Genomic DNA, 60,952 nt, shown 5'->3' with positions numbered 1-60,952 from the left:
GTGACTTATAGTAGCTCTGTTGTTCTGTGTTTGTGTATTGTTTGGAGTTAAATATTCGGAAGATTCAGTTTAGAACCAAATTCCAAAGCCAGATCCTGGATTAAAAAGGTTGGGTCGTTGCCCGGTGCGAGCGGGATCCGTCCCGGATCGGGTCGGGTCGTGACATTAATTATGCGCATTGAGTAGAGGGGTTATTATAAGGGATTTTAGGCAATTTTCCACCTAAAAGTATTAAAATAATATGATCTTTAGGCAATTGCCCCAAACATAATTAAACACATTGTGTAGAGGTGTTATTGTTAGGGAACAATGAAACAAATACAAAGAGAAATAGTAAAGATAATTCAAAAATATCCTTACAACCAAAATTTGCTCTGGGCTCTCTGCCCCGGAAACCCCCACAGCGGCACTGCCCCTTGACCCCCACGACACATGAGCAATCATTTAGGTGTCTTATTAGCAAAAGTCTCTGATTAGGTGGGCGGTCGATCCTAAGATAAAATCATCGACTTTGGTTAGCCGTTGACGAGTTATTATCAATCTTGAGCAAATGATTATTGAGATGATGTGGGTTGGTCTTGCGATTGGATGAGTAGACCCCTTGGCAAATAGGCCTCATGGTTGGTGAAATTTTGGGCACATGGACATTTTGGGTGGGCCTCGCAGGTGGGCAACTTGTATGCACCCTTGATTATGTTGAGGATCTAGAGCGTTGCCTCCCCTTTTCTGCCAACTTGTCTCAAATCGACTCGATGATAATGGAACTAGGTCGTTGAGATACATGGATGTACAACGATAGAGTGAGAGTTGGGTTTATGTTTATCATCTTAATGTTATTCAAAGAGTACACAATAAAAAAAAAACTTGTTAAGAGATATCATAATTTTTTATAGGAATCTTGAAATGGAAAAAAAAAAAACTAAGGGCTATTTAGAAATACATTGCAATTTTGTTGCCAATATAAATACATTTTATTGCAAAAAAGTATGGCATTTTAAATATAGAGTAACATAAATGCATTGCATTTTATTTTGTTAGTGTCATTTATAAAATAAAATATACAAGTCTTTTTTTTGTTAAAAAATAATAAACAATAAAAACTTGGTTAGAAAATATTAGAAATGATATTTTTTTTATTAGATTTGAATGAGAATTTAACTCTTAATATAACACAATGAAGAAAAATGATTCAGGTTGCTGATTCCATATAGTGGGATAAATGTTTGATGTCATTGTTGTTGTTGATAAATAAAATACAGTCTATCACTCTATCATTCATGGTCAAAATTAGAGACAACGAGGTTGGCTGATCATTAAAAGTTAAGGGCCACAGATTCCCTATATTTGAAAGTTACATAATTACTGGTGAATTTGAATTTTATAAAAAAATGAATATTTTAGATATTAGAATCCTCTAAGCAAATTCGTTTAACTTCAAAAAAATAAAAGAAAAATTAAAATAATTTATTTTATTTATTCTACACCTCTAATATTATCAATATAAATTATGAAATTATGGCCTACTTTTATTTATAGCAATAAAAATTAAACTAGTATTAATTGTGTAGTGTACATATGACCATTGTCATGTAAAACTGATTTTTTTTTTTTTTCAGTTCCGTGGGTATGGGCTGCAAATAATAATTTCTTCTACAGAATTTCATAAAAGAGGCGCTTTCTCGCCTCGTTATAAGATCTCTCAAAACCCTAGCTGTTCTTCAGAAAGGCGCCGCTTCGTTTGGGCAACCCCGTTAGCCTGCAGCAGAGGTTCCTCCGACCATGGGTAAGCTGAAATTCATAGCTTTTTTTCCGGATCAAAGCTTCGAGATTGTGAATCCCCAGATCTACTTTCATTGCAGTTTCTGTTTTGCGTAAATTTATATTTCGAGTTTTGGTTTACTTATGGTCGTTAAGGTTTTGTAACTTTTGCGATATTGTAAGACGGTTTTCTCGTGTTTGCCGAATTGAAATCTATTAGGTGCGTACAAGTACGTTTCCGAGCTATGGAGAAAGAAGCAGAGTGATGTGATGCGATTTCTGCAAAGAATTCGCTGCTGGGAGTACCGTCAGCTTCCCGCCATCGTTCGTCTCACCAGGCCCACCCGCCCCGATAAGGCCCGCCGCCTCGGCTACAAGGCCAAGCAGGTGTTTATTCTTATTAACTTTTGCATTTTTTGTTCGACTCATTAGTTTTTTTTGCACTGTTGAAATTCGTTGGAAGTTTATTGCTCTTATGCGTGTGAAAATGGTCAATGTTTCATTATATGTCGTGAAATGTAATGTAAAGGAGTCGTTTTGGTTTAGGCGGACTATTTTTTTGCCCCTTTTAAGATGAATTTAACCTGTCTGGTATCTATTTTTATTGTGCCATTGAGGAGAGCGAAGTGATTTGATTGTGGCAATAACATTCCTATCCGATTAATTATCATTTTGAAGAGTTATTGTTGAAGAAATCTATAAGATTGGAATTTATAGCTTTATTCTATCATTATATTTGCCTAACTGCTATATTTTAGTAGAATGTTAGTAGTTGATTTTATTTTAACGTGTTATTCCCATTTTGATCATGAGACTTGCGTTCCTTTTCTCTCATTTCAGTGTTTTATTTGCATTATGGTCAAGATTTCCTTTAGCCACATTATTTGATTAGCTAGTTGTAAAATGAAACTCCCATTATGCTGTGTTTTGGAGTTGACTCTTAATAAATGTGGAGTTGACCCTTAATCAAATATGTGCTTTATATGACAATTCTGATCCCAGTCCTTGCATCTGGCCCATAAATACCTATTGTTATTGTTCTTAGTGGCTAGCTATGAGTGGGTTCATTCTTTTGCCATATTTGATTATCCTGACTCAAATGGCTCATTTGAACTATTAATCTTGTTTTCTTCTCTAGTTGCTAAGTAGTTATTGTTTTCATTGTAGGTATATGCTTATAATATTCCACATTCAATTCAATATAAAATGAACTCGTATGATATTTAGTATACTATGTGAATTATCACCCATTTGTTTCTGAAAGTTTCTGAATGAGCTCTCATGAAGTTAGATTTGAGTGAACTCATATGTGATTTTTTAGAGAAATAAATGATAATATGAATGGTTTATATTCTTCATTTTGATTTGAACTTGTTTTGCTTGCTTTGGCATGTGTTGTTTAGTTATCTGAAAATTAGTTGTTTATCTGATTGCTGCATTTCCTTAATTGATTAGAGGTTTATTCATTTATTGTTTTGTGTTTTTTTAGGCCATTACAATGAAGTTCTGGTCACACTTTACTGCTGCCTTCATTCATTTGATAATTGAATTTAACTTGTCAGTTTCAATCTCTCCATTGAATTGTCTGTTATCATTTCTTTGCATCTACTGATTTTGCTATTAGAAATTTGCTTGATATTGATGGGATCTTGATTTTATGTATCGGGCATTTATTTTTGCTTAGCTCTATAAATAATCTTTTATTCTTAGTAGTCTCACCACATCTATTTTGGTTTAGCTTCATGAATATACCTACACCATTGACTGTTCTTCCTTAAGCTCTGCATTAAAGGGGTTCATGTTCTGCGTTTGTTGTATATGCTCAAATTATCTGGTTTAAATCCTGCTACCTTGTTTTTATTAGATGTTATTCTCACTCCCTTTAGAATAATCACATTTCTCTTTTGTTAGGTTTATTATGAATATTTTGACATTTTTTGCTTGTTTATTGCCTCCTTGTTGTGCTTAACTCGGAACCATATTACTTTACTGTTCTGGTTATAGTTTTATAAAAAGACAATCAATTGATTTACTGTGACTGATTTTCTTTATGATCTAATCATTGAATGTAAATTATTGAAATTATGAAGCAAATCAAGCTTTGTATTGACTTTCAAATTTAGAAGTATTAAATGCGCTCTTAAATTTCTTTGCTCTTATATTTTCTTAAATTTTATTTAGCTCAAATGTTATGAGTTTCAGAAAGATTAATAGTATACCATTTAAACATTGTATATGAAATTTAAATGAACTGATAGTTAACTTTTTAGAATTATTATTGTGTGTGCGTATATTAAGTTGCTTCTAAAGTTTAATTCATCATATTTTATTCCATTTAAGTTCTTACTATTTTTTTAAATATTCTTGGTGGTTCCAAGAATAGTTAGAGAGTATTAGAAATTATTAAAAATGATATTTTTTTTATTAGATTTAAATAGAGTTTGACTCTTAATAGGACATGTAGTGGGATAAAAGCTTGATGTTATTGTTATTATATTCTTGGTGGTTCCAAAAACATGAGAGATGTAATTCAAATGAATAATTAGACTAAGGGGTTGTTTGGTATCGGATTTACCGCGGGATTTAAGTCGGGTTTATGCTAAATCCAACCAAACAGTTTTTGTGCGCGCGTTAAATCCCGGGATTCGGTAAATCCCGGATTTACGGATTTACAGCTTAAATCCAGGATTTAGTAAATCCGAGGGGTAGCCGGATTTTGTAAATCCCATGGGATTTATCGGAAGAAGCACGCCAAAGGGAGGAAGTTGCCTTCACAGCCAGCGAGCTCCCGTTCTTGCTTCCGATCTAAATGTCGTAACTTGCGATCCAGGTGATGAGAAAGTCGTCGCAGGAGCGAAGTAGAACAGCCACGAAGGAGCCGCAGAAGCGAAGCGTGCAATTTATACACCTGCAAAGCAACGAAACTGAACAGCGGCGACGAAAAGAGAAGATGAAAGACAAACCATAGACGCCTCTAAAAAGTTATTATTGATTAACTTAATTAATATAATTTAAATTATTGATAATTAAGTAAATTAATTAAATATTTAATTGTATAATTAGTGCATAAATTAATTATCTAATTTATCTTAATTGTATAATTAGTAATTAAATATTAATATACTTAGATTAATTAATATAATTTAATATATCTATTATTAAATATATAATTAATTGTGTAAATAATAATTAATGAGTAATTTATACTTAACATATTATTAAATTTATAACACATTATATTTTTTATTTTTAAATCCCTAACTACTATAAATCCTGAAATATGTTACCAAACAATTTCTCAGGATTTAATATTTGGCATACCAAACAATTTTCAGGATTTAACACATTTTGGATTTACTAAATCCGGATTAAATCCCTCTAAAGTTAAATCCCACTTGTTGCCAAACAGCCCCTAAAGCTTTCTTGCACTAAAAAGTTGTTTTAAGAAGCAACAGAAAGTCGTCCCAAATGAAGCCCAAGTCATCAAGTTGGGTAAGAATTACCATATGCGATATGATAAAAAGGTAAATGTGTTGCAAGGTAAATGAAGGCAATTGATGTTGGACAGATGCGGTACTTTGCGCAAGTAGCTGTGGCAAAGAAATGTATTTAAAATTTCATATTGTATATTCATACACATTGAATCCTCAAGCATTTGTGCAAAATTTATAGAAGTCTGTCTTTAGATTTACTGGATTAGTTTTATGGCAAACTTAATAGTTCTAGGATAATCTAGATGCTTTTAAGCCCTGTTAATTTTATGATCATGTAATTATCTATAGAATTTGTTGTGTAATTGTTGAGAAAGATAGAGTTTTTGAATGATTTTGTGAGTTTTATAACATTTTTGTTGCAGGGCTTTGTGATCTACCGTGTTCGTGTGAGGCGCGGAGGCCGCAAGAGGCCAGTTCCAAAGGGTATAGTCTATGGAAAGCCCAAGAACCAAGGTATTACCCAACTGAAGTTCCAGCGCAATAAGCGTTCAGTAGCTGAAGAGAGAGCTGGCAGAAAGCTCGGTGGCCTGAGGGTTCTCAACTCCTACTGGATCAATGAGGTAAGAAACCAAAAATTCTCCAACGTCACTCATAATTTCCTTAATAATTTTGAACTGAACTGTGCAGGATTCCACATACAAATACTTTGAAATAATCCTTGTTGATCCTGCACACAATGCCATTCGGAATGACCCTAGGGTGAACTGGATCTGCAATGGAGTTCACAAGCACAGAGAGCTTCGGGGACTGACCTCTGCCGGGAAAAAGTACAGGGGTCTTCGCGGCAAGGGCCATCTTCATCACAAGGCCAGGCCTTCTCGCCGAGCAACCTGGAAGAGGAACCAGACCTTGTCCCTCCGCCGATATCGCTAAGCCTTTTCGATATTCTAGATCTTCAAATCAGTTTGTTATGTTCCTTTTTCTTGAACTATTGAACTTTTTTGTTATATCTGTCTTGTCAGTATTTCATATTTTGCTTGTATGAATGGTTGAATGGTGAAACAGAAGCAATCTTGCAGACTGGTTGAGTTTAATTCTATTCGCATTTCTCTTACTTAATATGGCATTATAATTTCTGGATGATTCAAGTTCTGAACTTTTATTTATTTATTTTTGGGAATGGGGATTCCATCCGCTGCCACCTTCAAAAGTGCGCTTGGCGGCACGGCTGATTGCACCCCATCCCAAAAACATCATAGCTTGCACTTGATTGGGCTTTTCACTTAAGAGGGGCAAATTATTGTGTCCGGATTCGTCCGGACACCAATCCGGTGTCATCATGTCACCAAAATGCACCGGGACCCAGTGTATTTGGGTGATGTGGCATTACCGGATTGGATGTCCGGACATCCGGTGACCGGACGCAATAATTCGCCCTCAAGTGGCGCTGCCATTTGAGGGGAATCAAGTATGATTTGGGGGGTTTCACTAATCAAGCTAAGTAATGATAGGTGTTGTGAACTTTTATTAGCTAATTTTTTATTTAAATTTAATAATTGTATATTCAAAATGAAAATAAAGAGAATTTAAGATTAATTCTCTCAAATGCTAATAAATGTGTTTAATATTAAATTAAGTGTTGTAGAGATGAGGAGGCTTAGGTGGATGAGTGGATTTACTCTTAGTAGCGAGATACAAAATGAACATATAAGTGAAAATGTTGGTGTAGCTTTAGTGGCAGATAAGATTACTAAATTGTCTTAGATGGTTTGGTCCCATAAAATAGTGGCGAGAGTAGATTTGACTTATGTGAAGAAAGTGAATTTGTCATTTGACCTAATGAAATAAATTAATTTTTTAAAGAATTTATTCCATTTTAATTTAATTTTTTAAACATTATATAAATATTTTGAATTTTAAATTATAATATTAGAATATCATGTTGATTAGAGCCATTGGGCATTTCCTAATAATAGTGAAAAATAAGTAAATTGTTGAACAGAAATAACCCCAAATCCAAAGCCATCCTCTCATTCTCCCCATAAACAGATCATCACCAAAACATATAAACAAAACCAATCTATATCCCTTCCAAAACCCTTAAATTCCCCAAATCCTTCTTCAATTCCCCGCCGATCTCTCTCTTCCTCAAACCATGGGGTGCGGTGGTTCCAAGGACGAGGTCGCCGTCGGCAACACAGTCGCCGCAAAATCCCTTCAATTAAACAATCCTTTACCGTCGAATACCTCGTTGCCGCCGGTTGATTCTGCTGCTTCTGAGACGAAAGAGGTGGTGGCGGCTCCTCTCATCTCCAAAGACTCGCCGGACCGCTATTTCTCGTCGAGGAAGGACGAGGAAGCTATTGCTGCTGGAAATGTTCTGAACAAGGATGATGATCACTCGCTGGCTGATTCTATCTCGGAAGTTGAAGATTCTTCGGTGGTAAAGAAGGTGGTTGTGATTGTAAGTGATGGAGAGGCGAAAAAGCTCGTTGCTGAAGGATCCGGATCTCAAGATGGTTAGTCAGTTTCCCCTTTCTTTTCACAATTATAAATTTAAGACATTATATGAATTTCACAGTTATTTGATTGATCTAATGATTCGCCTTTCTTAAAGATAATTCGATCGAATGTTAAACGATATCATTACCGTTGTTATGATCTCGATATTGCAGAAAAAACGAGCGCAGGTGGAGAGGATGTCAAAGCGGAGGTGGTGGTAGCCCCATTTGAAGAGAAGGCTTCTGAAGATACTGTTGCTGAGAAGAAGAATTAGAAGTAAAGTAATTAATTCATTTCAAGGCAATAATGAATGAATTTGTTTGATTGTTCCTTTAATGTGCATATTTGATGACAGAGATTATCTATTTTCCATATGTTGTTGGATTGTATATTCATTATTGACTCTCTCCCAATTTGAATTTCATTGGAAGGAAGATTGAGTTAATTTTTTTCTCTATTAGATTTAAACGAGAATTTGACTTTTAATAGGATATAATGGAGAAAAAAAATTCATATATATAGCCGACTTCACGTAGTGGGATAAAGATTTGATGTTGTTGTTATTGTTGAAGATTGAGTTAGTTTTTTTTTTTCAAATTGTTGTGTTGTTTGTTAAAAATGGGTGCAAGCAACAAGGGCAAGCACTTTTAACTATTCAATTTGGTTTGGGTGAGTTCGAAATACATTTCGAATACTTCATTATTTAGTAAATTGTTCATCTGAAAATGCCCCTCAATGAGGAGAATTTATTGTCTGTGGAGACCGGGAGACCGGACGGTGAGAACCGTCCGGATTTAATGCGTTTTTATAAATACTCAGCAAAATGACAGTAAATATGCAATTATGAATGCACTTTTATTGAGTATTTGCTGTGTTTTTACGTAAGGGCAGTAAAAGCGTAATAAATATCCTACTAATTGAAGATTTGCTATCTTTTTGCTGCCCTTTTGTAATTAGACCTTAAATTAGTTAAAATTTTGAATTTAACCTAAAGCTCTAAATTTAGAAATCAAATTTTAATAAATTTCTTTATTTTAGCATTTCAAATTTTCCCAATCATTTAATTAATAAGTATGACTTTTTTATTTTTTGATTTAAATTTAATTAGAAATTAGGAAAAATAATATTCTATGAAAAATTTTAATTCCTACTCTTAATAACTTCCCTAAGATCATTAGAAATAATAATCATTAAGAAATTTTCATATAAATTAAAAATTGGAAAAACCTTGCCTTTCGTCCTCTTGCACTCTAATAAGTATCAAATGATCTTTAAATAAGATGAACACTTCTTTTCCAATAAATTATCCTTGAAATTCTAAAATTTCTCTCTCACTTTTTTTACGAAAATTATAAGTAGAATTATCATCATTATAAAAGTTGAGATGTGGAGCTATTATACAATAGATCACATAATTATAATTTGCCCATAGAAGTTTAACATGATGGCTAAAAATGTCACAAAGCAAATTCCTAATGGCAAGAAGCAATTAGGTATTATGTGTTGAAAATAAGGCTTCATTTCAAATAGCTTTCTTGTTTGTTGTTGTTGATTGAGCCCTGTTAAAAATTAAATTCTCATTTAAATTTAATAAAGAATGGTCTTTTCTAATATTTTCTAACCAAGTCTTTTTAGGTCTACCTCTACCTTTCTAAACACAAGTCAAATCTAATATATCTACTTTTCTAATCGGGTCATCGGAAGGCCAACGTTTTAAGTGACCAAACCATCTAAGTCGACTCTCTCTAATCTTATCTTCAATTGGAACTACTCCAACAATTTCGCGTATATGCTCATTTCGTATCCTATTTCTGAGAGTAAAGCAACTCATCCGCATGAGCATCCACATCTCTGCAACAATTAACTTAATATTATGCTTCTCTTTTAATGGCCAACATTCTGCACCATAAAGCATTAAAGGTCTAATCACCATCTTATAGAATTTTTTCTTAAGTTTCAGGGGAGCTTTTCTGTTACACAACAAGTCTGATGCATTCCTCAACTTCAACCATCTAACTTGAATTATACTAATAATATCCACATCTATTTCACAATCACTCTGGATAACTGTCTTAGTACTTCGTAAAATTGATATAGAGAAAATAACTTGTTAAAGTTATTATGAAAAGCATCTTCGTAGCACAAAGAAATTTTAAAAGCGACAAAAAGTAGTGACTAGACAGAAATTGTAGTATTGTTATAAAAAACAAGGCAGTAAGAAAGCTGCCCAAATGAAATCTATGTTAATATTAACTCAATAACAATTTATAGCAAGCCATAAAATTATTTAATACAACCCATTAAGATTTCTTGTGATTTCTCCGCAAATTTAATGTGATGTGAATTTAATTTATATGTTAAATGCAAGTTACTAATTAATTTCTATCTTAATTACCCTCAATAAGTAATAATTATTATTGCATCATGAAAAATTTGTAGCCGAAGAGAGAGGTATAATTTAGCATCTTAGATTTGTATGAAGATCGAGCACACAAACAAATAAAAGAGTATGATTATAGCGTTTATAAGAGACACCATAATTTTTACGTAAAAACCCCTGAAAAATGAGAAAAATCACGAGGTCTGGCCTAATTTGAATGAATCCACTGGTGTTTTGCAATTGATTACATATGAGGCCATTCCTTAGGAGGAAGGTCTTGGATCGATATAACAAATATACATCATATAGAGTGCATTATATGGTGAGAGTTGGAATAATCAGTGTTGATATATTTGTTTGGCGGCAGAACCATAGTCAGCGAGCGATGTAGATCGAAAGGATCATAGTCGGATAATGGTGGTTAGAAGGATCGGAGTCGGGCAAGGTCGAAAAGATTGTAGTCAAGCGATGGTGGGCGGAAAGATTATATGGTCGGAAGGATTCTAGTCGGTGGGCGACAATGGTTGAAAGGATCGTAATCTGTGAGAGATGGAGGTCAGAAGGATCGTAGTTGGCATTGATCGTTGGATTGACCGTAGTTTTGCGGGCGATAGCAGTTAGGATGATCATAGTTTAGAGACTATGGTTGGAATAACTATAATCGGCGGGCGACAGTGGTTGAAAGGATCGTCGTCAATGGGAGACAGTGGTTAGAAGGACCGACGGGCGAAGGATGTCAAAAGGACCGTAGTTGGCAAGCAATATAAATCGGAAAGACCGTGATCTGCGAGAGATGGAGGTTAGAAGGGCCGTAGTTGACGATGGTCATTGGAAGGACCATAGTTGGCGGATGGCGGAGGCAGTAGGACCGTATTTGAGCGATAATGGTCAGAATGACTGTAGTCAATGGGCGACGGTAATTGGAAGGATCGTAGTCGGCGGGCGAAAGAGGTAAGAAGGACCGTAGTTGGAGAGGGATGTTAGAAGGACTGTAGTTGGAGAGCGATGATGGTCGGAAGGACCGTATGTGATTGACGAGCTGGTGGAAGTACGACGTCGGTCGTGCAAAACTCTGGAGGTGGTCGAAGAATGGGTGAAAGTTTGGTGGTAGTCGACGAACAAGCGGAAGTCTAGCGGCATTCAAGAAGAACTCTAGCGAAGGTCGGTGAATGTGTGGAAGTCCGTTGGTGGTCGACGAACAGGGAAAAGTCCAACGGTGTTCGGTGGTCTGAAAAAACTTCAGCGGTTGTCAACGAACATGTAGAAGTATTACGATGGTCCACAAAGAAGTGGAAGTCCGGTAGTGGTTGGGAAGAACTCTATTGGTGGTCGATGAACATATAAAAGTCCGATAGTGGCTGGGAAGAATTTCGGCGATTGTCGACGAATAGTGTTACAAATCTATTTTTGGATTATGATTTTGATGATAGCAAACAAATCTTGCCTTTTTCTCTATTGACTTTTCAGGACCCAAAGATCAGACGAAAATCAGAATCAGCTCAAGATGGGGTAGATTAGGGTTGAGTCAGTCTGTAATTTTATTTTTTCCCTCTTGAGTCAATTGTAATATTTGGTGTGACTAATGCAAAGTAACCCTACGCACACACACACACTTTAAAGACTTAGAATTTCTATTTTTACTCAAATCGGCCAGGACGATATTTACATCGTCCTGGACGATCTGGCTTAAAAATTATTTACAATGTTAATTATATAATTAATTATTCTATTTCAAATTCTAAAACCTAAGCTAATTATATTCATTTTTAATTACAAATTATACAACAAATTATTTATTTAAGCTTAATTAGATTACTTAATTAGACTACTTACTATACTACTAATTATTTAATTATTTTAATTAATTATTAATATTGTAGAGGCCTTTTATGATTTACTAATTATACTATAATTATTTTAAATTATATTAATTACTTTTTTAGATGGAGGCTCTTTAGGGTTTTCTTTATTAATCTTCTCCTGTTCTCCATTTCTCCTTTGATGTTACTTTTTCTCATTGCCAGTAATTCGTGGCTGCTTCAAGCTCGTGTGATTAGGGGCTGTTTGACAACAAGTGAGATTTAACTTTAGTGGGATTTAATAAATCCTGTAAATTTGAATTTAGTAAATTCGAAATAAGTTAAATCCTAAAAACAATTTGGTATGCCAAAATGCCAAATGTTAAATCCGTTAAAATCTAAGAAACTGTTTGGTAACAGATTTCAAGATTTATGACAGTTAGAGATTTAAATATGAAAAAGATAATTATAAATTAAAAATAAATTTATAATTAAAAATAAAAATTAATATGTTATGAATTTAATAACATGTTAAATACAAATTACTCATTAATTATTATATACATTTTTAATTATATACACTTTTAATTATCATATACATATTAATTAAGCTGATTATATTAATATTTAATTACTAATTATACAATTAAGTTAAATTAATTAATTAATTTATGCACTAATCATACAATTAATTATTTAATTAATTTACATTATATTAATTAAGTTAGTCAATAATAATAACTTAGAGGCGTCTAGGTTAGCCTTTCATCTTCTCTTTTCGTCGTTGCTGTTCGGCTTCGTTGCTTTGCAGGAGGTGTATAGATTGCACGCGTCGCTTCTTCAGCTATTCGACTTCGCTCCTTCGACGACTTTCTCTTCCTGTCGGATCGGAAGTTACGACATTTTGATCGGAAGCAAGAACGGGATTTCGCTGACTGTGAAGGTAAATTTTTCTCTTTCGCGCGCTTCTTTGGCTAAATCCCGTTAAATCCACCGAACAGAGGGATTTAGTAAATCCGGGATTTAAGCTGTAAATCCCTAAATTCGCGACTTATGAAATCCCGAGATTTAACGCGTGCACAAAAACCCGTTTGGCTGGATTTAGCGTCCGACTTAAATCCCACGATAAATCCGATACTAAAGAGCCCCTTAGCGTGAAGTTGTGTTGGAAGAATCGCTAAAGAAGCATTTTTTTCGCCCTAAAGCTCGTTGCGAAGGTAACCATCTTTCTCCACGACAAGGACGCCGTGCGAGTCGTAAATCCCGTAGTCCGTAAATCACTAAATCCCTCAAATCCTCCGAATTATGGGATTAAGGGTGAAAAAATGCTAAATCCGTATTTAGGACGGATGCTGATTGACAGGGGCGATTTTTATTTTTTTGTTTTTTGTTTTTGCGTTTGGCAGGATTTAGCGTAAATCGACTGAAAACCCGCTACCAAACAGCCCATCAGTTTTTCTGCTTCGATCGAACATTTTATTTTCTCCTCTTGGATCGAATTCAACTTCGTACTGCTCTTCGTTTTCATAGTGTTATTATTCGTCGTGGTTTTATAAGGGCTCAGATCAATTGAATTTTGGTTTGGATCTCATGGCGGACGTGAAGATGGAGGAGATGTCCCTCCCTGCGCTCTTCGAGCTGGCTAGGAAAATATATTACGCAGCATCGGATTCCTCAGTGGATCAGGTAAGGATGCATTATTAATTTTATGAAATTTCGTTAGAATCCTCATAACCAGGCTGTGAAGTTGTACTGCCGGTCAAGGAAATGAGTGATTGTTGCTCTTGCCCTAGCATGACCCTGCTCAAAAGAAAGGTTATACGTTCCTCGTATTTTAATTTTTTCGTATTTTTTTGTTATTGGATTTATTTAGGAACAACTGAAAAATGGGATTGATTTGCTGCGTCGTTGTGATGAGATGGTGAGCAAGCTCGGGCTATTCTCGTCTAACGAGACTAAAGATGACGTTAGCACCACGAATCTGAAATACATCTTGGTATGACCTCATTTAATGTAATGTCCTGTGAGATTTTTGTCAAAACGATGATATTCTGCTTGTTTATTGGTGTGTTATATGTGGAAATGTGTTATTTTCCTTTTCTCTCTTTGTAAGATTGTTGTCTTATCCGTCAGTTGTGCTTGATGGGGGAGCAGTTATATTATTGAATATTTTGGTTATGATGATCAATATACAGGACCTGAAGCATGCATCTTATGTGCTGAAAATGGAAGACTTAGCTGCCTATTTATTTAATAAACTATAAAACATAAGTGTAGAAGTTGATGGAAACTGTATAATCTACTGATGTGTTTAGTTTTGGCGTATGAAACCTCCATAGCTATCTTTCATGAATCGGTGGTGATAAAATAGTGCTAATGAGGATTTTTATTTATTTTCTTTTGTAGATATTTTCTTAGATTGAGCTTTAGCATCCTCTGTTGCAATTTCTACCATTCTAGTTTCCCCAAGGAGTCGTCCTCTAGCTATTAAAGAATCTTGACAGATGTACTGTTGTGAGCAATAACAATTAGAATAGACAACGCTTTAAGACGATTGCCACATTTTCACTGTTTTGGGTCTTTCAAGTATATTGTTATTTTTATTCTCCATAGTAGTGAAGTGGTGATATGCTAATTTTTTATATTTATGATGCAAGTCCATAATAAGATGCGAACATATATAGGAAAAAATATTTTACTATTTTTCATTCTCTTGTTATATTTATGCTTATGTCAATTGTCACGGGTTAATATCTTTTGTCACTTTGGATTAATTTGGTACTCTCTTATTTTTCATTAGGAATGAAGCCTACATTTTAAGTAGTAACCATGGCCATGAAATTTGATTATGCTGGTGGTGAATGAAACTTATGATTTTTCTTAGCTGATGAGGAATTTAGTTGAAATCCTCGAGGAATTTGTGATGTAATCCTAATTTTGTGATGCAACAACTTGTTGAGTGACTTGACAGCGTATTAGATTATTCAACATTGTCTCTATGGTGTTATGCCACATCTGCTAAGTGACTCGATGTCCACCATTATTGTTAGTATTATGTGTCATATTCTTTTTCTTGTGCAATTCAATATAACCATCATTTTCTTTCATCTGCACCAAAATTGTCTATTAAGCATCTAACTTAAGAGTTCCATAAGACGAGATGTAAGCCTCAGTCATTTTGAGGCTTAAACCTCCTAATCAAATATTAAATTAATAAAATATATTAACTAAGAAGATCAAGACTAACATCAAAGTTGTAAGACTAACAACAAGGTTTGAAGTTGGTCAAAGGCTAGACTCAAGCCTGTGACCGCCATCCTGAAAATTGGGGGCATACTTTTTGAGTTACTCTTTGTTACTAAAATTCTGATTAAATTGAATGAAGAAAATAGCTTAATTTTTGCACCAACGATCATAAAAATAGAGATAAAACAGTCTATTCACTATATTTGCTCAGATTTTTTTAGTTCACCCCTTTTTCTTGTAGGAGTATCATTGCTCTATTCTTGTACATAGGGTATATGTTAATTATTATTATGTACCCGTCAACTAGGGGCCTTTGCTCTGCCACTGCCCTCTTCTTTAGGGTGCTTTTGCCAAATTATTTTTTTGATGGCCATGCATCTTCAAACTCCTATTCGTGTGATATATTTAATTATAAGAGGCTGTTTTTGTGATAGGATACTGAAATATCATTTGTAATATCCATATTGTTAATTAACATTTATTTGATTTATTGATGGATTGCTGCTAGGTCCCATTTTATCTTGGAGAACTGACAGAAAAACTTGCAAAAGAGGACAGGATTGAGATTCTTAAAATGTCGCGTGTTCAATTGAAGGTTAATCCTTTAAATATTTTTCCCATTTAAAGTGAGGGCAGAGCCTGAAAGTTAGTGCTTTACTTGCTTATTAGGGCACACAAGAAAGAGCTATAATCCCATCTTTCATCGTCTTTTGTGCCAATTTTTTATCTTTCTATCCATTCATTTTCTTCAAAATTTCCCTATATAATTGTAGGAATTTATTTCAATCTGTGAGGCTCTTGAACTTGTGCCCAAAGAGGAGATTGAGTCTTCTAAGACAAGCAGTACAGATTTGGCAGCGGCAAGAGCCAAAAAGGTATCTTTTACTGTTTTTCTTTTCCCTGCTTTATAATAAGGGCCATTGGTCATCGTAGCTACTTTATTTGATTAGTAAGAATGTTTGTTTATCACTCAGGTTCTCCCTCTCTCATTTCTTTTCCTTGCTTTATATTTAGGACCATTTGTCAGCGTAGCTACTTTATTTGATTGGTAAGAATGCTTATTTATCACTCAGGTTCTCCCTGTCTCATCTCTTTCCAGGATTTACTAGATGGTTTCACATAACTTCTTGATTAAGTTGTTTTTATATAGCTAGATCTGACAATTAATAACTATAGTTTGAAAATTATCAATCAGAGTTGTGGATGTTGTCCTTTCAATGTAAAATGACTTAAGTTTTAGCTCTATTTATTTTTCTTTTCAAGCTGAAATGCAGGATTTATCATAGTTTTTCCTTGTAGTTGGGCATATATGCCAAACGAAGCCTGAGCATTGGTATAACAGAAGTTCATAATTTAGAAAGAGAGCATTTCTACAAGAAAAATAAATCTATAAGTTTCATGACAACTTTAATGATCTTATTTTGATTTGCATCTGCATAATATTGTTTTATTTAGACAAGAATCTACAGTTAAAATTGAAAATTGACTATACATTTTGTTGAAATGGCACATAATAATATAATGCTAGACCTAATTTTATCTAATTCATGGGTGTAGTTGAGACCTATTGTAAGGAATTATGCAAGCTTTTATGGTAATGCTGCCATAATTATCTTAAGATAAAACATGCAATCGGGAATCTAGATTATTTATTTACATTGTGTGATATGCGTCGGGACAAGGGAGAAGCATGTTTTCAAAGTGTAACACGTAACTAAATTAGAAATGAGCCTTTTTGCTCGAAAGCAAAAAGTGTAAAGTAAGGGTGCTTTACTTTTCTGAAGCACATTCCAGTTTTAGTTGTGTGTAGTAATAATTTACGTAGCAGCATTTTCATAAAATCAATTTTATTAAATCATATGCTATCATCCTACATTAATAAATCAAATTAGATTGATATTTTCGGGACATGCACTAGATAATATGGAGGGTAAATCATATAAAAATAGCAGTTCAAAGTTTATACTTAGCAACGAATCATATCATTCCTTCACAAATATTTTGAAAAGAATCTATGAATCACGAAGAAATTAAAAAATTATATCACATAGTACATTTTGATTTTCATTAAGTGATTGTCAAGCGGTTAATACTTTAATCAGAAATGTAAAAATTAAGATGAATTATGAGGCAACATGCCAATAAGACTATCTAAACATATAAGTAACCATGTAAAATGAAATGAAGCAAATTTCATAGGGTTAAAATACTTAAAAACTTCTTGTATAATTGATGCATGTGCTTATAACTCTTTGTGCTTTATAAATGATGGGGGCACCTCACTGCATCAAAGCGTACTTTAGTGTTGTCAAAGGCTTTTGGGTAAAGTAAAGCTTATATATGCTTCTCTTGCTCTTCGCTTCTAAAGCACACACTTCATATTGTTGTAACAATAATAGGGTAGCGTTGCTTATTATCTTATATAGCATCCATGCAACATAATCAAGAACATTAGTTTGGGGTTTGATGGATATTGGCTTGAGTTTTGTGAGTGTAAGTTGTTCTTTAAATTGTGGAAGTGATAGGAAGGCCGCCCTCCTAGTGCTTGAGTTGGGAGAAACAGGAAAGTTTGTTGGATGAAATTTTTTGAAGAGAAGGTTCTTTGGTTGTTTGTCTTATCTACTACTTAAAAACACATAATAGATGTTCACTTAAAACAACGATGGAAGCACTGGTAAGGCTCAACTTTAAGTTAATATCAGAGGCTTAGGCCTAAAGGATAGTAGTAATTTTTCAAGAATTTATCTATAAATTGGGGTGAACATTATGCTGGATTCTTTAGCTGGTTAATTATGTAATGGATTTCATGGAGAATTGAGTCGTGAGACCGACCATATATAGTTGGTATTAGGCTGAAAGGGTTTGTATTGGACAATATATTTCCATCTTCCTTCACATTTGATCATCTACAAAGTGGTACATTTTATTTTTGTTTTTATTGTAGAAGGTAGAGCTTCATAAGAAAGTTTGTTGGTTTAGATAAAAATGTTATGCTACTCTAGACTTAATATGACTTATGTGTTTTCAATTTCTATTAGTAAATGCAACTCTTATGTAGTGAATCAACTTGCGAACATTAGGGCATCTCTTTAAGTTTATTTAAATGTCATACTAGGGAGTTATTTTAATGTACTGAAAAAGCTTTATACTGTGAAATGTGTACAGAATCAGGGGGGAGTGCATGTGCTTGCATCGCTTCAATTTCTATTAGTAGATGCTATTCTTATGTAGTGAATCAACTTGTGAACATTAGGGCATCTCTTTAATTTTAGTTAAACGTCATACTAGGGAGTTATTTCAATGTGCTGAAAAAGATTTATACTGTGAAATGTGTACAAAATCAGGGAGGAGTGCATGTGCTTGCATCACGAAACAATGGTTCCTACTGAGAAGAATTGATTTGATATGTATTAAGGAAAAATGTTTTTCAAAAGTATGCTGAAGTTATTAGAGATATGTATAATGAAATATTGATTAATGTTAAAGTGGTTGTGGAGTGGCCAAAGAGTTTAAAATTACAATATAATTATATTAATGGTCCATATCGAGTACATATCTTCTTTCGTTTGTTATGAAGATATTTACGATGTAGTAACGATTTAGGGTTAGTAAGATGTATTCTTGCAATCATCTTATAGAGTAACAATTCAATTATTCAGCTAAGTCACTGCAATTATTGATCTTGGTATACATTTCTTTCACATAAAACACATGTTGCAAAGGTCATAAAAAATCATATTTCATTTTTTTGTGTTTTTTTAATTTGTTTGCACCTCCTTTTCTTTCTAATAAATTAGGAAATAATTTGATAAAAGATCAACATATAAAATAACTTCATAATGCTTTATTAATGAAATACGAACTTAAATTCTTTAATGTTAATATGTGAATTTATGTCTTGCTTATGACCGTAAAAGTCAAATGTTTCTACAAAGGAAGAAGATAATTTGAAAAAGCTATAATAATAATCTCTTCAAATTCAATGTCGCTCATTTAAAGATAAATTGAAAAGTCCTTATTAGTTCCATCGCACTTTTTGTTACCACTTCTGTTTTGGCTCTGTTTTAAAACAGTATTTTCTTCCATTGTTCTGAATTAAAATTTTAGAAAGTGAGAGAAAACATCTAATCGAAGATATTTTTATATGAGATAATTTCCCTCTATTTTTAAATATTTTAATCTCAAATATAGGAGAGAATATTATTTCAAAACAGAGCATTCCCATGGCTCATCCACCTTCATTTTCTCTCTCCTACACTTTTCTGTACTTAGTACTAAATGCTAAAATTTATATTTATATTATGGTTTTGATCTCTAAAGTCAAATATGTTGATTAAAATATGATTTTAAAAAACTTTCTTTGTTCCTCTGTATCATGGGTGATTGTTATTCTTTGGATTTATATTAAAATTATATTCTCTTATATTTTTTTGTGTTAAAATTTTAGAAAGAGAATGAAAGCTTCTCATTCATGGATGAGATATTTTGCCACTATTTTCAATTTTTAAATCTTATAAATAGAAGATGGCACCATTTCAAAATAAGATATTCTTGTTGCCCATTTATTTTTAAGTTTCTCTCTTCTCCACTTTCCTTATGGATTTCTCCAACAACTTTAAACGAAAAAAAGGCCACAATCTACTTATCAATACTGGAGAGGGGGTTTTCAAGCATTCTATGTTAATAATGCTTTTTTTTTTTAACTCTATGGAATGCCTTTTTTTGTGGTCTTTAGCTTTCTCATGGTGCCAATTTGTATTAGTTTTGTAAATTTTTTGTTGTTCAATTAATTATATAAAATTACTTGAAATTTTTATTTAAACTCTAAGACCTGAGTCTCATTGTTTAAAGTTAATTCTTCTAGATGAATCAACCAAAGATTTTTAAATTTAAACATTATAAAGAATCTTGGTCCAAATAGGTTATATTCCTCAAACTAGCAAAATTTAGTAATTCATTCATTAGTCCCGATTGTTTGACTTGACTGTTTCTTTACTTCAACTAGATTGCTCGTTTTAAGCGTCAAAAAGCTGCTGAAGCAAAACTTCAAGAAATCAAAGAAAGGAAGGAGAGGAGAGGCCGTTCATTGAGAGCTTCAGCTCTTTCTGCCCCTATTGAGGCTGGGGAGGAAGATTTGCTTGATGATGATGGTGAAGAAAGGGAGGTTAGTGATTATCTTTATATTGTCAAATATCGAGTGATCTTTACATTTATTTTTCTGTTTAAATTAGTTTAGTTAGTTTTTTATCTTAGCCATATATCATGTATAATGTTTTGTTATAGTCGATTAATGACTAGTTGACTACATTATGGCTATGATTTGACTCAAGGTTGAGGATCACTCACATTTCATATTGAGTTTTGGCTCGGCTCGAGTTCTAATGGAAACCAATGAATGTGGATTAAATTCAAATTATTTGGCTTTATCTTTGCAATGCGAGTCAAATCATAGATTATAAATATGGATTGATGGCTTATATTCAGATGGAACATTAATGAATGAAATTTGATTATTTGTGAGGCCAAACAAGTGCTCCTTAGATCCAAATTGTATATGTGGATTGCTCCAAACTAGGTGTGCAGAGTTTTGCCTTTCCTTTTCTCTATCAACTTTGGTATCATGGTCAAAACCTTTGTTTTCTCTTGATGGCTTTAATAATATTCTAATATTTTACAATCTTAATTTTCCCATCCTAATTTTAGTAGCCACATCTTGACCTGCTCCAAATTTATCTCTAATTTTGTAATTGCATATTCTGACTCAATCACCCATGCCACTCACCCTCCTAAAGCTGCTAGTCTAAGCCTACCCTTCTAGCCCATAAAAATATCAATCCTATAATAGAGCCTTAGTCCACTAATAACCGCATTATTGATGACTTCCTTGAGTGGAGATTCGTGTTTCAACCTGTGATGTTGTTGCTTGTTACTTTTCCTGCCTTTGGTTACACCGCTTACACTATGGCTCCCAGTGCGAATTGATTGTTGTTTCTATCTACAACCATTAATCGATCATATATCTACACGTTCTCTTTCCCTCTTCTACTCAATGTCGCACTTTTTTCCATCAAGTTTGAGCTTTTTGCTCGATGGTGCGATTGGTGCCACATCTCTCCTTTTACCTTCACATGTTTCAGCATTGCAACATTCTCTGTCTGTAACAACGACGACTGTGTAGCAACATTGTGACACCCTCTTTGACATTATATATGTTGCCAACTTTTGTATCCTTCTACTACTACCTTGATCACAACGTTAATTCGTCCATAACTATGATCGATTTCATCATAAAGCACTTGTCAATTTCCACACCCAATAATACTAGGAAATTTTCTACCTATAAGAAGGTCACTACTTTCTAGCATTCAATTCTACTGTGAGAAGGCATAATTTTTGTTGATTTTAGGATATTTAAATATCATTGTTGGGTCTTGTAGCTTTGCATGGATAACTGATTTGTTAATCTCCATTTTATTGAGGTTTCTATGAGAGTGAATTGACCCCTAAAATTATCCATCTTGCAGCAGTATGATATTTCAAGTTACTTTCTGCATATTTGAAAAAACTCAAGTTTGTTGTGGTTGAAAATTGATTATTTCGCAATGTTATTTGCTATCAATTGTTTTAATAAAAATTTCATGTATATGTATTCTGCCAGGTTTTTTTTTTTAATATTTTGTTACTGTTTGCAATGACAGCACTCACTCCAGAATAGGGCAAATAATTTTGATGAATAGCTTTCTCAATATGATTAGTTTAAGAGTAAATCATCAATGACCTAATTGATAACGATAAAAAGTAACATACTTAAAAAATGTACTATAGACAAATAAACAAAGCTAGAGATTGATATGGCCACTAAAATAAATGATGGAAAAATTGTATGCATAAATAGGAACAAAAAATTACTTTGGCTAAATTCTCGGTGCTTGGTGATCTGAAGTTCTCTCTGGTTATTAGGAGGTTAATCATATGGGCCTGTATCAATTGGAAATATGGTGCCAGATCATAAAGTCTTCATAAAATGAGGGCAAAATATAGGTGTAGTGTATTATCTTTAATATAATATTCTTTTTAAAATTTTTCCTCAGAACATTTCTATTAAAACTTTCCTCAAAACACGAGAGGTCGTAACGCAAATTTTCGTAGCCCATAAGAATTGATAGTGGAATCTTAATAATAGTGTAGTTTCTCCCTTGTGATATGATGCACTTGTTGTGGTCCGACACTGTTTGCACAGCAACCTGATCGTTTTGCTTTGTAATTCATTTGATTTATTTGACCAATTTACCTAGTAGGCAAACCAGGTTGCTTCTGGAAAATGTGGTGAAGTGAGGTTAGCTGTTTGTTGTTTACTTGGCTAATGTTGTGGTTTGTCTATGTTTGTTATGTTGCATGTTTTAGGAATCTTGTTGGATCATATAAATGATCTGTGTTTGGCCGATAGGCATCTTTTTTCTATGTTTTAATTAAAATTAAGGCTCAGCTTTGGAACTTGATTGACAAATTGGTAATAAGACCCTTCATTTCAGCTCTTTATTACTGAAGTTAGTTTCTTTGATCTTTCTTAGTCAAGATGGTTATTGTTACTTTTGTCAGCTCAGATCATCCTAACGATTAACTTGTAGTTCGTTTGTTTGGGTACTGGTCTGAAGTAACTGCCAAATTACTAGCTAAGGGTATAAAGATTATCTACTATTCTTTTAGCTAAAACGGTTTGGTCAGTATTTCCATTAAACCCTTGATGACATACTATTCTTAGAGTAACCAACTTTTTTTCTCGGTGTGTCAAATTGTTTAGCTCATCAAACCATGTAGCCTTCTACATCTTGTTAAAAATCTCTTTGCGCTCCTATAAAATCTGATCCAATACATTAGTTGCTGACTTGTTGCACTTTATGAATTCTCACACCTCAATGTGAACTTTGAGGTTTTTTTCTGATTATGTTCTATTCTACATATGAACTGAATGCCTGAGTAATGTTTCATGTTGCTTAAATTTCAGGCCTGGATAACTTCTATCTCTCTGGCTATTTGCAAGGTATATCTACATCTATCCTTTCGAGCATGCCATGGAATCATCTTCTGCTCATTTCTTGTAAATATCAATTATCAAATGGTAGCCATCTTTTTTTTAACTTATCTTTTCTTTTTCTTTTCTTTTTTTATTTTTTTGATTATAGGCTTTTGACCTGCTTGATATGCTAAAGAAAGAGGAAGAGATGCTAGTTGCTGTGAAGGAACAAAGTTCACAGGTACTTGGTTCAGAGAAGAGTTATTTGTAAACAGGGAGAATTAATGCACGATCATCATTGACATAAGGATTCTGGTTCAACATGTTTTTTTTTATCTTTTCATATTATAGATTATGTTATTTTAGATTTCATGTATTTAGTCGGCTTATTGTTTAAAAGGATATTTTAGACAGTTTACCATTCTCTCTCACACCCACCCACTGTCTAATCAGGAAGCTCTACAAACCACCACCGCTTCTCGCTTATCGGCACACAATTAATACCTCTATAATTGTTGAGACTCGGTGCTCATAACTCACAAATGTCAACCAACTAGAATCCATGCTTGCGACTCAGTCGCGTCACCAACCTACCTTTTCTCCATCAACCATCTATTTCGTTGATTTTCTCAAATAATCACTAGTCACCTAGTGCTGACCACCTAGTAGTCTTACTATCTATTCAATTTGGATGCTTTTTGGCCTCAATTGGTGTTGCATCTAGAACCTGAGGAGGGCTACAACCGGACTTCTCTATACCATGCAAGAAGACGCTTCATTTGTATATGCTAATGCCTTTCAACATCGCCATCTATTCCTTTTATGAGCTGGAAGAGGCAGTGAAGATAGAATACAATAGCTTTGCTAAGATTGATTACAATTATTAGAATGACTTTTTTTTTTTGCAAAAAGTTTGCAGTAATCTAAATATTTGAAAACTTCATGAAATTTACTTAGTTCTAAAGGCTTGATTCAGAGATATATTTAAGGAAAACAAATACATTTAACAATCTCTCACTTAGATATTAATTTTTTTATATACAATCATTAGAGAGAAATCATCTGTATGCGGCTCCCCCTTCTCAATCAACTTAGGAGTTCGATTGAGACTTTGTACTACCTCAGTCCATTAGTGACGAACTTGTCAATTATTACCACAGTCCTTATCTTATATCATACTTCTCTTTGATCTTGAAATGTCATTTGCCTTGTAATGCTCTTATGGCTTTTGGAAGCTCCTACTTAAGAGAAATTCATCTCTCATTGCACCACTATAATCTCTAACACTTGATTTCACAATGGCTCCCACTGTTCTGATGTTTCCTTCCATGCTTTAGGTGTTGTCTTTACTTCCTCATACTATCACCATTGCACTCTTCATCAACTTCTCGGAGTTATTGAATAAGGCTGAGACATTCTTCACCCAATGTTTCAATGGAGATCAATTTCTTCTTTAAGCCAGAAACATGTCTTACATTATGAAGGTTTCATGTAGTCCTATTGCTAATCTTCACCAACTTCCACAATGTTCAGGTCACCATTAATAAGCTGAACCTGCTTACAAACTCCAACTATTTAACTAAACTCTTTATTTTGAGTAGATTGGAACTTGTCTCTTTCATACCACTAACTAAGGATCAATTCATCGTAGATCTCTTCCAATATTAATATTCAAATAGTCCACCTATTTTGAAACCTGTCCACCCGTCTTGTGGGCAATGCTTTTTTTTCATGTGGGCTGTCATGCCACATTGCCAACATGTGTTGTTGCAAACCTTTGCTGAGACTTGAATCTACTCTGCTATGATTCTTGCCCTTATTTTGTGTTGAACTCTTGTTAACAATTTTTCAAGAAAAAAAATTGATATAATTGACTGGGGTGACTGTAATTTTCACATAATATTTCTTTTCTCAAGTTTGCGGAGGCTTTTATGCTTTGTATAACCTATATGCTTGATCATGGTCTTTTCTTACCTCAAAAGCCTTGCCTTTGTCCAATGCAAGTAGTGTTGATCACCTGATCTGTTTTAAAGTCTTTTTGCCTCATAGTTCACGTCTTTGTTGGCATATTCATCTAGACTTTGCCATGTTTGTTAGCCTTAATAGTTGATATTATTGTTTTTCTTTTATATGACAACATGAAACATGATTGCCCACTTATTACTATTTTTTTCTTAATTTACTGCATCGTAATTTCTGATTTATTTGAATTGTAGGCAGGTAATGATTATTTTGCTCGAGAAGTACTGGATGAGCGTACCCAAAAAGCTGAAATGTGGCATAAAACTGCTGCTAGTCGAGCTCCTTTCCTGAAACCTTCCCAACCTATCAGTTGTGCAACTTTTGCACAAGATGTTATTGAAGGGAGAGCAAAGGCGTCAGAAGTACATGAGCACAAACACCAGCCTCTGATATTTGGACCTGCTAGCTTAATTGGTGGAAAATTAACTAGTGAGAGAGAGAGAATGGCAGCACAAGTCTTCCAGCCTGGTTACAGGTACGAAATGCTAATGTTTTTGTTGACTATTTTCCATCCTCATTGTTCTGTTCTACTATCTTAATACGGATTGCGTTTTACGGTTTCTATCTGCTTCTATGACTGGTAAATAAACATCTGGTTTGCATGCTTCTGGTTATTATGTTTTAAGTTCTGTAAGAAGTGTAGATGTCTCCTAATGGGAATTGATGTCTACATGAATAAAAATGAGGTGAGCTGAAAGGTTGAAGAAAATTGATACAAATTTGACAAATAAATTTTATAGTTCAGACTCCGCCACTCACTAAATTTAAAACTTGGTTCTATTCATGAATTTATTTGCTAATGTTAACAAGGAAAATGATCATGTTTATATAATCATGCTTTCTGGTGAGAATATATGCATTATAAAAAAACTTAGGCAAATTACTTGATTCTGCAAATGCATATGCATCATAAATTCATTTAGTTTTATGTAGTGAACCTATGTAACTCTGTAATTTGGACAATTGTGCGGCTCACTCTTTCTCTCCAATCAAAAGAGGTCCACGTTGACATGGATTTGTTTTGTAGCATTTTTCAAAAACTAAGGATTGGATTTTTCTGTTTTGTGAGGAATCCACAGATGATGAGAATTCTCTTTTGTATGAATTTGAGTAATGGTTCTTACTCTATAGAAAGTCTTCTGCAAAAAATCAGCTCCATTTGATCTGAACCAAGTGAAAAATCAGAACATAAAACTTAGGCTTTGTTTGGGACGGCTTTCTCGCTGCTTCTTAAAGTAGCTTTCTAGTACAAAAGTTTAAATTTTTGTACTAGAAAACTGTTTTAATAAGCATAAAAAAAGCCGTCCCAAACGATGCCTTAGCCACTACGTTGAAACCATACAACTCCTTGTTTCCAATGCCTGCTTTTAAGCCTGTTTCTATCTCATGTAAAAAATTACCTACACTGTAGGTTTGTAAAAATTGCTTCCGCTGCTGTCCTTAATTTATTCACATCTCCTCTTGTCACAAGGCATGCTTAAATTACTGCTTATTTACTGGATTATCTATGAAAACAAGGCCTTATTTCATCTTTTCCATTGCTGTTTTTCCAATAAAAGTTATGCAATTTGGAATCAATAGTAGCTTTGTTCTTTGAAACTGTAGCTCATTAGCCCTTCTGGCTATTTACTGTTTGTTGGATTGATAGGTTGCCCACCATGAGCATAGAAGAAGCTGGCTTAAGAGAAATGGAGATTATGAACAAGTGGCAGGAAAGGAATACAAAGCTCATGGAGGAGGCCAACTCTTCCTGGCACAAGGATAGGAATCGCCGAGAAAATGACGACGACGACGACGATGAGGCTCAGGAGAAGGCGCGAGCATGGGATGATTGGAAGGACGACCACCCTCGAGGTGCCGGAAACAAGAAGCTCACTCCTTGCGGGTAAAGAAAGCTTTGTAACCTGGCAAATTATTACGTCCGGTGTCCGGATGCATCTGGAGGCGAATTTGGACGTGCCATGTCACTCCGACTCCGGTGCATCCGGGTGACGTGGCATTTCCTGATTTGCCTCCGGACAGTCCGGACACCGCATGTAATAATTTGCCCTGTAACCTCTGTAAGTATTTTTTTACATCTACAGATCTTTTATAGTTAGGGAAGATGACTTTTGAACTCTCTTTATTTATTTTGGCTGTTATATTAATAGAAAACATTTTAGTTTTTCAGTTAAGGTAGCTTCACAAATCTATAAACGGATGCTTTTCCATTATCTATTGGTGGCAAACTCGTTATGTTGAACCTAATAATAATTGAATTTGCTCAGTTTAGGCTCATTCATTGAGGCTCACACCCAAATCGTAATTGAACTTTGAGGCATGTCTTAATGAAAATAAATAGTGGCTTTTTTTAAAAAAAAAATTGCATATTATGGGTCATATATAGTTAAATTTCTCATATCTAATTGACTTATATGGGTCCACAAAGTTAAGTTTGAAATAATTGTTATAATAATGATAATAATAATTTTAATTCTATTTAAATCAATAAATCTTAAATTTATATGCATTTTTTGTTTAAGATAAAATAATGCTTGATAAAACAATTTAAATTTAAAAAGTGAATATAAATATAAATGGGCTTAATTTTTTTTTTTTAATTTTAATTATTGTGGAGTATTTTGCCTATTTGGAAGGTTATTTTAAATAAATTCTTTTAAGATGTAAAGGCACTCTTCATTAGAGTGTTAAGATTTATGAAATCATTCAAAAGTTCAATAGTTAACTTTTGTACCTTTTTCCTTAGCCATTACACATCATCTAAAGTAGGAGAAATTATTCTATGCAAACATCGGGCCATTCGGAGATGGATCAAAATGCACCACGTCATGTGATACATGTACACAGCAAACGGGTGACGTGGCGCGAGCGCGATCTAATTTGTCTCCAGACGGCGTCCGCATCCGCACAGAATAATTTCACCTAAATTAGGCAGCACCTCTTCACTTTCTCAAAAAATTCACGCTCAATATTTTATTTCAAGTATCACTTAATCTAAAATGATAATTTTCAAATAATCATACTAAAATTTTCTCCTGTGAAAGAATGTAAAGTAATTCTCAAATTTTGAATATTCAAAAATAAGAATAATTAAAAAATGATAAGATAAATATAAGACATAAAAGCATTAGAGTTAAACATATTCCTTGTCTCTCTACATATAATTTGTGTGCTGTGAGAATTTTTCAACTAGATAGTCTAGTCTTAAACAGAGGAACTTTAATGTTCTAGATAGTTGAGACAGCATGAGCCAACTTATACTTTGCAGCTTCATTAATCAAGTTTGAATTGGATCCCAATTTGCTGAGTATCAGATTGGCTCATTTATTATAATCAAAGAAAAAAAAAATCTAATTCAAATAACTCTTACAATAAAAAGGTAAAAATGAATAAAATTTTATAATGAATCAATTGAGATAAGAAGAGATTTTTTTTAAGTAGTTGTTGGAAAATCATATCTATTCTAAATACAAATGTGAAGTAAAATCCATATATTTGAAACATATTTAGATCTTTGATTGCTTGTAAAAAAATTCATGAGCTTAAATTTTTTCCTATTTGCTTGCAAAGTAAAATCAATCTTTAGCGGTCGTAGTTCGACGAGAGTTGGTGGGCAATAATGTTGGCAAGCAACGAATAAGCGTCACACACTAAAGGGCGAAGCGGTTTGTGGACGATTTTGTATATCACCAAAATAAAACCAATATATGAGTTTTAACAAATTTGAAATTTTACCTTGAGTTTATTTTTCAGCTAATCATACATCTAAGTTTTTATAACCTCTATTTAGAGTGCACCTTAAGGCTCCCTTTGGGATAGCTTTAAACCACTATTTTTTTCCTTCTTTCAAAATATTTTTGTACTAAAAAGTAACTTCATAAAATAATAATAAAAATTATCCCAAACGAAACCTAAAACTCTCCCAACCAAATAACCTCTTAAATTAATATCCTTATACTTACTATTGAATGCTATTTAACTATATTTAATGCTAAACAAATTTCAAACAAACCAACTAGCATGCTAACAATTCTGAGTTTGAGCTAATCAGCTCGGACTTCTACAAAGACTTAAGATTCTTTCATAAATTGACCGGGATTGGCAAAGCCAAAAAAAAAGTGTTAACTCTTTGATCATGAATAGAAAAAGAGAAAAAAAATATTAGCTTATCGAAACCGGCTTGCAAATCATTTATGGATCTAAATCTGAGCCAACTCATAAATCAACTCGACTCTTTCTTATATGCTATGGTTTAAGAGCTTCAAGCTTAGTCAAGCCAAAGCTAGGTGAGAGTTGGCTCACTAATAAGCTCGAGCTAGGCCATTTCATTCTGCCATTAAGCTTCAAATGTGCTAAACATAAGTGAGAGACGAATGAATTGATAGATATTGCTTGTAAAAAACTGTGTATATTTTTGACATTTATAATTTATAAGATTCAGAAAGAATGTGGTATTTTCTAAAATTAATAGCAAGTGTAGACATACATACTATTCTTACAACAGTTCCATAAGTTGCTGAACAACATCTGCATATTAATATCAAAAATATAAAATGTTAGCAGTAGCAAAACAATAAAAGATTAAAAAAAAAAAAAAAGTAGCACTGACCTTCAAGAACTGGTGCTGTTGTCTGAAATTCTTGCCAAATGTGCTGATACAATGTTAGATCATATTTGAGGAATTTTGCAGCAAGAAATACTGATCCAGCAGCTATGTGATGAGGCTTAAACTGGAGCCAAAGTGAGCTCCGAAGTCTAATAAGAAAGAGAGAAAAAAAATTCAAATGCAGCTTTTTAAACTGAAGGAAAGAAACACAAAGAATTATTAGCAAAGTATGAATGCTAAAAAAATAGCCAAACCATCTATTTTCTACTACAAACTAGAAAAAGTCTTCCCACTTCAAATAATAGCCATTCTAGTCTCAGATAAACAAGAACACAATCAGGATAGCAGAATTATATGGCATAGCAATATAACAAAAATCAACTTTCACTGTTGTTTTTTCCTTACCAACTATCATAAGCAGCTTCTATCCAAGAATCTTCTGAAAAGCCGACATAATTATGCCATTTCAGCATAAGCAGTGGGCCCTTGGAATTCTATGCTCCATAGTAAAAGAACATTCATAAGATTCAGAACAGTGATTTCATCAAGAAAATAACATGAGGAGCTACAATGATCGAATGCCATTCACCGTATCATCATAGAATGATAAAATCTGGAGGCTTTTGCTGAACTAGTAATGAATGAGCAAGTTTGAAACTTTATTAATAGCAAATAAAAAACAATAAGTAGAATGACAGTAATAGCGGAAATATTTTTTTGACTGTACAGGCCTGGACATTAACAATGCAAATTTTGAAGCAGAGCAATCACACGATCAAAATCTTGTCGTAAACACCACAGCCAGAGAAAGTTGAACCAAGGGGAACCACATGGCCAAATTGATACAGCCTAACTTCTATAGCCAAGTAGGAGAACAATAGGAATGCAACAAGACACTTTCTTTCAATAAAACATAAACCAATACCAACTGAATGAAAATTAATAGTAAATGATTAGAAAATCTTGCAAAAAAACAAACTCAAACTTAAAATTAACTACCCTCAAAACAACCTAGAAATATCACTTCACATGCAAAACCCAAAATAGGGAAGGTGCTCAAAAGAAAGGATAAACTAGTTGTTCACCACAAAAATTTTGATCCAACTTAAGTCGGCACTCCTCCTACAAATATCAACAAACAGGGCACAACAACACCTTGAAACTCACAATATTTGAAGAAGAAAGATAAAGGTGGAATGGGAACTGTAAGAGAAGAGTAGATAGAAGACCGAGACCAAATAAAAGAAGGAAGGTAGAAAAAGATAGCTCGCAAGCCAGCAACAATAACAAACAACCCCTTCTAGCAGCAAAACAACCCACATATATAGGAGAACGGGAGAATGGCCATAAAATCCTCACTTAATTATGCCACCCAAACAACCAATAGAAGCCTCTCAAGTTAGCCCATTTAATGAGTTAATGCACTTGGTATAAGAAAACAACAAGGTAGAAACCGAACAACTAGCAGAACGGAAAAATGAGATAGCAGCATAAGAAAAAACAGCCAGCATAGGGAAAGAGTTGGGCCAAGACCAATAAGCAAAATAGCCCAAAATAAATACCCAACTAAACATCAAAGAAGCTAGATCAACACAAGTGGAAATCAAAGGAGTGAAGCTTCCTAAGAGCACCAAACTCAAGCATGATCACAGGTTGTTTTCCATCATAGAGTATTACAGATTAAAAAAAAAAAACATAAGAGTCCAAATTACAAAGAATCCAAAACATAGAAAAATAAAGAAAACATTGATTAAAATTTCTTGATTGCATCACAAATCCATATCCCAAGCCCCCCAAAATAAAATCAAACCTGCCTCTCAATAAAAAAAATTATTCTGTGCCGAAGGTGTACCCAGCCAATCAGGAATATGTAGATAATTGAAGTATAACATTGCACAGATGCCACAAGCTGGATGCTGATTGGTTGGATGCACCTTACACACCTTTCTCATATGCGTCTAATAAAAAGGGATGGATGGAGGTGGGTTGGGGGATCGAGAGAGATGAGACCATATGCAAATGACAGCATGCACCCGTACATTAAGTACAGATGAACTAATACAACCATGAAAATTAAATTAGAAAAGAAAGTGTTCCAAATCAAATTCATGCATATGAAAGCATATTGAATTATAACACACCAGTAGGATTTATATATACATGGCAGAAGCTCAAGCATTAGAATTTTACTTGCACGAATTAAAGGTGCAAGGGAGACGTCAAAAAGTCCTTTAAAATGGAATAGGAATAAGAAAATTGGTCAAAATTTTCCTTGGATCTATCTATTGCATTAAAAAAGATAAATAAAAGAAAATTGAAAATTTATGCATAAATTAACATATGAGCTAATAAACTGCCCTGTTAGTTAGATTTTGTCAAATAATTTCATCATAACTTCTTAATCCAGTAAACAGATGGGAATCCTTATCAATTGCACAGTAACCAACGAATGCCGTTCGCAAGTTTTGATGCCATGTGAGAGCGAGCAGGCAGTGCGGAATGGTGAGGTTGGACAGAGAGGGAAAGGTGCTTGTGTCCATATTACCAGTTGTTGTGCTGGAATGCACATAGGATTTGAAGGTGGTAAATGAGAGGGAGGACATGCTTTCTTGCAACAAGGGAAAGATGATGAGTAAAAGGAGAGGGAGGATGATAATTAAAAAGGATACAATGACAGCATATCAAAAAGGTTTAACTCTTCCATCTTGAACATAATATTTTACAAGAACTTTGGAAATTTTCCAGATTACATCCATAGTAAGAGGCTGCACTGTCCAAAAACAGCTGATATGAAAGTAAAAGTCCATATGGTAAGTTAATAGATGTTCAGGGTACAGCAATAGCAAATAAGAAAGGAAGAGGTAAGATGTTTAGCAACCAACAACAAATGGTTCAAAATGGAAAGCTTAAGCAAAGTGGGGGATATATATAGATAAATGAACTTTTCACACTACTCTACTAATTCAATCATATCTAAACATAAATATTACAACTGTTATGTATTTTTTCTACATTCAAATAAACTGGTCATAAGATATATAGATTTCTTCTGAATCAAAATGATGTGGTCACAACACTTTATTATCATCATTATTATAATTATTGATGTTCAATCCAAACCACACCACCTCCCTCCTTCATTTTCTCCCTTCCCAACCACTCTCAATACCTCCCCATCCCTCCCTTTCTGGATCCCCTGCTCTCCTTGAGATAATTTTAATTTTCAACATGCCTTTCTTACAAAGAGATTTGCCAAATAACAACCTCTAAACTGATGCATATTAAAGATTTTTTTTTTCATTGGTACAATTACTTTTAATTGATATGTTATTAGCTATTATGAGTTATAAATATTAAAATATATTGATTTTTAAACTAATATGCCCTTCTTGATATCACAAAAAATTTCGATCCACCAAACAATATATTTTTCACTAGAGCAAACATAAAATTGACGATACCTAGATCAATCCTGGTTTTCATCTAGTCTGTTTACAACCTAATATTCCGACATTAAAAGGCAGAATTTCAAGTTTTCAGTAACTGATTTGGGTATGAAAAAGGATGGGTATGGATGTCGATAGCAGCAAAACCATGAAGGCATTCCAACGAAAGAAAGAAAATTCGATGGATGCAGATGACATCAGCATGGGATTAAAATGTGAGACACTCTTCTGGCTGTCCACTCGGTGTATGGCAACCTAAGAGAGCCGACTGTGCAGCATATCCTTAAGACTGCATATCAGATCCAGTGTGCAATTCCCAAAAGATGACTTAGGATAACAAGTGGTCAGAAAAGTGGTTATGGAACTTCAGTAAGCCTGAAAAATTGGCTGTTTTAGTGATTTTATAAAGTAAAAACAAAAAACTGCTAGTTGAACTTCAGACGTATAAATATACTTTCGATAGTCAGCATATATATCCTCCAGATAAGAATATCACACAGTTGAGCACATTAGTCTCGTAGACCCTGCAATTTATAGCAGACCAATGGATCAATATGCAAAACAACAATAATAAAAAGCAAGCAAATAGATTCATAGAAAAAAGTGGATACTTTTAAACTAAAGATAAATCAAAAAACTCCCACGAAAGCAATATTCCATTCATCATATGCTACTGCCTAAATCACAACACATTAAGCAGTAAAAATGTCATTCTCAGGAAGACAAGAAAAGCTAAACAGACAACAGAAAAGAAAGAGCATAATAAGTATAAATAACAAAACTATTTCCTAAGACCCATATAGCAAAACTAATCCCTCCGATAGTTTATAAGAAGGAAATCAATTTAAAAAGTAGTCTAACCGAATCAGCCTCATTAATTTACATAATAACTACTCAAAGTTTCATACTATGCACGGTTTAATCCACATAAGAAATGCAATTAATCATGCACGATTGAACTCAAATAACAAAAGCAGATCTCTAGCTCTCCATGGCACCCAAGCGTATGAAATATAGCACACAAGAGAAACTGCAGGTAAGACCACCAACCAAATGAATAATCGCACGCTGTAAAATAGAGCTTCTAAATTAGGTAGCGCATTAGTTTAAATTTGACACATAGTTAAGTATTCATAAACATTTTTAAGCAATTACAAGTTGCATTTAGAGTGGGAAGTCCTTGTATAATCATCATCATTTGCCTTGATCAGAATATTTGGGATTTGATTCTATGAATCCTCATTTCATATTAGTTCTGGCACATTGTTGCTTGAGATTATAAAATAAAATAAACAATAACACTTGCTATCAAATCACTAATTCCATTAAAGTTTTATCAGAATATTTTTCAGTAGGGACCAAAACATCTTAAATTTGATCTTGCAAGACTCATTAGAAGCAACAACTATAACTCTAGGAGATTACCGATCATCATAGAAAATAATATAAATGAAGTTTGCAATGAAAACTAAATGACTCAAAAATGTAGATTTGTCATTAGCAAACAAACTATATCGGGGGCTTCCTAAAAAAGAATAGAATATAACTCAAACTCTTCCAATTACTTTTGGCCAATTAAGGCAGACTCATACACACATCGCATACACAAAACTCGAACCCAAGACCTCTTAGTTGGTAGCCTAAGCACTCAACCAACATCCAAGGTGAGCTGTGTAATCTTGGTTCTATTGTTCAGAGTACACGTTTTAGATATCTTGGGTCTATTCTTCAGAGTGATGGTGAAGTAGATTATGATATTATTAGTAGAATTCAAGTTGGATGGTTGAAGTGGACTATGCATCGGGCTTATTGTCTAATAGAAAAGACCTCAAACTTAAAGGAAAATTCTATAAGATGAAGGTAAGACTTGTGATGCTTCATGGTGTAGAATGTTGGTCATTAAAAGAGAAGCATAATATTAAGTTAAGTATTGCAGAGATGAGGATGCTTAGGTGGATGAGTGGCTTTACTCTTAGAGACAGAATACGAAACAAGCATATACGTAAAAACTAAAAAAGGTTGGAATAGCTCCAATGGAAGATAAGATTAGAGAGAGTCGCCTTAGATGGTTTGGTCACATAAAATGACGGCCTTTCAATAACCAGATTAGGATAGTAGATATATTAGATTTGGCTTATGTTAAGAAAGACAGAGGTAGACCTAAAAGAATTTGGGAGTTGCCTTAGATGTTTTGGTCACATAAAATGATGACCTTTCAATAACCCGATTAGGAGAGTAGATGCATTAGATTTGACTTATGTTAAGAAAGACAGAGGTAGACCTAAAAGAATTTGGTTAGAAAATATTAGAAATGACATTTTTTATTAGATTTAAATAATAATTTGACTCTTAGCATGACATAATGAAGAAAAATGATTCATGTAGACGACCTCACATAATGGGATAAATATTTGATATTGTTGTTGTTGATCTATACATAGTATTCATATGCTTATTTTGTTCAAGCCCTCCTAAATAGTCAGTGAATCAAGCAAAAAGTTATTTCCTTTCAACTCTAAGCCTTTCTCGAGATAGAATGCAAAGCATCATTAAAGTCACAATTTGACACGTAATCTTTAGCCTATCAAATATCATAGGTGTCCCCTATTATATGGAAAAGCTTGCACTTATCACTTTAGTAAGATTCTTTCCAATATTCAATATCGCATTGATGGTTATAAACAAAACTCCTCTTCCAAGTGGGTAGAACTACCCTCATCAAGTATGCTCTTAACAACACCCTTATCTATCCATTGAGTATCTTATCCCCCTTAAGAAACTCCTTAGGCATATAAAATCTATTTGCCCAATTATTTTGAGAGTCTTCTAATCATGAGGACAATTTGCACCGGAAAGCTTGGGATAAGATATGCAATCCTCACTCTAATAATAGTCTAGTATGAAGAAACTTGAAAGCATCTCCTTACATTAAACGTTAAAGTATGGTGAAAATTCTCTCTCTCAATCCCAATAGTACTATGTAAACACCCGCTCAATTCTCAACAATCAAACTAGCTACACAATGTAGAATGTTATGTGTAAGGCTAGATTTATTACTAAAGATAACATTAACTTACTCATCCAAACAACCATGCCTTTATTTAGTGGGCTCGCTAGTTGAGTGGGCTCTCTCTCCAAATAATTTCCTACCATTTATGTATTGTCCCTCTATATTCAAGATCTTTGAACTAATATTGGTGTTTAACAACGCTAAACTCATCCACTTCACATTATCGTAAGTAATTCCTAGCCCTCTCATCAGTTTGAATTTTATGAAACCAATTACATGGCGGCCTAAACCCTCACTCAATAGCGGATTCATCTTTAATACTACTTCATCCTTCTGCTAAAGCTTATCTATGACTTCACAGTGTATTCTCCAATTATGCAATTCTGGTTGATCTATTAAGATTCAACCGTTCATGTTGAAGCTCCTTTACTCTCCCACTATTTTGATATGGTACAATCCAAAGGAATTCCTTTAGCATCCAAATAAGAGCATTACTATTTTGTTGAGATGCTTTGCCCGCATGCTCAAGGTATTTGGCGATATTCTACCGCTACTATGGGTCATCTCTCCATGCCACTTCATAGTATTTATATTGCCTACTAGAAGGTGGAACTCCACAAACTCAAATTCTCAATGGCCTCAAGCTTCCGTTTCATGCACTATATGTTGGGAGATATAAATTGCTCAAAATTATGCAAAATATGACAACAAAAGATGCTCCGTCCAATTTTAAACAACTACTTCATGAAATCACTTCGGGTTGCCCTGCACAAGTTTCAAAGTTACTAAAGCTTGATATTGCTACTTTTTGGACACATCCATCCTTTCCTCTAACACCAATAAAATACAAAATAAAGAAATACAAACTATCCATAAAAAAATCTTGATCCCAGTCAATTGGAACCCCCACCCCTGAATTTCCTCAGAATTAACATTAATGAGTTTTTCTCTAATTCTTCTGGTACTAGCAAATCTAACAGGTTAATTTGGGATTACTTCGAATGCTTCATTACTAGATTCTTCTATTACATACAATAACCAACTATCCTTTTGGCTAAGTTTGAATGCCTTCACAATGGCTTGAAGCTTTGTTTCCAATTGAATGCACAACATATTCAAGTTTCATTGGACTCTCTCTTCCTCATTACTATTTGGGAATTATAAATCCTCTTTATTAAAATAAATATAATTTTATATAGAAAATAGAAGGAAATGAAACGAAGAAGTTAGTAGAGAAAGATCTTTTAAATAAGAAGCTTCTTTAAAACTTCATGCAAAACTTATTTATGGCACACAAATGAGGATGTTGCCACCCTTATTTAAATGTGAGCTTCATCTCCTTAGTATTAGGCTATTAGCTATACAATTCATGAATATTCCTATAACATTTAAATTAACTATAACTGCTAAAAGTTTCTAAGATACTACCTCTTGCCTGAATTTTAGGACCTTTTTATGTATCATATAAATATTTCATTATTTCTACATACTGAATTACTTCCCAACAAGAATTTTGAAGCTTGCGTAAATTCTCAAGAAAAAAAAAACTTCAACATCTTGACTTGAAATAGCAGTTTGAGATGGGCTTGCATCAAATTAAAAAAAGAAACTGAAACAAGAAAAAAATATTTAGCACAAACAATCATGGAAAACAAAAGAATAAGAAAGTGCAGGAAAATGAAAGAAATATGCCATGTTCATTTAGATTGGAGTTGCACTAGTTCAAACTAGGAACTGCAAAAATTAAACAATTTAAAAGGAAGAACTGATTAAAAACTAATTAGCTGAAAAGGGGCAGAAAATTTTAACATCAGTAAAGACATAACATGCCGTGCTTGCGTATTTGACCTAATGTAGACCAGATCAAATACATTTTGATATGTCTTTACGAAAAATAAGGCTTTGTTTCATAAAAATTCCTTTCACATAAGTACTTTACACAATTAAAATACTAAAATCCATTTAAAACTCAAACAAGAAAAATTAGTATAGCCAGGAAACAAATTTATAAATAAGCAAAAAACGCATGCTCACAATGTCAATGGATCTTTGTAAAGGAAATGTAATGAACTCGTTTAATAAACAAAAGGAGAGGAAACCAATTCATTACAATAACATATTTAAGAAAAGGGAAGTCGCCATTTTTCTGTTGTCTCTTGATAACATTTCACTAAAGATCACAACAAACAAATTGACAATGCAGTAGTTTTGCATAAAAAATCATTCAAACTATATGAATATAATGCTACTAAAAAGACTTACCCTTCATTGACCAGGTTCCAAGCCAAATTCAATAAAACAGTTTGTGATAGTCCTAACTTCTTAAAAACAGAAGTAAGTGGAACATAGGGATGCTCCACCTCAAGCTCAAAATTAAGAGTTTTTAGAATCAATTGCTCAGCTTCAACAACTCGGTCTCGGTATTGTTCAAACCAGTCCTGCTAAAAACAACAGAAAATGGAGATCAGCAAATACGCACTTCCAATCAAATCTAATCAGAAAATGGATGCTTTCTTGATAGATAAACCATGGAGCATTAAAATGGAAATCTAGAAACGCCTGTGCAAATATAAAGAACCGAATTTATAATTGAATCTTATTCTAGTAAAATTTTAATGATTTTTCAACTCTTAAGACACGCCCCAACATTTGCGTAAAGTATGTGTTGATTTCAATGGCTTTCAGTACTTACAGCATACAGCAAATGTGGAAAGAAAGCAAAATTCTGTTTCTGACAAATTTCGCAGGAGGCACTGAGCACAGAGTTCAATAGGCATGGTGTTTCTTCCGACTTTGCAGCTAAGAACAGAGCTGCCGTGGCTATTAACTGCATAAAATACATAACATCAATTTACATAGTGCAAATCAAATTGAGAAAAGAAGCTGTCAACTTAAGACGATAAAAGAGACCAGGCATAATCCCACCAAAAAGTGAAATTAAAAAAAAAACACTCTAATCTAAATAATCACATAACAGACATTCAATTCAAAAATTGAAGCAATATGCAAAATTGGTATGGAGAGTTGGAATGCATATATATTATTGCATCATCTGAACATCATAGACAGTTACAAAATATGAATGTAACAATGATTGAAACATATGGTTATGTGTTCCAGATAGACATTGTTTCGTTTTGAAGAAACATAGGATGAACTTCAATTTACAAGTTAGTGAGTTCACGTAAAAAGTAAGTATAAAGTCATTCATACAATAAATGTCAACGAAGTTCCATTTTGCCGCGCTCATTACTGTACCACACAAGGTGCACTATAATGGGCCACCAAGCAGTATCATCTGGGTAGTTGTTTGGCCACACCAAATAGATAAAACAATATAGAAGAAAAAATTTTTAAAAAAATGAAGGTGTGATGCACATAGGAAAGAGAAACAGATCTTCATTGTTTTAAAGTGAAAAGCACATAGTAACATGGCATTTCTACCATGTACATTTTTCATGTTTTTCATAATTGTTAATGTGACAATGCCCTAATACAGCAGCATCAAGATATGGTGGTTTCTTCTGATGTATTTCATAATTGTGAATGTACCATCTTAGCATTCAAATGTAGGGAACTAAAGAACCAAAATTAAGTTCACAGCAGCATGACGACACAGTTTGAATGGATTTATTAGTTTATCACAAAGTTAGAGCTAGACAAGCAAAGCACAGAAATAAAGGTATCAAATGGTTATTGTCATGGGCCTCATGGCTGCCTACAATAGCAAACATCATGCCAACAAATGACTAGATTAAAAAGTAGAGTTGTTGATCCCTCGGGATTTCAGCATCACAAATTTTCAAGATTTTTTGCAGCCTTCTAAAATATTCTAGAAGCTTCTAAAGGTTTCCCAAAACTTTCAAAGATTCCCAAAAGTTTCTAAGGACTGAAGGGAGTATTCCTCATCAAGCTTAACAAGTGAAAACTCCAAAACCATCAATGGAAGAGGCCAAACACTATCAAGGAGTATGCAAATTTCAATTTTAAAAAAAGAGGAAAAAATGTATAAGTTTGGTGAAAGTCGAGCACTCCTTATTCGTCAAGCATGGACGGCCACTTTCCTAGGATTACATGGTTTTTGAATTTCAGTCTCCTAATTTTTAAATTAGTTTAGTTATTTTTTAGGTTAGTTCCTACTTCTAATCAAATATGAACTTTGAATTTCTGTTTCTAGAATTTTCTTCATCTTGACTCTATTTAAAGAGATCCACCTAATCATTTCAAGACAAGAAATGATAAAATAAAAAAAATTGTTCGAGGTTCCTAAACACTAACCCCGATTCTGCCTTTGGCCATACCAAGCCAGGACAAGCCAAGCCCATCTTTGTGACCTCTAGGACTCTACATGATAACAATTAAATCTTGCTAAATACTAATAAATTATTTGGCTATTTGTTACAAGATTTAAAATTTATGAGAGGAAAAATCTATAAATCCGTTAAATTCTGTGAATGATGGGATTTGACAAATCCTAGTTTTAACTAATAATTGTACCGAAGTTGCATTTATCAAAACAACAGCATTTAAAGGCTCCAAAACTAAGTTTTGGCAGGATTTAAGCTGAATCTTGCTGAAATCTTGCCTATAATAGAATACAGAACAGCCCCTAAGAGAAATAAGAACATAGTGGAAAACTATCTCAAATGATAATTTGTCCAAACTACAAACTGCTTTTGGGTGCAACCAAATTGACAAAACAGGAATAGTTCAATAAACTCACAAATCTATCATTAGAAGCGTGAGATCGGCGAAGAAAGAAGCGGTGGCAAAGCACCATGGCTGTACCAACTGTCATCTGAGGCCTGCGATCAAAAGAATCACTCAATCATGAGAATTTCCATAATAGAGGAAATCTGGGTGAACCAAAAGCTGAAAGCATGATAATAGCTTACAGATCGAGTCTCATCCCAAGGCTCTGAAGATAAGCACAATAGGAATAACGAAGGCGGGCCTCCATGTATCTATCTATACCATCTTTCCTTGATGGCGAGCATCTCTCGATCTCATCCCGCGACATGACGGGCGTGTCACCCTCTTCCGATTGCCTATGAGCAGAGACGGCACCGAGACCGGTGGAATCGCGGTGCAGCACAGGGAGCTGAGACATGACACAGGTTCTGCGGCCCGGTACCGTGTTCAGGCGCCAGCTCCATCCATCTTCCCACGATGAAGCGGCCGAATTCCTCCTCTTCGCCGAAGGCCCAAGATCATCACCACCGGCGGCATCGTAGAGGTAGTGATGCTTCCGGGTAGAAGCTGCATATGTTGCAGCGCCGCCGCCCGCTGCAACGGCGCGCGTTTGCTGAAGATCCCTTGAGAGCGGCATGGAGAGAAGATCGGCTACGGGATTGAAAGGAAAATTAAAGAAAAATGTCAAGAGTGGAAAGAAATGTGGGACGAACAGATTAGAATGCTTCAACATCCATCCATCGACGGTGAAGAAGGCTTTTAAGGCATGGGCGTTAAGTGCAATGATTTTTATATCAATTTCTTTCTAATAAATGGACATGGTAAATTTATGGTAAGAAAATAACAAGATTCAATCAAAATTACAATCATATGTGAGAAAAATTGAATCAAACCTTCTATAAATTTTATTAGAACCCTATTTGAATATTATCCAAATCATGTGTTATGTATGAATCTAAGATAGGTTTGAACATGATTAGAGTAGTATTGCCGACTAGAACATTTGCGGCGGTAAAGAGATAAGGAGCTTAACGTCTTAGTTTTGAACAAAGATCTAGCACACATATAAATAAAGAGAAAGAGGGGGTGTGAGAGTTAAAAGATACATCATGATTTTTACGTGAAAATCTCTAAAAAAAGGGGAAAAAACCACGGGGCTTGACCCATTTAAAATGATTCCACTGCTCTTTGTAGTTGATTACAAATAGTGTCTTTTCTTGAGGAAAGAATTTGGCTCAATGTATCATATAGAACACATTACATAAATTCAATAATTACAATTTATTTGACTAGTTATAACTTTCTTACAATAATAAGAAGAGTGAGGTAAATGTTATTATGAAGGCGATGAGCATTTGATCTTATCAATAACTTGATTATAATCTCTCACGACTATATATATGTTGGTCCTCGTCCCTCTCATTCTTTAAAAGAACTTCTATTGTTTCTTTTTTACCACAATAGGCTTCACAAATTGAGGTAATATGACAACATTTTTTATTTCATATGAAAACCTCTATAGAGCTTTGTGTATAGAGCTAACCATGTTTCATATATAGAACTTCAAACATAAACTGAAATAAATGACATCCCGATTTTCAACTAAAACCAACACTTATTGACACTGAGACATATCAAGTCATCTGCAGGTACATGTCATTTCTCATAAATCAACATCATCATTATTAAAGTAACCATCCATTACATGTAGTTTAATCTTACAAATATGATAGACAATCAAGCTTTGAGTCGGATTTGAAAGATTCCCCAATGCCCCGTCCATCAAAGACAAACACAAAGTTTTCCACTTTGTTTACTCACTCAACCTAGCCTAAAACATATATGATCCATTATTTTAAAAGTCCACTACTAAAAATGCTTTTGAAAATAGATAAGTATTAGCATCTTGCATCATTGTTACAAGTAAAATATCTCCACATGGTGTATTCAAAAATATTTCGTCAACACTTAATAAGGGGTGATATGTACTTTTAAAGTATTGAACACAAACACCTATAAATAAATATACATACTTAAAATATCAGTCACTGTTGACCCAAAGATGAATAATTATCCATAATTTTTTTTTTTTTCATTTGTTAGCCTAACAAGAAAAGATGGATAGATAGCTTGCTCACAATATCTATCATATTCACAAGTGAAAGTTTTTTCACCATAATACTCTCAAATACTTGTTTATCTTGAGTATATTTATACATATATGTTTCATTACTATGATGTTATGATATATAGATTTAAATATTTTTAGATGATCTTTTATATTTGGTTAATTTTATAAATGATTTGCTAAGAAATAATAATGCAACTCCTTGAAAATCTATAAGATGGAATTTGACCTATACTGATCTTCCTTTTTTTTAATGTTATACGTCTAATTTGCATTCACCATATTGTACAACATTATGAACTCAATTTTATAAATATTTTTATCGTTGTTTTTATGAGCAACATAGATATGAAAATAGAAGGTTGCTTGTTGAACAGAGAGAGAGAGAGAGAGAGAGGATCTCAAGGGCATTATGGTGATGAGCTGAAAATTTTATCGAACTCAACATTACCCTACCTATATTTTTATTGATTTTACTTTCTATGTAATTTCTTTTCTTGAATTTTATTTGATCAAATTTTATTAAAAAAATAATATATTTAAATAATTTGAAAATGTTCATCATGTAACTTTTTCAGTATGTTATTGCTTTAATTACTCTACAAATATTTATATGATTATACTAAATTTCAATAAGTTATTTCTTATTTTTGAGATATATAACTTATTTTGAGTAGTATTAAATTATCCCAAAATTTTCATAAACATGCACACTAGCATTTTAGTATAAAATAAATGACATTCAAGCTTTGTATAGTTCACTTATTATTATTTGTACATATTAATTTTTTTTTTTAATTTGAACCCCAATATTTCAAGTTTATATGCAATCATAGTATCTTACACACTTGAAATGACATGATATATTGAGAATGAGGGTAATGTCCCAAAACTTTAAAAGGGTGAATTTAAACATACTTTCTCTATAAATTTATTAATTCTTAATGCGACATCTCATTTTATCAGAGCCAGCTAATCATCTAAAACAATATAAAACATGTATTTAGAGCATATATATAGGATATATATTTAAAAAATGCTTAAATAATAATAGTTTATATTACAATAATTATAATAAAAGGTCGAGATAGAGTTTGAATTACAAATTCATGTGTACCTTATAGAATCAAACTTCGTGCTCTCTACCGAACTCAGTCTACTTAGCGGTGCCAGAGGCTAAACCACGATGGGGTCATATTCTCCCACTGCCCCATTGAAAATTTTTTTGAGAGCTTTTTTGGTAGTTTTTTTCTGTATATGTGTATATGTATAACCTAACACTTCAACTGTTCCACTCCCAAATCCGGCTTATCGCCACTCTCCTCGTCGAGCTGAACCAACATGATTGTGTGAGTTTCTCCCTTCCTTTCTCTCTCTCTCTCCCTCTCTCCCCAAGGCTACCCATAGGTTTAGAAGCTCCAAGCCTTCAAGCCATTAAAAAATCAAAATTTTATTTTATGGGAGAATAAAAAACAAACACAATATTATGGTTTAAAACCATGTTTTGTTTGTTTCTGATTTTTTTTTATTTATTTAATGATTTTATATCTTCTTGAGCAACACATATATTAGTTAACAACAACAACAACAACATCAAACATTTATCCCATTATGTGGAGTTAGCTATATGAATCCTTTTTATCCATTGTGTCATATTAAGAGTTAAATTCTCATTTAAATATATCATTTCTAATATTTTTCTAATCAAGTATTTTTAGGTCTACCTATACATTTCTTAACATAAGTCAAATCTAATACAACTATTTTTTCTAATTTAGTCATCAACAAACCGCCGTTTTATCTGATCAAATCATCTAAGGCGACACTCGCTAATCTTATATATCTTCCATTGGAGCTACACCAACCTTCCAACAAATTAAGTTAACAAATCATAAAATTTGATTATTTTATCAAGCTAGCAATTAATTTAAAAAAAATTCGGTTTATTAAGGGAATATTGTTCATCATCAATGATTGTCAGTCATCTATGTCCAACCAACATTATCTCCCAACATCTAATGATTGCCATCACCCAACATGAGATTCTTATTAGTCGTCATTGTTTGTTGTTGTGGAACAATATCTATTGTTCCCAATCAATTATCATCAAACATCTAAATATTTTGAATATATGTTAGACGCCTATATCTAATGCATGTCTTCATGAATTTTGTCTTCCCTCTTATAAAGAGAGATGCCTAGTTTCTTAATAACCATCACTCAACATGCAACATTGACATTCAACCATCATCAAGTATGCTATTATTTGAATTTCGTCAGCCACTCACACCAACTGACCATTTTTATAGCGGCTAGTCTCTCATTTACAATGTTAATGACTGATAAGACAACATACAATCACATGACGTAAAACATCCCAAGTCAAGTGTCGTCCATCTCTTGCCAATGTTTGAAATTATGAGCCACTAGCATTCACCTTTATGATCATCGATCTACACTCTTATAAGAGGAGTAATTGAATTGATCATAGATGTTCCTAATTGTTCGACATTTAATGTTCGTCAATATCCGATATTTAACATCTACAGCTATCTGATATATATTTTTTGATCTTTTGTGTCATACTAATAAAATCATTTTAATCGTATCAAATCACATAATATATTATCTTCATGTAATGTTTACTTAAAATAAATAATCTCTCTTATAAATTTCTCCTACCTTTATTTGTGTGAGAAATGATTGGAATGATAAAAAGAAGATTTAAGCAATCGCTTAGAGAATAATTACAAAGATATACTGTTTTTAACCCTTAAAAGTTGTGGTAAATATAAGTTTATAAACCCTAAACCTCGAATCTGATAAATAAGAATTTTCTTTCCTATCTCTTCCCCGATCCTCCGAAGAAGAAGCCGGCAATGGCCTTTGCTCAGAGGCAACTCTTGAGCTCGGCGCTGTCCCCAGCGGCTCCTCCTCGACCTCGGCGGCCGGTTTCGAAAATAGTTTCTTCCGCCCATATCGCCGAGCAAAGCGGTTCTCCTTCCCAAATCACTTCATCTAAGGAACACGAGCAGTGGAACCGCAAGAAAGTTTTCTTACTCTCTGTCGCCACTGCCTCTGGTTCTGCGGTTGGCGGGGGATTTGTTTTCAGCCTTTTCTCAACTCCACCTCCTGGAAGTACCGGAGGCGGCGGGGGTAGCGGTTGGGGAGGTGGTGGTGGTGGCGGCGGCGGCAATGGCGATAGCGGGGGATTCTGGTCCAGATTTCTTTCTTCTCTCTCTCCCCCTGCACGTGCGGAGGAGGAGAAGATGGAGACGGGTGCAGGGCCGGAGTGGGACTCCCATGGCTTGCCGGCCAACATCGTGGTTCAATTAAACAAGCTTAGTGGGCTGAAGAGGTATAAGATATCGGATATCGTCTTTTTCGACCGCCGACGGGGCTCCACTTTCTCTAGTTCCGTTGACTCGTTGTTTGAGATGGTATCTCTCCGCGCAGGCGGTGTCTACACCAAGGCTCAGATCCAAGCTGAGCTGGAAACTCTGGCCTCCTGTGGCATGTTCGAGAAGGTCGACCTAGAGGCGAAGACTAAGCCGGACGGGACGCTTTCCTTAGTAGTCTCATTCACCGAGAGTACCTGGCAGTCTGCGGACTCGTTCAGGTGCATTAACGTTGGTCTCCTGCCACAGACAAAACAGCCGGATATGGATCCGGACATGACTGACAGGGAGAAGCTTGCATATTTCAAGAGCATGGAAAGGGACTATCGGAGGAGAATTGAGCGCTCCCGGCCATGCCTGCTGCCAGTTTCAGTGCAGAAGGAGGTGATGGAGATGCTGGGTAATCAAGGGAAGGTGAGCGCTAGGTTGCTGCAGAAAATTAGGGACAGGGTGCAGAAGTGGTACCATGATGAAGGGTATGCGTGCGCTCAGGTGGTCAATTTTGGCAATTTGAACACCAGAGAGGTTGTTTGCGAAGTGGTGGAGGGGGATATAACTCAGCTTTCCATCCAATTCCAGGACAAACTTGGAAATATCTGTGAAGGGAACACCCAACTTCCTGTGATCCGTAGAGAGCTGCCCAAGCAGGTGAATTCCTTATTAGCTGAGCAAATGTGAAGTCCTGCAAAATATGGATTGCTTGCCTTATTTTTCTATTTTTTGGCAACGAAAGGTATTCAGTTGATAGTTTGATTTTAGTTTCTTGACTAGATTATTGGAGTAGACGTTTGCTTTCTGTTTAATTTCTGAGTTAATAAAAAAATCATTGCAAGTAACTACTTTTCATGATTTTTCTTTTGATTAAGTATGCAGTCAATATTCTTCCTCAATCACCCAAGAAAATGGTTAATAGTGGGTCCTTAACTGCTAGTATTTGGAAAGTTTGAGCATTATCAGGTTAAGTTCCTCTTACATGTAGAGGGAAGTGAAATTTAAATATCATGAGAATGAAATAGGTCATTTTACTGAAAAGAAGTTAAGTGTCTTATTTGAGGGGATACTAGTAGCTTTAAAATTTTAACAAGAATATAGTAATGGATTGGTAACTAATAGACATATTCTTGTTTGATGGCAATAAAAACAACAAATGGAGCTCATTCATAACTGATGTAAAGTTTCTTGAAGGGAAAAGAAGAGAGGCTGCCTCATTCTGTACCCTTTAAGCTGATATGCATATTGTTGCCTTCTCCAGATGTCCAATATGTTTAAAAAATCTGACTTGAGTTCATCACTAAGCTAAAGGAGGTATTTTGGATGTAAACTTCATAGATGATTCATCCAGATGTCCAATATGTTTAAAAAATGAAAAACTATCAAAATATTTGATTCTAGAAATTTAGGGCCTTGAGATTATATATAGGATTTCTTTGAATTTATATGGAATTGATTAGGATTTAGGACATAAGGTTAATTCGATGCATGATAAATTCTTTTGTCCTAAGAATAATATTTCATGTTATTTTTTGGAATATGCAATGTTGATCACTTATTGAGATACCCAATAACACCTAGTAGACTATTTTGTTCAAGATCCTACGGTTTCTTGTTTAAGCAAAAGTTGGGTACTGGCGTGCCATATGAAAACAATTGAGGATCATGTGTACATACTGAATGCTCATTTAAATGTCTAATGGCCATGAAATCGGCATGGTTAATAAGTCGTGCATGTGTTCGTCCCTATAAAATTTAGTTTCAATTGATGATTGATATTGAATATTAATCACTACATGAAGATCTATTGTGGAAAAGGTGTTTCTGTGTTAGTAACATAACTTAAGAGTTTTGTCCTACTTGATATCTGTTACAAGATCTAGGTTCAACTTTCAAGTGATAGCTGAAGTTGAAAATCACTATATTATAAAAATGCTATAAACTTGGTTCTGTGATAGTTACATAATTTGGGAGTGAAGACATAAGGCTTTTGCCATTATTTGAGATTAACTGAGCTTGATTTTTTTTCATTGTAATGTCACTTTACGCAAGAATTTAGAATTTGGGTTGTGTGACAATTGTTAATATTTGAGCAATGATGGAGAAATTTGGTCTATTATTATAAGTACAGTAATATCAATAACAATGAGAGTGAAAAGCAACAACTGGCCACAAATACAATAACAATGATGATGTTGATGCACTTTACCTTGTAATTTGGAGTTTTATGAACTCATCGTCATCATTAACCTTGTGTGGAGGTTGAGGAGGATGATTAGTCGTGAACTTGTTCACTTCAACCCTAGATATATAAGGGGTGTATGTTTTAAGGACAAATATTAGAATATAGTAGTGTCTTTAAAACATACGAATTTAATAGCGAGTCTATAGGTAATAGGTTTAGCTTTTGTTAACAACTGAAATGTAGAAGACAATATTGTACTAGGTTGGTGTGGGGTTTATTAGGGCTGTAAACGAACTGAGCTGAATCGAGCTTCGGCATTTCGAGATTGAGCTCGTTTGTCAAGACCTTGTTCGAGCTCGGCTTGATAAGATTCAAAAATTTTCTTGTCTATGTTCGAGTTTGAGCTCGTCTAGAAAACATCTGTGCGAGCTCAGCTTGTGTTCATGTTTGAGCTCAATTCATTTTAGGCTTGTCGAGCCTATTAATGAGTTGCTCGTTTAACGAAATAAAATATCTTAATCAAGTAGCTTACGGACCAACAACAAGCCAACGAACAACCCATCCCTCGTTGCCTGCTAAATAGTAAATGCTACATGAAGGAGAGAGAGCAAGGCGGTGTGAGACTAAACTTCTCACTTTTTTTAGTTTTGCTGATGCATGCCACGGAGGATAGAGAGCAAGGCGAGTGGGCTATCCAAAAAGGGGAAATGATTAAAGTAAAACTGTCACGGTGGAGCAAGGAGTGAATTAAATTTTTTTTCTTCATCTGTCATGATGGAGCTTGATTAAAGCAAAACAAAACCACTCATTTTTTTCATCTATCTTTTTAAATAAGGAGTGAATTAAATATTGTTAATTAATTTAATTAATTTATTATTTATTTTTAAATAAATATTAACAATAATATTATTAATATTTTCAAATAACAAAATGTGCAAATAAAAAATGGCTTTATATGGCCTTAAATAGTCTTTGAGAGAATAGTTTGATAGATTCTCACTAGTTATAAATAAAGCTAGATACAAATAAAGCCAAGGAGATCGTACCCACTTCATTAAACACTACATTGATGATAAATATGAATTCTCTGCCTATATATTAATGATATAATTATCACAGACGATGAAAATAGCTAAAATGAGTTTCTCTTGGAAAATATTGCTAAATAATTTTAAATTAAAGAGTTGGGTAAATTCAAATACTTCTTGTGAATAGAAGTTGCGCAATCAGAATAAGAAATACTTCTTTATCAACAAAATTATATCATGGACATACTAAAAAAATAAAAATGACTAATTACAAACCTTGTGAAACCTCATCTGAAAAAATTGGACTTAGGTGAAGAAGAAAAAAGTAGTGTACATCGGACAATATTAAGATTAGTTGAAAAAAATTCTATCTCACAGACATCTAGACATTACATTTGCAATGAGTCTCATCAGTCAATTTATGCACAAACCAAAATGGTCTCACCCTTAAGGTGCTTATATTTAATTTTCAGATATGTTAAATCAGTCATGATAAAAGAATTCTCTAGAAAAGTATAATACTTTACAAATTGAAGGGTATTTTGATGCAGATTATATTGAATCACAGGTAAATAGAAGATCCTCAATAGTTTTAATGTATATTTTTAGGGAAAATGATGAGGACATCGTCAGCAATTTCGACACGTGTACCATCGGAGACACCGGAGATCGACGGCCACGATCAGAAGTTTTATTTTAAGTCATTTTATGTAGTAGTTTATTTTATTTTTATTTTTTCTATTTTTACCCTTATGGGTATTTGGTCGCTATTGTAGCCCAAGGGGCATTTTAGTCTCAATTATTCTTAAATTTCTTATCAAGCTCCTTTTGTATGTGGTTTTACATCAGAAAATCTTATAAATGGAGGAGTAAGAGCACATTGTTTCAAGATCCAACATTATATATGAATTTAGAACTATTGTCCAAAATCTATGAACTTTGGTGGAGCAAAATCATTTTAGAAGATATAAAAATTAAATGAGAAAGATCAATAAAGATTTATTGTGAAAATAATTTTGCCATCAGCATTGTTCATAATCTTGTACAAAATGATTTTATGAAGCATGTGGAGTTTGATAGATATGTCATAAAAGAGAAAATAACAAGTGCGTTGATTTATAGTCATATGTGCCAATAGTACATTAACATGTAAAAAAAATTCAAAACTAGATTTATCAAGAATGTGCACGTTGTTTCAAGATCCAACATTAAATATGAGTTTAGAATTGTTGCCCAAAAAATCTATGAACTTTGGTGGATCAAAATCATTTTAGAAGATTTAAAAAATAAATGAGAAAGGTCAATAAAGATATATTGTGAAAATAAATTTGCCATCAGCATTCATGATTTTATCAAGCATGTGGAGTTTGATAGATATTTCATAAAAGAGAATAAAAAGTATGTTGATTTGCAGTCATATGTGCCAAAAGGACATCCACATGTAAATATTCTCATTAAAGGACTCTACAACCTTACATTCAAAAATATTGTAAGTAAAATTGGAATGGTAGAATCATACCATTCAGTTTGAAGGAGAGTTTGAAGGGGAGTGTTGAATGATCGTGGGACCCACAAGTCAAGTAATCTTGTTGGACATCATTGAGCACATGGATTAAAGGTTCTAACCATTGGATCGATCCTCTTATAATCTTTAGGTTACAATTGGTGTACCTTCTCTTCCTCTTTAAGTTTCCGGCCCTTGGCGGAGATTGTTTTTTTAAATAGTTTTGATTTATTTTCATCGAAAGAATTTTACAGAAGTTTGTATGTAATTTCACACTTTGTGCATAATGATGTAATAAAATTTAAATTAGCTTTTCTACATAATATGTTCCATTGAAGCTGGAATAAATTTCTGTCTTTATTGTCGATGCTTTGGAGCGCCTGAATTGTAAGACAAACAACTTTTTGAGATGATTTGAGATAGCACAAGAACCACGTTGATTGTTCAAACAGATCAGACTAGCATGCTAGACCTCCTTGGATGAAGTGGTATTGATTAAGAAGAAAAGCTAGGTTTGACAATGATATTGAAAATATGTCCTTTCTCATCATCCTTTTACCCACAGATAAGAATTGGTCAGCCTTATAATTGCCTTGTAACAGATGAAGGGGTGGGAAAAGTCGGAGATGGACTTGACGGAGTTGTGATAGCTTGCTGAGCTGGGGCTTTGCTATATCATCTTTGAAACCAACAACTTTCATGCTTTTTGGTCCTCATTCATACCTCTTATTTCCCATATTCTGAAATTCTAAACTGATCCTCTATAAATAGCAAGCTATGGCGTGTTTTCACCGTGATTGCATGGCTTAGAAGGCCCTAGAAAGGCCCATGAGAATCTTTTGATTCAATTTATGAATTGTTATTTGCTCTGATTGCCTAGGAATATTTATTTAGCCTTCTGGAGATTTATTGCATTATTATTATTATTATTATTTTTCAATTACTAGTGTAATCTTTGTTCCTGTGTTTTGAACTTCCATGAATACCTTTTGATGGTTAAACTTGTTACAGCTACGGCCAGGGCATGTTTTCAATATTGAGGCAGGTAAGCAAGCTTTGAGGAACATAAATTCACTTGCTCTGTTTTCCAACATTGAGGTGAATCCAAGACCTGATGAAAAGAATGAAGGAGGAATTATAGTTGAAATCAAGCTTAAAGAGTTGGAACAGAAATCTGCCGAAGTTAGTACTGAGTGGAATATTGTACCTGGACGGAATGGGCGACCAACATTGGTATTCTTGATGACTGACTTATGTGTTGCATGCTCTTAAACTGAAATTTCTTTCTTCTTGTCATTCCTTACTCCTGCTCAGTTGGTGTATTAAAAGTCAATTATAGTACATTTTGTGTGTTCTCACATACATCTGAATGTTCGTAATTTTAGGCGTCTATTCAACCTGGTGGAACAGTGACCTTTGAACATAGGAACATCAAAGGGCTTAATAGATCCATAATAGGTTCTGTGACATCAAGCAATCTTCTAAACCCTCAGGTATCATATCATGTTTAATCAAATTATTGTTGTTCTCTCAAATATTGATTAACTTTTGTTTGCAAAACTTAGTTTATTTTATTATTTCATGTGCTTGAAAAAATAGAAAACACTTTAAGGTATCTTGTTCATATTTCTGATTTCTGAGTAACGAGGTGCTGGAACTCCTCTGTTTCACTGTTTATTTAACATACGAAAGAGCAATGAAGATTTGCGTGCGGACTTCATAATGTATCAAGGAAAGCATTTTCATTTATATTATGTTTTTCTAAGTCACGCTAACTTGTCTGCCTTGCTGTTTAGTGGAATAAAGAAGTTGAGCAGTAATGTGTTTCTACATTATGCTGGTGCTTTCATTGGATATTTGAAGCATTCTGTAGATGATATGTTAACTTCACCTGTTAGGAAACTATGTTTTTATTTGCATAAGTGATTCTAAGAAATCAAGAAATAAGTAAAATATGTGTTGGGTACACCTCTAAATTGTCGCATAAGCTGGCGTCATGTGTAGAAATATCAGTGAAGCCTGTTTTACTTAATTATAGTGATAATTTGTTGTTTTACATGGGTTTAAATTAAATTGGGAATATCCAAGCACGCAAAATTTACTAAAAATTGATTGCTTATATTCTTCAGAACTGAAATTATAGGGTATAATATATCAAATGGCAGCTCTTTACAAAGAATGCACATAATCGCATGATTGCATTAATGGAAGAAGAACACACGTTCAGTGAACCTAGTGCGAAGTTAGTGGGATTGTGCATATAAGTACTGGGAGAATTAGAAGCATATGATAAAATGGTGTGAAGTTACTATTAAAGAATGAAGCTAGTTTGTGTCAGAAGACGATATTATTCGGTTCAAAATATATGAGGTTCGCACCAAGATGTTTTGAATGATTGGGCTACGCTGCAGTAAAAATATTAATATGTGCAAGCTTCAGCAGTAGCTGCAATGATTTGCACAACAGAGAGATGTGAAGTGAAGCACATGGTGCATCGTGTTTCATTAAGTTTACTTATACTGCCACAGGGACACATACATTGGAATCTTATATTCAAATAAACTTTGGAGTCCCTGATACTAAGTTTAACACTTGAACATGACCTTATTTTTGTTTTCTTTTCATATAAACATTGTTAACTCTTAATATATGATATAATATAATAATTTAAATTGGGATCCATTAGGCATAAGTGTTTTAATAGTGTAGAGTACGTATTTGATGTATCAAAAGAAGAAGTTCCAACACAATCTCTATTGACAAAATAATTCTATGCACCCTTAATAACAGTGCTCTAAGAAGCTTATCTTGAATGGGAGTTATACCCATATCAACATTAATAGATTCCTTGACTTTCGGATGAGCCATGGCATAAACCCTCGGTTGCACTTTTTTCTTTCTTTGCTGATCCTTATTTGCAGCCAATGCACCAAACTCAGTGATTTTCTGTTTCCCACTTCTATTAGTAGATCATTAATAAAAACTTCTCTACACCACAAATAATTAATTCCTATGTTTTTCGTTCATTGATTTCACTAACAGCTTGTCCAGTACGTTTTTATCATTTCTTAACGGGTCCTTGCAAGTTGCGCCATAGAAGTTTCATATGTTTCTATATGCAAGTAATGTGCGCATGGATGATTTCTGAATCCAAGGAATTGAGATGGCTTAAAACCTATGATCAGCACATGACAATTTGTTTATCGTTCATGATATTGCTATAATAACCATCTATAAATTCTTATTCACTCTATTAATAATTTTATGTTGTTGATTGTCTAGGATGATCTGTCCTTCAAGCTTGATTATGTGCATCCTTATGTAGACGGTGTGACCAACCCACGCAACCGAACATTTCGTACTAGTTGCTTTAACAGCAGAATAAAAAATAATTTAGAATCACTATTTAAATTTACCCATCGTTGCATAGCATCTTCAGATGACCAGGTCCCATATTTATGAATTATATTGATTTTCCATAATTTTAATCTATCCTTAATAGATTTTTAAAAATTTCTAATAAAAAATTAAGTTTGTAAATCAAGCATTTAATTGTTATAATTAAACATTTAAATTCATACCATTTCCTTCTATCTCCGAACTCAGCTCACACGACCCATTGTGTGAGGACAAGTTTATTTTTTGGCATTCAAGGATTTTTTAGTAGCCATTTTCTATGATACATGATAATTTTAAATTATCACTTTTAAAATATTTTAACAAAAAAAGCTTAATCTCAATATTTACCTGGTCCTCTAGCTTTGACCATTAGTTAACAAGTTGGCACCATTGCATTTGATCAACTCCAGCTGAAATAGTCTTCATAATTTTATCATTTAGTTTACTATCCCAATGCTCAAACTTTAAATTGGTTTTTAAATTACGCCATTTAACACCAAGGGATTGAAGAATCCAATGGCGTATATGACCGGGAAACTCATATTTTGACTGAGTTTGAAAATGTGATATGGTTAATGATATAAAATTGAAAAAAAAAATTAAAATTTTAGTGAAATATATATACCTCAACTTCAGCCAACATCTTTTTTTTGAAGGACTCCAAACCCTTATTTCTTTAATTAGGAAAGGCTATTTGAGCCAAAATAGGATCTCTTGTGACTACACCAAGATATGTTCCTAGAAAAATTGACTCATAGATGTTATAAGATAAGTTATTTTCATTTACATCTATATGAATTCATGTCCCTTGCGGCATATTCTGAATATCATCACATGTTTTTCGCCCCCTACGCCTAATAGGATCCCCTTGCTCATCTATGCAATTTAAAATAAATGAATAAGCATGAATATCATAATAAATTTGAAATAAAATGAATGTCATAAAAAGAAAATAATACTTATGAGCTATACCCCCTCTTCAGTCTCATGGGTCCTACTGTCCTCAAACTCTTCTTATGAATTTGGGTGTACTGGAGTAGAAGGGGTTTCAATCTCCCTACTACTTTGTTCTCTACTTGATCCTCCTCCACTTGATTCACCTCTGCATATTGCCTTCTTTGCTCGTTTGAAAAGACTATCTCCTGTTATTTCATGCAAAGAAAAAAATGAAGTGTTTAGCATTAACATAAAACAACAAATAAAAAACAATATACAAATAGTAATATATAAAGAGCAAATATAAAGAACAATATATAAAAAATAATATATAAAGAACACTATACAAAGAACAACATATAAAGAAAAACATATAAAGAACAATATATAAATAACAATATATAAAGTGCAATATATTAAAGACTTACAATCAATTGCATCTCATAGTTTAACTCTTACAATATAATTCCAATTCATATTTTTGGCATCTTGAATATAGAATGCAGGTTCCACTTGTGAAGAGAAAACAAAAGGATCATCTTGAAGTTTTTGACTCGTATGAATAAACCTTAAGAAGTTCACACTAGTATAACCAAATTCATCTTATTGTAAGCTCGTTAAACTTGTATTTGCCATATCACATCTAAATAATATCACATTGAATATGTTAGAGTAATTAATTTCAATGATATCATTAATATTTCCATAATAACTAAAGTTCTCAATCTCTGTTGTATTAACAACACCAAAATTCTATGTATTTTTGCCTTCATCTCATTCTTTTGTATGGAAAATATAACTATTAATGAGAAGACCCTTGTATATATATGCAATTTTTTTGGGACCCTTAGCTAGTGCTTTAATTTCTTCGAAGATTAGCATATCAATTGATCTTGAAACCTAGCAAGGAATACAAAATTTAATGTCATTTATGAAGTCCACTTTAATGCCATTTATGAAGTCTAAAAAATATAAAGTACTATAGCGCGCTTACTGTGACACGCAACCACTCGTGAAATCTTTCATTGTTAAGTCTCTCAAAATCTGATATTATTAGATGTGTATGCCCACGTCACTTTCTCTTCTCTTCATCCTTGAAACATTGTCTATAGCATTCAAGATTAAAATAATGTCGAAGGACATATCGATGTGCCTGAATGAATGAATTATCATCTAAGTTGAATGGAGTACCACCACTTGAAAACTTAAAAAAAAAAAAATTTCCTCAGTTATTGCAGTCTTATTCAAAAATTGATCAAAAATTGAGATCAATCCAGATATTTAGAACAGAAAGATATCCCTTCTTCAGCAATATAACCCTCCGCAAAAGAACCTTGAGGTTGTGCTTTGTTAGCTACAGTCTTTCAAACCAAGAAAAATCTGAAAGTAATAAAAACCATTAAGAAACTTATATAAATATGAATACTATTAATATTAATGAATAACTACTACTGAATTACCTCTCTAATGGATACATCCATCTATACTGAACTGGACCACCTAATTTTACTTTCTCGGCCAAATGAATAAGTAGATGGATCATGATCGTGAAGAATAATGAGAGCATTGATCTTTCCATTTTACATAATATTATTACAATGTTATTTTGTAGCATATCCAACTCATTCGGATTGATAACCTTGGAACAAAATGACTTCAAAAATTTTGATATCTCCACAACAATATGTATAATTTCATCAGAAGAGGATCATGACCTTAAAGCAATTGGTAGAATTTCTTCAATAAGCACATGACAAACATGGCTTTTAAAACCCACAATCTTACATTCAGTAACATTAACACACCTTGTAATATTAGATGCATAACCTTTTAGCATTTTTAAATATTTCAAAACTTCACATAACATCAACTTCTCCTTTTTGACATTGTAAAGCAAGTTGGGGGCAAAAAATAAGAACCATCTATAAGACTTTATGGATGCATCTCACACTTGATTCCAATATCTATCAAATCTTGTCGTTCTTGCAAGTTATCTTTAGATTTATCAAGATTAAGTAAAGTACCAATGAAATTATCACATATATTTTTTTAATATACATGACATCAAGATTGTGTGGTAGTAAATTATACTCCCAATGAGGCATTATAAAGAAAATTGATTTGTTCTTCAAAATTTGATGTTCAGTTATTTCTGCATTACATCTTCCTTTTAAGCTTCTTAATTTTCCCAAAGAAAAATGCGCATTTTGTAATTGTTATAAAATGTCACTACCAGTATTTCTTGTAGGTGCTTTACAAATCACCTCTATGTTATTGAAGTACTATTTATGTTGGCAAAATAAGTGATTCTTTGGTAACCAATGATGATGACCCATATATGAGCTAGAATTTCTTCCCTCTATATAACCACAAAGACTATGTATTTTCGACACAACAAGGACAAGGAAATCTACATTTAGTGCTCCAACTAGAAAGCATACCATAAGCAGAAAAATCATTGATTGTCCACAATAATGTAGCTCGTAAGTTAAAAGATTGTCCAAAGGCTGCATCATAGGATGCCATAATTCACACAACTCATATATTAGCGGTTGGAGATAAACATCAATATTATTTCCCGGACTCTTCTCCCCTGATATAAAAGTAGACAGAATGAAAGATGATTGTTTCATTGCAATCCAAGGAGGCATGTTGTATGAAATCAAAAGTACAGGCCAAATGTTGTATGTACTACTCATAATCTTAAATAGATTAAAATCATCACTTGCTAATGCGAGACAAACATTACATGGATCTAAAGAAAAATTAGGATATATATAGTTAAAGGATTTCAAGGTTTCTCCATCAGCTGGATGCCGTAACAATCCATATATATTTCTCTGTTTGGTATGCCAAATTATCTCTTCGGTACATTTTTTTTTTAAATATTCTTTGAAACCTATAGAAATCAATGGAAGTAACGAACAACCTTGGCAGACTTCCTTTGCTTTTTCTTCCTCCATTTGAACTTTTTTTAGCACTTGCCTACCATGAAGAACCATAAATATGGCATACCACTTGATTGAATCTATATTTCCAAAATAGACAACAATCATCTGGACATTCATCTATCTTTGTATATCCAAGATCGATCACTTTCATAATCTTCTTCACTTCATATGTATTCTTAGGTAGTAATGAACCATCAAGGAAAGCTTCAATCAATTGATCAAAAGATCGTGCAGACCAAGAGTGTAATCACTTTAGTCAAAATAAATGTAAGATCAATGATAACTTCTTGAATGACTAACAGCCATGGTATAATTGTGCTCATACTTCCAGTAATAAATCCTGAAATTTCTTCGCACTATCATTTGTCAGATCTACGTTGCTTTCATTAAGTTCAATATCTAAACTGACATTGTCTGAGTAGAATGTGTCCCTTAACAATCCTTCTATATCATTAGGTCTTGGTTGCTCTTCTTGAATTTGTACTTCATTAACATTAGAAGTATCACTAATTATTTCTAATCTTGTTACATCAATTACAAAAGCATGTTCCTCTCCATGTCGATTCCAAACAACTTATTTGGGAAAAAATCCTTTAGAGAGTAAATGAAACTTAACATATTTTACATAGTGAAAATATATGTTAATGCATAATTTGCATGGTCATAAAATTTTTTATGCCGAATTTTGACTTGGAATTGCAAATTCAAAAAAATTATCAACACCTTTAAGATAGTCACTTCTCCATTTAGGTTTTGATATTCAGCTGTTATCCATCAAATCTGAGAAAATAAATTCCCAACAGTTTCTGAGAAGAAAATATTACTCAATTAGATGAAAGAGAATAAAGACTGAATAGAATTCTAAAAATATTACCCAATAGTTTCATGTTTTATTTCAAGGATCAAATAAGTTTCATTGTCATAAATTTATAGTCAAATTGATTATCATCTCATCAAGATTATTCGTTCATGCAATTTCAAATGATTTAGTTTAGATCAATTTGTCTTGAGTGTCCCTTTCTTGATTTTCCTCCATTTTTTTAATAGTAGATGACTTTCATTAGATAGAATGAAAAATAATCACTGCTATATTCAGCATTCGTCACTTCTACCCTGCTGGTCCAGAAGCCGCAACTGAATGTCTTTGCAGCTCATTGTAATCACGGCGACCATCCAGCGATCATAAAATTTTTCCTAAAAATATTAGTGGCGGGTAAAACTGGCGGGAAAAGTCAAAAGTTGTACTGCGAAAGCCTAATTTTTTGGTAGTGTACTCCTAAGGGAAGACAACAATATATCTTTTAATCTACTTCTAAAAATAAACATAGGTTTGGTCTGGGACAGCTCTCTTATTAGAAAGATACTTTAAGAAGCAGTAACAAAATCATCCCAAATGAAGCCTTAGTGTTTTTCAAGCTTCCAATCTTAATATCTAAATCATCCATGGTTTTAATAATAAAAATCATTTTGATTGCAAGATGTAAAAGTAGTAGATGAAATAATAATTAAGCAATTCATTTTAATATTCAAATTTGATGCTTCTTGGCCTAATACATATATTATCATATGATTTCTAAGTATATATTATAAGAGAATCATTTTCTTTCTTTAACCTATCATTTTTTTCTTTAAGACTCAATAATAAATTATATTACACTACATTGAAGGATGTTAATACCTAAATGATCTACCACACATTGAAGGATGTCAATAATAAATTGAATTATATTTAACCACACAAGTCAAATACTTTTTAGAACAAATACCAAAATTATCTAAAAAGAAAAAAAATCTATGGATGATGTAATAATACAATTGATATATGTGATAGTAAAAAAATTTAATCACTACTAAATTAGTCTACCATATAAAGAACACAATTTAATTTTTTTTTGAAGAAAGGAGTTAAAATGCTTTATTAAGGAAAATAAAAAAGGGGCACTACAATCTAATGGCATCCGACTCCTTCACTAACAAGCTAATGAAGGAAGGAGGGATTTTACTACTTACCACATCTTCCCAAATAAAAGAACTAAAACAGGCATAGTTAGCACATAGATCAGCTAACTTATTGATTCCTCTATCAACAAAATTAAATACAACTAAATTGAAGTTTTTAATAAAAGATAGATCTATGGAATCATTACCTACTTTCTCCACCATCTTCTTGATGAAATTAAAAACATTTTTGTTATCACCTTCAATGACCAATCCTTTATAGTTCATCATCATTCTCTAATTACACTCTTCAACGAAAGGATGGACTGAAGTTCCATAGTACCTGGATCCCAGTGAATAAATTCTTTACCAAAGGCCATCAAAAACCTCCCATGATGATCTCTAAAGACTCATCTAACTCCGGCCTTATAGGAGTTATGTATGGTAGCATCGATGTTGACTTTGATCCAATCAGACGGAGGATGATGCCAAGTATTGAGCCCTAGATGGTTGATTAGCACCCTCGTTGCCTGAGAATGTATTGCTGAAATATCTGTACCCTGCGGTATAACAAACCGCATTTGA

General features: G+C 33.5%; 5 protein-coding genes across 14 annotated transcripts in view; 4 read left to right on the top strand and 1 right to left on the bottom strand.

Annotated features, from left to right (window-relative positions):
- Positions 1-1,629: 1,629 nt before the first annotated feature.
- Positions 1,630-6,311, top strand: LOC110115652 (60S ribosomal protein L15-1). Its single transcript, XM_020848946.2, has 4 exons — positions 1,630-1,783; positions 1,979-2,145; positions 5,615-5,812; positions 5,880-6,311. The coding sequence occupies exons 1-4, from the start codon at positions 1,780-1,782 to the stop codon at positions 6,123-6,125; spliced, it is 615 nt and encodes a 204-aa protein (XP_020704605.1). The 5' UTR covers positions 1,630-1,779; the 3' UTR covers positions 6,126-6,311.
- Positions 6,312-7,192: 881 nt separating this feature from the next.
- LOC110115650 lies at positions 7,193-8,139 on the top strand. Its single transcript, XM_020848945.2, has 2 exons — positions 7,193-7,711; positions 7,868-8,139. Exons 1-2 carry the CDS (start codon positions 7,348-7,350, stop codon positions 7,966-7,968), a joined length of 465 nt encoding a protein of 154 aa, XP_020704604.1. The 5' UTR covers positions 7,193-7,347; the 3' UTR covers positions 7,969-8,139.
- A 4,473-nt stretch (positions 8,140-12,612) lies between these two features.
- Positions 12,613-27,326, top strand: LOC110115645 (PP2A regulatory subunit TAP46). Of its 4 annotated transcripts, none has more exons than XM_020848936.1 (10): positions 12,613-12,816; positions 13,479-13,559; positions 13,747-13,869; positions 15,628-15,714; positions 15,893-15,994; positions 20,125-20,283; positions 23,125-23,160; positions 23,303-23,374; positions 25,350-25,630; positions 26,804-27,326. In XM_020848936.1, the coding sequence occupies exons 2-10, from the start codon at positions 13,479-13,481 to the stop codon at positions 27,042-27,044; spliced, it is 1,182 nt and encodes a 393-aa protein (XP_020704595.1). In that variant the 5' UTR covers positions 12,613-12,816; the 3' UTR covers positions 27,045-27,326. The 4 variants fall into 4 exon arrangements, with proteins under 4 accessions (XP_020704595.1, XP_020704594.1, XP_020704593.1 ...); XM_020848935.2 differs by having other exon boundaries at positions 12,626-12,816; positions 13,438-13,559; XM_020848934.2 differs by having other exon boundaries at positions 12,626-12,816; positions 13,431-13,559.
- A 2,196-nt stretch (positions 27,327-29,522) lies between these two features.
- Positions 29,523-41,666, bottom strand: LOC110115655 (cyclin-T1-5). 7 transcript variants are annotated; one of them, XR_003702781.1, is made up of 7 exons: positions 41,113-41,666; positions 40,941-41,022; positions 38,910-39,044; positions 38,480-38,658; positions 33,662-33,731; positions 30,167-30,255; positions 29,861-29,910 (listed from the first exon to the last, which is right to left on the bottom strand). XR_003702781.1 is itself a non-coding variant. In XM_020848950.2 (6 exons), the coding sequence occupies exons 1-6, from the start codon at positions 41,640-41,642 to the stop codon at positions 29,651-29,653; spliced, it is 1,104 nt and encodes a 367-aa protein (XP_020704609.1). In that variant the 5' UTR covers positions 41,643-41,665; the 3' UTR covers positions 29,523-29,650. The 7 variants fall into 7 exon arrangements, 5 of the variants coding, with proteins under 5 accessions (XP_020704609.1, XP_020704610.1, XP_020704614.1 ...); XM_020848950.2 differs by lacking the exons at positions 30,167-30,255; positions 33,662-33,731 and adding an exon at positions 29,523-29,682 and having other exon boundaries at positions 29,765-29,910; positions 41,113-41,665; XM_020848951.2 differs by lacking the exons at positions 30,167-30,255; positions 33,662-33,731 and adding an exon at positions 29,523-29,682 and having other exon boundaries at positions 29,765-29,910; positions 38,480-38,655; positions 41,113-41,665.
- A 4,190-nt stretch (positions 41,667-45,856) lies between these two features.
- LOC110115643 (protein TOC75-3, chloroplastic-like) overlaps positions 45,857-60,952 on the top strand; it is a 22,963-nt gene continuing 7,867 nt past the window's right edge. Inside the window, exons 1-4 of the mRNA XM_020848931.2 lie at positions 45,857-47,083; positions 52,155-52,376; positions 52,529-52,636; positions 54,426-54,590. Coding sequence (XP_020704590.1) covers positions 45,917-47,083; positions 52,155-52,376; positions 52,529-52,636; positions 54,426-54,590 — 1,662 coding nt within the window. The 5' untranslated portion in view covers positions 45,857-45,916. The remainder of the gene's footprint in view (positions 47,084-52,154; positions 52,377-52,528; positions 52,637-54,425; positions 54,591-60,952) is intronic.

This window comes from Dendrobium catenatum, unplaced genomic scaffold (assembly GCF_001605985.2).
Source record: "Dendrobium catenatum unplaced genomic scaffold, ASM160598v2 fragScaff_scaffold_1449, whole genome shotgun sequence".
In the NCBI taxonomy this organism is placed as follows: Eukaryota; Viridiplantae; Streptophyta; class Magnoliopsida; order Asparagales; family Orchidaceae; genus Dendrobium; species Dendrobium catenatum.
The sequence above is the reverse complement of the archived record's forward strand: the minus strand, read 5'-3'. Positions and strand labels throughout refer to the sequence as shown.

Excerpts from the sequence above, each read along its gene's own strand:
- LOC110115650 (XM_020848945.2), top strand. The coding sequence starts at position 7,348 with ATGGGGTGCGGTGGTTCCAAGGACGAGGTCGCCGTCGGCAACACAGTC. Across the intron at positions 7,712-7,867 it reads AGGATCCGGATCTCAAGATG|AAAAAACGAGCGCAGGTGGA; the intron begins GTTAGTCAGTTT and ends TCGATATTGCAG.
- LOC110115655 (XM_020848950.2), bottom strand. The coding sequence starts at position 41,642 with ATGTTGAAGCATTCTAATCTGTTCGTCCCACATTTCTTTCCACTCTTG. Across the intron at positions 41,023-41,112 it reads CTTGGGATGAGACTCGATCT|GCCTCAGATGACAGTTGGTA; the intron begins GTAAGCTATTAT and ends TTTTGATCGCAG. Across the intron at positions 29,683-29,764 it reads AACAGCACCAGTTCTTGAAG|ATGTTGTTCAGCAACTTATG; the intron begins GTCAGTGCTACT and ends ATTAATATGCAG.
- LOC110115645 (XM_020848935.2), top strand. The coding sequence starts at position 13,464 with ATGGCGGACGTGAAGATGGAGGAGATGTCCCTCCCTGCGCTCTTCGAG. Across the intron at positions 20,284-23,124 it reads ATGATGGTGAAGAAAGGGAG|GCCTGGATAACTTCTATCTC; the intron begins GTTAGTGATTAT and ends CTTAAATTTCAG. Across the intron at positions 23,161-23,302 it reads TCTCTCTGGCTATTTGCAAG|GCTTTTGACCTGCTTGATAT; the intron begins GTATATCTACAT and ends TTTTGATTATAG.
- LOC110115652 (XM_020848946.2), top strand. Across the intron at positions 2,146-5,614 it reads TCGGCTACAAGGCCAAGCAG|GGCTTTGTGATCTACCGTGT; the intron begins GTGTTTATTCTT and ends TTTTTGTTGCAG. Across the intron at positions 5,813-5,879 it reads ACTCCTACTGGATCAATGAG|GATTCCACATACAAATACTT; the intron begins GTAAGAAACCAA and ends TGAACTGTGCAG.